The sequence below is a fragment of the Mustela erminea genome, chromosome 6, assembly GCF_009829155.1.
Source record: "Mustela erminea isolate mMusErm1 chromosome 6, mMusErm1.Pri, whole genome shotgun sequence".
NCBI lineage: Eukaryota > Metazoa > Chordata > Mammalia > Carnivora > Mustelidae > Mustela > Mustela erminea.
Window position 1 is genome coordinate 53764953 of NC_045619.1, and position 60511 is coordinate 53825463.

Sequence of the window (60511 nt, forward strand, 5' to 3'; positions counted from 1 at the left end):
AAATAATCACATAGAAAGTGAATGTCTTAAACTTCCCATCAAAAGGGCAGAGATCATTAGATTTGATGAAAAAATGATTCCAGCTGTAGTCTGTCTATAAGAGTATTCTGTCCATAGAAGTTAGTTGTAATATAAATACACAGATAGGTTAAAAAGAAAGGAATGCAAAATAAACACCACATTAGCACTAATCAAAGAGAACCTGACATGGCTATATTTATAATAGACAAAGAAGGATTTCACAGCACAAAATGTCATTATGGAAAAAGAGATTACATAATGATAAGAGTCATAAATTCATCAAGAGTACACAACAACCCAAACATTTATCAGTAGAACTTAAGAATATTTTGGGAAAAATTTTTGAACTACAACTAAAATACATAAATCTGTAATTATACTCCAAGATTTCGATATCTGTCTCTCAGTAATTAATAGAATAAATAGACAGAAAATTAGAAAGGATATGGAAGACTGAAGCAACACTCCCAACTAACTTGACCTAATTGAAATTATAATATACTCGTCCCAAGAATCGTGTAATACACAGTTTGTTCAAGTTCACATGGAACGTTTTGGAAAACATACTATAGTCAGGTCCATAAAACTAATCTCAATAAACTTAAGTGGATTGGGAGGGAGACAAACCATAAGTGACTTTTAATCTCACAAAACAAACTGAGGGTTGCTGGGGGGAGGGGGTTTGGGAGAAGGGGGTGGGATTATGGACATTGGGGAGGGTATGTGCTTTGGTGAGTGCTGTGAAGTGTGTAAACCTGGTGATTCACAGACCTGTACCCCTGGGGATAGAGTATTATGCCTCCATCAGAAAGGATGAATACCCAACTTTTGTAGCAACATGGACGGGACTGGAAGAGATTATGCTGAGTGAAATAAGTCAAGCAGAGAGAGTCAATTATCATATGGTTTCACTTATTTGTGGAGCATAACAAATAGCATGGAGGACATGGGGACTTAGAGTGGAGAAGGGAGTTGGGGGAAATTGGAAGGGGAGGTGAACCATGAGAGACTATGGACTCTGAAAAACAATCTGAGGGTTTTGAAGGGACGGGGGGTGGGAGGTTGGGGTACCAGGTGGTGGGTATTATAGAGGGCACGGATTGCATGGAGCACGGGGTGTGGTGCAAAAATAATGAATACTGTTATGCTGGAAATAAAAAAATAAAAAAATAAAAAAAAAAAACTTAAGTGGATTCAAGTCATACAAAGTATTCTTTGATTAAGATGGAACTAAATTAGAACTCAGTAAAAGAAAAAAATCTCTGGGAAATTCCAAATGTTGGAAACTAAATAACATACTTCTGAATAATCCATGGATCGAAGAAGAATGCAAATGGGAATTTAGAAGCTATTTTGAAGTGAATGAAAATGAAAACATAATATCTCAAAACGTGTGAGGATGTTGCAAAATTATCTTACATATTTGTAGCCTGAATGTGTTTCTATTAGGAAAAAATTTCAAACCAATAGATCAGTTTTCACTACAAGAAACTATGGTGATTTTCTTTCTCTTTTCTTTAGAGGATAGATAAATGGGAGTCCATTAATACAGCTGAAGGTTGAATGAGGAGCCTGTGTGAGTGAATACTGAAAGAAATATAGTGGAAGTGGGGAGCAGCAGTTAATGAAATAGAAAATTGAAAAATGGTAAATGAGCACAAAAAAGATGTTCGTCATCATTAGTCATTAGCGAAATGCAAGTTAAAACCACAATGAGATACCACTACACACCTATGAGAATGGCTAAAATGTCAGGGATGTAACAAGTGTAGACCAGGATGGAGAGCAAGTAGAGCTCTCATACACTGCTAGTAGGAATGTAAAATGGCACAGTTGCTTTGGAAAATAGTTTGGCAGGTTCTTAAAAGTAAACACATACTTCTTATATTACCCAACCATTCTACTCTTACCTTTCAATGTAAGAGAAAAGAAATGTGTATGTTCTGTATATGTTCATACAGACTTGTACACAAATATTCATAGCAAGTAGCTTTATTGCTAATGGTCAACAACTGGAAACTACCTATCTATCCATCAACAGAGGAAAGGAAAAACAAATTGAGTGACTCATAAATGGAATACCTCATACATGCTATGAGGTGGCTGAATCCAAAATAATTATGCTGGGTGAAAAAGCCAGACATAAAAATGGCACATACGGTAGAAATCCATTCATATTAAATTCTATAAATTGCAAACTAATCTATAGTGACATAAAGTAGGTTAGTTGCCTGGGGTCAGAAAAAGGTGGCAAAAAGGGGTAAGAAGGAGAGATTACAAGGGTGCAAAGGGAAAGTTTTGCAGGTGAAACTTCTAGAAAGAATATGTGTTAACCTCTCTGCTTTAGTCTCTTCCTCTGTAAAATGGGCATAGTATTAGATTTACCTTGTGCAGTACTTAGCACATAGCAAACAATGTTACTCATTATAATTGGTATTGGCTGCTCTGTCTATAATCTCCTAAATTTAGGACCTCAGGGTGTTTTGCTGAATCTGTTAGAATATGGGAACATGCTGGCATTGTGTGAAGTAACATGATTTTGAATGACCATAGGGACAGCTTAGACACAAACCCACAAATAGACACCTTAAGACTTACTGGTTCTGTAAGAGAATGGTGCCATCTTCCCACTGCCAAGATCCATTTGCTGGAATTTGTATCAGTCCCATCCAATGGTATGATTTCACTAATTTAAAGAAGTCCTGTTTGAGACCACAAATAAATCAGTGCTCAGAATTTTAATTAATACAAAGCCATAATTATTTAATCACTTTTCCCCACACTTGGGGAAATGCATTCTGTCCTCTAGCCTAATTCTCACTTAAACATTGTACATAATACCTAAAATTTCTGTGCTTTCTTATTTTTATTTATTTTTTTAAATTTTAAATTTTTATTTATTAAAAAAAGACTTTATTTATCTATTTGAGATGGGGGGAGCACACAAGTTGTGGGGCAGAAGAGGTGGAGGGAGAGGGAGAAGCAGGCTCTCCACTGAGCAGGGGGCCTGATGCAGGGCTCCATCCCAGGACCCTGGGATATGACCTGAGCCGAAGGCAGATGCTTAACCAATTGAATCACCCCAGTGCCCTGTGCTTTCTTATTTTTGGTGCAGAAAAATTTAGGATGGATATATCTGAGTCTTAGTGACTCTCTAATGTTTCAGGTTCATATTTCAATGAGTTGCCTCCCATGTTAGGACTGAGTATAGTAAGGGAAATTAAAACAAATACTCAACCTGATCTTCTCTGCTGTATATCTTCAGGAGACTGGAATTTTGAGACATACAAGAAGCTTGGCTCTGGTACCAGTTTTTGCTCTCATTAAAAAATTGGTAACAGTTATTTTTATAACATATCCAGTTTTTAGGACATGGGCCACAATAACTTTCTAGAAAGAAAGAATAAATTATTAATTCTGTATGAGTCTGAAGATTATAGCAGATTTTGTCTAGACAGGTTAAATGCTCTTTTATTGTAACTTTAACATTCCAGATAACCAACTGGATCCCTCCAATGACATATCTTTACACATTTATAAAGAGAGACAGATGTCAAAACCAAGTATCTTCTGCTTTTTTAGAAGCACTCTTTCATTGTTAAAAAATAAAAATTGGGGGATGTTATGGATTACGGACAGGAATTAATCATTTTCTCATACATTCTCTTGTTAATAACATTGGATACATGCTTATGCTCAATTACATAGAGATTCATATAATCTGTGCTTCAAAATATTAGAAAACTTTCACTTACCTTGCAAAGAAATTGGAGCTTCTTGGTTGAATAATGCTATTAAAATAATTAAGAGGATTAAGAAGTACAAACTTCCAGTTGTAAAATAAGTCATGAAAATGAAAAGTATAGCATAGGGAATATAGTAAAAAATATTGTAATAGCATTGTATAATGACAGATGGTGATTACATTCATCATTGTGAACACTGAGTAATGTATAGAATTGTTGAATCACTATGTTGTACACCTAAAACTAATATAACATTATATGTAAAACACAGTTCAATAATAAAAAAATAAAATTATTAAAAGGTTATTAGTAACATAGTCCCAGCAAAAGTAGTTGACACATTTTTACACTAATAGCAAAAACATAAAGACACATACAATATTGCTTGTTTGTGTCTCTGTATTTCTGAATACTAATCAAAGTAATGCATTACAATCATTAGGTCAAGAATGATCTATCTACTTCTCTACTATCACTTACAGTGTATGAATATGGCACTGCATATCATTACCATTATAATGAAATGGATCCCCATAGCTATAGCAATGGCGCGGGCTACAAAAAATGGAGATGCTGTCAAAAAAAAAAAAAAAAGGATGAGAAAGAATAGAAAATAAAGATTAAAAAGTTTGGTATGTTCATATTTGATATAAATGTTATGAGTGTTTTTTAGGGGGAAGGGACATCAGTACTTTTACTCAGAACTAGTAAAATAAGTACTTTGCAAGTGATTAAAAAAAGAAAAAGACTACAGAAATGCATACTCCCTTACTGTTTCTCTCTAAGAGTTCTCCAGTTTCAACCATAGAATAAATCATGGCTATAATTTAAAAAATATTTTTATGTAGATACAAGAATAAATATAGACATTTCCCTTCAATCCCTTTTTAAGAACACGTTGAAGAAACTGCAGAAAATACTTCGTGATTATTCTTAGATTATACTTAGTGATTATTCTATATCATGTCTTATAAAGTCAAAATTTTATAAATAGTTGCTTTCATTACATTTCATTGATACGTGGACAAAATCTATTGACAAACTTAATTTTTTCCAACATGAATTTAAATTGTTTCTGAGTTTTGTTATTAGATATAACAATATGAAATAATGTTTTATACACACCAGTGTATATTTTTGAGTTCCTCTCTAAGAGAAATACCTGAGAGAGTAACTGCTGAGTCAAAGGGCATTTGCATTTAAAATTTTTGTAGTGATTGAAATTTTCAGTCCAAAGAAGAAATACCAATTTATGTAGTACCAGAAATAAATTTAAAAGCCTGTTTGCTCACATCTTCTCTGCACTAAATATTACTCACATTTTAAATATATAAACCTTATAATCCATATTTTTAATTTAAATTTCCTGTTATGAATAAGATTGGACATCTTTTACTATGGTTAAATAATGTTTTTATTTTATTTCTCTGATAATTCTCTTGTTTGTTTTGAGTAGCTGGTTCCTTTTTTTGCTTTTGGGGTTAAGGGTATTAGTTCATTTCTTACCATATGTTTTGCAAACACACATCTCAGATTTTTCTGCTTTAACATTATGAAATTGTGAGAGTGTTGAATGTGTAATGGTTACCTTGATCAAATTTTCCTTTATAACTGATTTTTTTGGATATGATAAAATGTCTTCATTATTCTTAGTTCATAAAGTAGGTTGAACTCATGTGTCATCATGTTATATGGTTTCCTTTTTTATTTGACCTATTTGATATTTGTGTGTGTGTGTGTGTGTGTGTGTGTGTGTGTAATAAATAAGGTAGGAACTTAAATTTAAAATTATTTTTTCCAAATGGGTACTGAATTTTTCTAACATCATTTACTGAATAAATCAATGTGTTCTCATTGTTATGAAATACCACCTTTAGCATATAATACATTCATATTTGTATTTTCATTTATTCCTATATTCTTTATGCACTTTCTATTCAAACTATATGTAAAATTCCCTTAGTTTTGCAACATGCTTGAGTTTTTCACAGTACCCACAACTATATATTACATTTCTTTTTCAAAATATTTTGGGTTATCATTCCACTTTATATGTACCTTAAGAACTTTAAAATAAAAAGAACTTGGGGTACCTGGGTGGCTCAGTGGGTTAAGCCTCTGCCTTCGGCTCAGGTCATGATCCCAGCTTCCTGGGATCGAGCCCCATATTGGGCTCCCTGCTCGGCAGGAAGCCTCCTTCTCCCTCTCCTACTCCCCCTGCTTCTTGTATTCCCTCTCTTGCTGTGTCTCTCTCTGTCAAATAAATAAATAAAATCTTTTAAAAAAAGAAAAAGAAAAAAAAATAAAAAGAACTTTAAGTTTTTCAAGAACCTGTATGTTTAAAATATTGTAATTAATCTTTCAATAGAGTCACATTAAATGCATAAATACATGGAGATAATTTACATCTTTAAAATGTTTTTTCCCATTATGCATGTCTTATTTTATGTTTGTCAATACAATTTTTTATTAAAGATTTTATTTATTTATTTGACAGAGATCACAAGTAGGCAGAGAGGCAGGCAGAGAGAGGGGGAAGCAGACTCCCTGCCGAGCAGAAAGCCCTATGTGGGGCTCAATCCCAGGACCCTGGGATCACGACCTGAGCCAAAGGCAGAGGTTTTAACCCACTGAGCCACCCAGGTGGCCCTGTTAATACAACTTTAAATTGATAGTTTTACTTCTAGTGTTTTTAATTAAAAAGTTTATTTCTGTATTTTTTTAAAAAAAATTGGTCTTGTATATATGGAATTTTTGTTTCATCACATTTTTGTTGTTTTTCTAGATAGTAAGGCAATTGATTTTTATATCTTATCTTCAATTGAGTCCTCATATCAGATTTTCTTATTGTTTGCCATATTCTTGAATGAAGCTTTTGAAGGTCTTTAAAAGGTTGCTGGGGGGGAGGGGGGATGGGAGAGGGTGGTGGGGATATAGACATTGGGGAGGATATGTGCTATCATGAGTGCTGTGAAATGTGTAAACCTGGCAGTTCACAGACCTGTACCCCTGGGGATAAAAATATATGTTTATTAAAAAATTTAAAAATTAAAAAAAAGTATTTTAAATTACATATAATTTCAAGTAATGGTTTTTTTTGCCCTTTTATTCTAATGTCACATCATTTGCTTTTTTCTTTTTTTTGGTTATTCATGTTGGCTAGCACCAGCAGAACAATCACTATTAGTCAACAACAATGAGAGCAAAAATTCTTGTCTTTTCTAACTATAATAAAAATGCAGGGGCGCCGGGGTGACTCAGTGGGTTAAAGCCTCTGCCTTCGGCTCAGGTCATGAACCCAGGGTCCTGGGATTGAGCCCCACATTGGGCTCTCTGCTTGGCAGGGAGCCTGCTTCCCCCTCTCTCTCTGCCTGCCTCTGCCTACTTGTGATCTCTGTCTGTGAAATAAATAAATAAAACCTGTAAAAAACAAAATGCAGCTAGCATTTATCAATAAGCATAATGATAACTTCTGAACAAGTATATGTTTGAAAAAAGTATTTATTTATTAGAGATTTTTAAAATTAAGTTCTTTTAAATTAAGAACTCAGAGTGATTTTTATCTAAAACCTTTTCAACATTATGCATATGATCATACAAGCTTTCCCCTTTGATGACTACATATGGCACATTTCCCTCCCTGTAATCCACTCATAAATAATCATTTATTTTTTAAGACTTTATGAAGATTCATAAGTGAGAAGTATGTTGTTTTCCTTTCTGTGTAAACCACTTCAGGCTCTATTTTCAATGGTATTCTGGCTTGCTAAAAGACAGAGAGCTTATCTCTGTACATTCTGAAACATTTCTGTGGATGACAATCAAATTGTTGCTTCCACACCTTTAAGAACAGATCTCTGAAAGATATTTTGTATTTCCTTTACCTTTTGTTTCCATTTCATTTACTTCTCCTTAAAGTTAGTTGTTCAGTGCTCCCTTAGAAACTGCTGTCTCATATTCAATGTAATCTCTAGCCAAATACCAAAAGCATTTTTCATGGAGCCAGAACACAATTCCATACAAACCATGAAAGACCCTGAATACCCAAAGCAACCTTGAGAAAGAAAAGCAAAACTAGAAGCTTTACAATTCCACACTTCCAGTTATATTACAAACCTGTAGTAATCAAGACAGTATGGTCCTGGCACAAAAATGGACACATAGATTAATAGAATAGAATAGAAAATCCAGAAATGAACCCACAGCTCTATGACCAACTAACCTTTGACAAAGCAATAAAGAATATCCAATAGAAAAAGGACAGTCTCTTTGACAAATGGTGTTGGGAAAATTGGAGAGCAACATGCAAAAGAAAGAAAGTGGATCACTTTCTTATACCATACACAGAAATAAATTTAAAGTTGATGAAAGACCTAAATGTGAGACAGGAAACCATGAGAACCCTACAGGAGAACAGAGACAGTAAACTCTTTGACATTGGCCATAGCAACTTCTTACTAGTATGTCTCCTGAGGCAAGAAAAACAAAAGCATAAATAAACTATTGGAACTTATAAAAATAAAAACCTTCTTCATAGTGAAGGAAACACTCAACAGAACTGAAAGACAACCTATGGAATAGGAAAAGATACTTGCAAATGACATTATCTGATAAAGGGTTAATATCCAACGTTTAGGAAGAACTTATAAAACTCAACCCAACCCCCCCAAAATTACCCAGTTAAAATGGGCAAAGGCATGAATAGACATTTTACAAAGACATCTAGGTGTCCAACAGACATATGAAAAGATGTCCAACATTACTCATAATCAGGGAAATACAAATCAAAACTATGATGAGATATCAACAGATACCAGTTGAAATGGCTAAAATGAACAACACAGGAAACACCAGACATTTGTGAGGAATTGGAGAAAGCGGAACCCTCATGCATTGTTGGTAAGAATGCAAACTGGTACAGCTCCTGTAAATACTATGGAAATAGTATGGAATAGTATGGTGGAGGTGAATCATGAGAGACTATGGACTCTGAAAAACAATCTGAGGGGTTTGAAGTGGCGGGGGGGTGGGAGGTCGGGGTTCCAGGTGGTGGGTATTATAGAGGGCACAGATTGCATGGAGCACTGGGTGTGGTGAAAAAATAATGATACTGTTATGCTGAAAATAAATAAATTTTAAAAAATTTATATATAGAAAAAAAAGTTAAAAATAGAATTATCCTACAATCCAACAATTGTACTACTAGGTATTTACCCAAAGGATACAAAATACTAATTTAAAGGGATATATGCACCCTGATGTTTACAGCAACATTATTAACATTAGCCAAATTATGGAAAGATCCCAAATGTCCATTGACTGATGAATGGACAAAATGAATGGATAAAAAAGCGAGATATATATATATATATATTAGAATATTTTGTATATAGAATATTAGAATATTAACCATCATAAAGAATGAAATCTTGCCATTTGCAATGGTGTGGGTGGAGCTAGAGAGTATTATGCCAAACAAAATCAGTTAAAGAAGGACAAATACCATATGATTTCACTCATATGTGCAAGTTGAGAAACAAAACAAATGAACCTAGGGGGAGAAAAGGCAAACCAAGGAAAAGACTCTTACCTATAGAGAACAAACTGATGGTTACCAGAGGGTGGGTGGTAGGAGATGAGCTGGATAGGTGTTAGGGATTAAGGAGAGCACTTGAAATGAGCACCAGGTGTTATATGTAAGTAATGAATCACTACATTCTAAACCTTAAATTATTATTACACCATATGTTAACTAACTGGAATTTAAATAAAAACTTGAAAATAAATCAAGAAACTGATGTCTCAGTTGTCATTATTATGTTAATGATAGTATCATTTATTGGACATGAAAAAATCCTAAGCTGAACAATTTCTGTTAATTGTATTATAATTTCCAATATTATACTAGAGTTAATTTTAATTCTGCTTTTCTCATTAAGGTAGAACAAACTGACTGTTAATCACTGATCAAATCATACAGATTCCAAAACTCACCTCAGTATAGTGAGAAAAGACAAATGGAGTATTGAACTTACTATTTTCTCCACATTTGCTTGTAATTAATGTAGACTTTCTCTTTTGCCATCGTGGAGAAGTACCATGCTTTACCAGTTCCAAGTTATAATTACGAACTTCATTCATTTCTAGAGAAAAACAGTTTAGGTCAATAGGAGTCATAGCCTTTCAGCCTCTTTGGTCATAGTTTTTCATATTTAAATTGACATACTGTTCATATCCTTTTTAAAGTATAACATCAAGTTACTTTTGTTTTATATTACTTCATTATTACAATTTTTGTACTTGTAATATGAATAAAATTATATTTATTCTATGGCAAATGGTCTTTAGCAGATCTGTGCTATAAAATATGGTAATTCTTAGTGTGTAATAAAATCTAACATTAAAATAAAGACAGTGTATAGTAAAATAGACAGGGACGTAGGGAGATAGCATGTGTTTAATTCATAGAGCCATATTTGCTAAATTAATAACCTCACAAATTATACGCAAAAAAAAAAAGAAAGAAAAGGGAAAAAAGGAATGAAACACCAAAGGATATTAACACAACTTGTCATGAGTGGTTTAAAAAGTGAAATTAAAATAGCATTCATTTAGAATCAATAATGTTAATCGTGTAGTAAACAGTAATTGCCTTTTTTTTCCAGTGAAGGAAAAGTAAAAAGCCACTTTGCTCTCTTCCTGAAATAGTAATCATTACTGAATACATAAAAACTTTACATAATGAAATGTTAATATTAATTATCTTTTATACCTAAAACTAAACTAAAGCATTGTTTGTACATACCATATGTAACAGAGTTATCAAACATGTGAAGAGGATAGATATTATTTTATGGATGAAAAAATTGAATGTTACAGGAGGCCAAAATCATATTTGTATTTAATATAATGCTAGACATAGAAATTGACTAATGTACATATAACATGTTTTATATCTCTATTTGATATAAAAAGAAAACTCAAGTGCAGAGAAGATGTGGGTTGTCCAGATCTCAAAGCTAGAGACCAGTAAAAGTTTGTTTAAAATTCTTCTAACTCTAAATCCTCATGCTGTCACTATTTCAGGCTACCTCAAATTGTGAAAGATTTTACTTTAGGTAGTTAATGAAACAAAGGAGGAAAAAAGCTTTCGAGTTTTTGAAAACTCCATTTAAAATATAACATGAAATGAACATAAATGAATTAAAGTAACTTGCTTTCTTATGCCTTGTACACTCATATCAAATTCTGGGAATCTTAAAATTATACACAGGCTAAACTACACATCTATGTGGAAAACACATACCCATGTTGGGATAAGCCCACCGATCTCGGATCAGGTTCATTGTCGGATTATGACTATTTAGTTACTCCAGAGATGAATCCAAAATCTTCATCTTGAAGATGACATATCTTCCTTAGAAAAATAAGAATACACAAATATCACTCCCATTCATATATATAAAGGGGAAAACGAAAATAAGAGTTCATACAAGCCAGGTAAAATTAAGTTTTTGCATTTCTTTTAGTTAAAAATAAAAAATAAATATTTTAAAAATGCAATAGGTGTTCTTAATTCACCTACATTAAGCTACTTAATCAAAAATATTTTCCATTATTGATCTTGAATAACAACACCCATAGTTTTCTATTTATAGTTATCTTACTTGGTGACAATTTTTTTTGGCAAGGCAAATTTGGGTAAGACATATGAATTTTTTGGATGCTTGTTTCTAATACATATTAATTCAACTTCTGTCCATAGTATCATCATTATTATCATCATCATCACCATAATCATCATTATCTATAAGTTATCATCACCATCTTTATTAGAAAAATAATCTCATGTTTATTTATATAGTAACATCTTATAGTACCTAGAAGAGCTTTCAGAGAGAAAATGGCTATTAAATAAATATACATAGTGAATAGATTTAAAAAAAAAGCTGTTTCATATTTGATCATCATAGTAGGAAGTAACAATATTTTTTTTCACTTTGCAAATAAAGTCGTGTATCACAGAAGGTAAGTGCCCTGCATAAGAACAGAAAATTCCCATGTGTGAATTAAAATGGAAATTCAATCTTTAAATCCCAAATGTAGATTGATTCCTCTAGTTTTGTTTAATGACAAGACTCCATCTTTTAACAACATCATAACATCTTATTCTTCAGTAAATATATCCTGCCTACTCGCCACTGAGTATAGTGTAAACCAGTATATACCTCAGAAGTAAGAAGAATTCCTTGATCTCCATAATTCTATTCAAAGAAGCAATTATAGTTACCTTACAGTGTAAGTAGTTTGGAAACTTTCTCGAGTTTGAAACCTCAAGAATTTCTCATTTCCTGAAAAACAGTTGTTAGAAACACAGACACACACAGAAACAAACCTGATCAAATAAAGAAAGTCTTGATTCGTGTGGATAAAAGTCTCCTATAGAACTGAAAAGTTAAGACACGGCCTGAGCTATCACTTTAGAACTAAAACTAGAGCAGTACAGTCAATTCTGATTCCTAAGAAAGATATGGCAAGTGTTACTGTAATCTCATATTGTGAAGAAGCATAGCAGAAACCACACTTCTTCCACTTCATCACAGCACAGAAAATTCCACTATGTGGTGAAATAAATGGTAGGCGTTAACATGATTTTATGGCTTAAATGATGAATTCAGTGATAAGAAGGTACCCAGAGTTTTGAGAAACACAAGGTGTTATTAGATAATGTCTTTCTGAATTTTAAGTGAAAAATTTTTCTAAAATATGGTTATAAGTACTGTGTGGGGGGAAAAAGATGAAAATTAAGTTAACTTTATAATCATCTTGTGAACATGCTGTTATAAATTTGAATGGAAGTATACCTGGGTGGCTCCGTTGGTTTGAGGACTGCCTTCGGCTCAGGTCATGATCCCGGAGTTCCGGGATAGAGTCCCACATGGGGCTCCAGCTCCACGGGGAGTCTGCTTCTCTTTCTGACCTTTTCCTTGCTCATGCTCTCTCTCACTGTCTCTCTCTCAAATTAAAAAAAAAAAAATCTTTAAAAAAATAAATTTGAATGGAATCAAGTATGCTATATCATATAAATTGGAACTATAGAAAGATATCTTCCATATGTATACACATATATATCAGTATATGCACACACACAAGTGCATACAAGTATATAGACATATATGTGTATTCACATGACCTTTTAATTATAAAAATATATGCATACAAAATAGAAGTTCCATAATGGAAAAGTGCATACAAAAAAAAAAGTTCCATAATGAACCCTCATATTCATAGCTTCAACAATTATCAGTTAGTGGTGAATGACTTCATTTATGATATATGTGGTATCTCACACCATCTCTGCTCCTATTAAACAGGACCTTTTCTCTACTTTTCTTGTGAACATTACTCATTATATTACTTTCTATTTCTCAGAACATTAGCACCAAATCTTCTGCCAAAATACCAATATAATCAACTAATGTCTTAGTGTTCTGGTTTTTAGCTACTCATAATTTTTTTTACCTTAAAAAATGATAAAGAGGACTACCACACCCAAAAGGAGCCTGTGGAGGAAGGGGACCAGTCTTACACTATTGGTGGGAATGCAAACTGGTACAGCCATTCTGGAAAACATATTTATATATATGTTTTCATACACATACACATATATATATAGGACATGTAGGTGCTGGAATTGTGGAAAGTGTTGGCAAAGAAGTTACTAAGCTGAAGGCAGGTGATACTGTCATCCTACTTTATACATCTCACAGTGTGAAGAATGCAGATTTTTTTCTTTTTTCTTTCTTATTTTTTTAAAGAGTTTATTTATTTATTTATTTATGTTACAGAAAGAGAGGGAAAGATCACAAGTACACAGAGAGGCAGGCAGAGAGAAAGTGGAAGCATGCTCCTTGCTGAGCAGAGAGACTGATTTGGGGCTCAATTCCAGGACTCTGAGATCATGACCTGAGCCAAAGGCAGACACTTAACCAACTGAGCCAGCCAGGTGCCCCCGAAGAAAGGAGTCTTAAAGAGGCATATTCTAGTGTGAGGCCAGGATGGTGAATTAAAAAAAAAAAAATTAAAAGGAAGAGGAAGAGTTAAAAAACCTTAGTTGTATCAAGAAATAATATGTAAACAGATATTCTAATTTCTTCCTGGATGCTGAGCACATATTCTGCATCTATCATGTTGGAACATCTATAAAGGATTTGCTGAACATTAGTGATGATTTGGTGACACATAAAATTACAAAAGGATGTGATATAACTTTCAGAAAATATACTTTCTGATTCATGAAATAAAGCCAACAAAAATTTATGCAGAAATGGTAATTTGGCTACAAAAATATATGTATGGGCTTCATCTGGGCATATTTGTCTGACTTCTTAAAACTATTGGGGAAAGAAAGTGACAAAGCTATGCAAACAGCCTGGGTTCAAGTAATTTAAAAACATCCACCAGCACTTCAACAAACTCTTCAGAAATTACTTTTGTTAAATGAGAATAACCACCCACCAACACCTCATCCACTGGCTTTCTTGGTCAGTTGGCTATAATTTTGCAGGTTTACATGGCCTGAGGGGTTTTTAAGCTCTTCCTGTGTACCCCAAAGGGAGGAGGTGTTGAGGCCAAGGTGCAACTTTGTGGTGAGAAAAAGTCCTCTGGGGCAGGATGCTCACTTGAAGCTGTGACATTGAACCTGGTTGTGGTCAGAGGTATAGAGTGGGCAGTTGCCCAGAAATGAAAGTAAAAGGTCTGTGGTTAAGACCCAATGGAACTTGTGAAGCCTTAACTCTTTGGTAAATATGTTTGAATTCATAAGAAACATGTCCAAAGACCACTTCTAAAATTCACAAGAGCAAGAACGTAAATAATAAAGACAGAGAAATAGATCCGAGTTTGGGCGTGGATGGACATATTGAAGCAAAATAGATAGCAATATAAAGAACAAGCAGATGGTTACCAGAGGGGAGGTGGGTGGAGTTAATGAATCACTATATTGTATGCTTGAAACTAATATAACACTATGCTGACAGTACTGGAGTCTTTTTTTTTTTTTTAAAGTAAGAAATCTGCAAACATACTTATACAAAAACTAAATATTTATGCAGAACATTCAGCTAGGGATTATGTAGTGGGCAAAGCACATATAATGTCACACTAATGTCACTAAAACATTGTAATAGGGTGAATACAAGGCAGAAATTTGAAAAATCTTAAATGTATGCTTTGGCGAGAAGGGAGAGAGAATAGGTCGCCATCTTGGCAACTAACTAATGTTGTTTGGCACAGTTTCTTGAGCTCTTAATGGATAAATAATTTCTTGGTCCCATCTCAAATAAAACTTTCTGTAATTCTAAAAATAAGCAATTCTACTCAGATGTCATTTTATTCACAAATATTTTCACCACGTTAATTTCTCATCCTCTCCTAGGAGACTTAATTCTTTTGTTTAATATCAATTTATATGCTATAATGGGACAGCAAAAATTTTTCCCTGTGCTATTACTTAGAATTTGTGAATAAACAGCTATATAAGTAACAACTCTTTTCAAAATTGTTCTCAAATAAATCACAAGCATGACTTACAAGTCGGATGATTTCAAATTTCTGTCAGCATCCTACTTATTTTTCTTTGATTGGTTGTTTGTGTGCCATTTAACCTTACATTTCCTGCCACAGTGGTAATCTCCACATTCACTAAAACAACAACAACAACAACAACAACAAAAAACAATAAGATGACATTTATAACTTCTGTATCTTGCATCTGGATAGGTTTTGTGTTTATTTCAGAACTCTAAATGTGAAACGATACTAGAATTTTGTAGATGACATAAAATTTGGACATTACTTATCCCAAGTGCCTAAGGACATAGGTCTACAAATAAAACAGCACAGAAAACTGAGACAGTAAAATCAGGAAAGTCAAATGAAGTTCATTATTATCAGTTTATTCGGTGAGGTTATGAATAGGTGGAGATCAGGATAGAGTCTGGAACAGTCTGGAATGACAAGAAGCAAGTGCGAGAAGGAAAAGTCATTATCTTTTTTTTTTTTTTTTAAGATTTTTATTTATTTATTTGACAGAGAGAGACATAGCAAGAGAGGGAACAGAAGCAGGGGGAGTGAGAGAGGGAGAAGCAGCCTTCCCATGGAGCCTGATGTGGGGTTGACCCCAGGACCCTAAGATCATGACCTGAACTGAAGGCATATGCCCAATGCCTGAGCCACTCAGTCGCCCCAAGAGTCATAATCTAAGCTGTTTTTTGAATAGTAACATGTAGTAGTAAAAATCCTTTGAGGAGTTTTAAGCAAGGACTAACAAAGTCAGATTTCTATGTTTTGGGTAGACAATCTGCTTAGAGGACAATGGATTTGATAATGGGAATAAAGAACAAACAAGAACAGCAGTTATGGGCCACAAACTGTAGAAGTAAATATGTACTTTACCGAAAATTGTCATGTTAGGAATGGTGGGTATGATACTGATTAGTGAACTAAACTGACACAGTGGAGGACTTTAAAATCCAACAATTGGTGAAGAGAAGAGTGGAGAGAGAAAAAATACAGGAATGATGTATATGCGTCTAGATTTTGCCAAGTGAAATGTTGGCATCACTAATCTGAGGATCTAGAATAACCAGTTTAGGGAAGGGGTTAATTGTGGCCGAATTTATGGACATAAAGTGTATGTCCAATAGTGATGGGATGGGAATTAAAAAAAAAAAAAAGAAGAAAATGCATTGCCCTGGGTGCCAAGTGAAGAAAACATTTCAAGGAGGAATTAATGAACTACTGTGTGTCATATTGCTGCTAATTCAAGTAAGATGACAATTTATTATTGAACTTAAAAAATAGAGAATAGTTCCAGTGTACTGTTGGGGAAAAAATATAATTTGTGAAATCTTTAAAGGAAAATGGAAAGACAGGAATTAGAAATAGATTTACTGTGATGTAGCTGGGTGTTCATTAAACCATCTTTTCTGGTAGTGATAAACTGTGTTTCTTGAATGTGTGTGCTATCAGTCAGGCGCACCAATACTGACTACAATCACGTGTGCTCTCTTTCATTATCACTTATCTGAATTTTTCCTATTGTTATGATCTAATCTTCAAATGCTATCCTTCATATTTGAGAATCTTTCATAGTTTCTACATTGTTTTCTCATCTTCAATTGTTCTTTCAATTCATTTACTTTCTCCCTAAATGTTTCTTTTTGTTTTTTTGAAAAAGAAAAGGTATTTAAATCTCAATTGCCAAGTATAGCTATAAATGTCATCACTAGAAATATACTTTCAGTTGGAAGTAAAGGCTTAATCAAGTCTTTATTTTTTCTAAATTTAAATTCAATAAATTAACATATAATGTATTATTTGTTCCAGAGGTGGAGGTTAGTGATTCATCAGTCTTTTTTTTTTTCACTTTTGTTTAATGCTAAGTTATCCCCAAATATAACAGCCACAAAAAATCAGATTATAAAATGCAGATTTAAAGACCTGTGGAAATTTAGACCATAAAGTTTCTCTTCTCACTGTGGGAATCTTTACATAGAACATTTACATACGTTTGAAACTGTATCTTTTGCATTGTAACCTCATCTTAACTGCCTATTTTTCTACTGTCCTCTCTCAAAATTTCTAATTTTAACAGTTCTTTTCATAAGCTCTCATGTTCACAGACCCTTCTGAAGTCAGAATATTCATATTCATTTTTCATTTTTTGTTGTTATTGTTTTCTTAATATTATTTATTTATTATTTATTTATTTTATTACCCTATAATGTATTGTTTGTCATAGGGGTACATGTTTGTGAATTGTCAGGCTTAAACACCTCATAGCACTCACCATGGCATATACCCTCCCCAATGCCCATAACCCAACCACCCTCTCCACACACCCCCTCTCAGAAACCCTTAGTTTGTTTTGTGATATTAAGAGTCTCTTATGGTTTGTCTCTCTCCTGATACCATCTTGTTTTATTTTTTCCTTCCCTACCTCCCACCCCCCCACACTCTGCCTCTCAGGGAGGTCATATGATAATTAACTTTCTCTGATTGACTTATTACCCTCAGCATAATACCCTCTGGATCCATCCACATCATTGCAAATGGCAATATTTTATTTCTTTTGATGGCTGCAATGTCTTCTTTAACCACTCATCTGTTGATGGAAATCTAGGCTCTTTCCATAGTTTGGCTCTTGTGGACATTGCTGCTATAAATTTTTGGGTGCACATGCCCCTTTGGATTACTACATTTGTATCTTCAGGGTAAATACCCAGTAGTGTGATTACTGGTCATAGGGTAGCTCTATTTTCAACTTTTTGAGGAACCTCCATGCTGTTTTCCAGAGTGGAGGCACTAACTTGCATTCCCACCAACAGCGTAGGAGGGTTCCCCTTTCTCTGCATCCTCTCCAACATTTGTCGTTTCCTGACTTGTTAATTTTAGCCATTCTGACTGGTGTGAGGTGGTATCTCATTGTGGTTTTGATTTGTATTTCCCTGATGTCAAGTGATTTTGAGTACTTTCTCATGTGTCTTTTGGCCATCTGCATGTCTTCTTTGCAGAAATGTCTGTTCATGTCCTCTGCTCATTTCTTGATTGGATTATTTGTTTTTTGGGTGTTGAGTTTGATAAATTCTTTAAAGATTTTAGATCTTACTAGCAGTAAGAGCCTCCATTTTTTATTACACCTCATTTATAGCTTTTTGATTTCAACTTGGTTAGATTTTAGTTCTTTTATTTCTCCAGAAAGGGATTTTATTTCTCCACACAGGATTTCTCTAATATCTTCCATGCCTTTTTCAAACCCAGCTAGGACCTTGAGAATCATTGTTCTGAACTCTAGTTCTGACATATTACCAATGAATGTATTGTTTAGGTCCCTAGCCGTTGGTACTGCCTCTTGTTTTGTTTTGTTTTGTTTTGTTTTTTGTTTTTGTTTTTGTTTTTTTTTTGGTGAGTTTTTCCACCCGGTCATTTTTATCCAGATAAGAATATATGAATGAGAGAATAAAATACTGAAAAGGTGGCAAAGACCCCAGAAAAATGTATGCTAACCAAATCAGAAGAGATCCAAAACTGGGGGGAGAAGAAAGGGGGAAAAAGAAATAAGAATTGAAAAAATAAAAAATTAGATAGATAGATAGATACATAGATATATTAGACTGGTGAATAGAACAGAGCCACCCCACTTGATGTTGAGTGTATTTTGGTCTCTTAGAAGAAACTACCTCCCAAAATTTTAAAGAAAGAAAATCTTATATATATATATAAAAAGAAGGATAAACACAATGAGGGGATGGGATATGACTGTAAAGATGAAAATTAAAAAAAAAATTCTAAAAAAGGAATTGATAAGTTGGTTGGAAAAAAAAAAAAGAGGAGAGAATGCGCTTAGAACAAAAGCCATGTGCTAGTTTAGGGTATAATTTGGTCTATTAGAAGAAATTGTATCCCAAAATTTTTTAGAAAGAAAACCTATATGTATACAAAAAATAAGGTTAAATACACTGAAGGGATGCAGGGCTCGATCCTAGGACCCTGGGATCATGATGTGGGCTGAAGGAGGAGGCTTTAACCCACTGAGCCACACAGGCAGCCTTATGCTGAATATTTCTGAAGGGAGAGGGATTCAGATGTAAACTCTTCAATCATTACCCTGCAGTTTATTCTAGTTTTTTTTTTTTTTTTTAAATATTTGTTTATCTGAGAGAGAGAGAGGGAAAGAGAGGGCGAGTGGGAGCAGGGAAGGGCAGAGGGAGAAGGAGAGAGAATCTTCAAGCAGACTTCCCACTGAATTAGGAGAAGAGGCAATATTTGATCCCAGGACCTTGAATTCATAACCTGAGCCAAAATCAAGAGTTCCCTGCTAAATCTTCTGAACTACCTAGGCACATCTTCTGGTGTTTTGTTCTTTTGTTTTCTTTTGTTTTGCCAGAGTAGCACCAGTTGAGATGAAGAAAGATTTAAATATATACACAAAAGCCATCATTTTCTCAAGATCATTCTTAGAAGTCCGATTACTTTTATTTGGAAATTTTGTTTTTGATCAATTAATTTTCCGTTGAGAGTTCTGATCATTTGGTGATTTTCTCTTTAAAAGTTTAGTAATCTTGAAGGTCCTCAGTCTCATAAAAGTTACTTAGTAATCGTAATTTGTCTATCTATATCGATTATCAGTACATTAAAATTGAACAATATTTTTGCCATAAAATAGTATTTGTATTACTTTTTTAATCAATTCAGATAATATACAAAGAAGTTTACCTCTGGCAATTTTGAAACTGTGGGAGGAACAATATTGGTGAACAAAGTATGAAGATACTGTATATTCTGTCTTACGGGATTTCCATTCCTCCTGCAGCTAGTCATACTGGGGGCACACAACACTTGTCAGCATACTTAGCATACAGTCTGGTATCTCCTATGCTAATTCCTGAGTGCCTTTCTCTTAAAGTCATAGTAACAGGGCAAAATCGATTGATTTTATTTTGTTAAGTTTCAAAAAAGGCCACATAGCCTAGATCATCTTAAAATAAAATTAAAGAATTTAATGAAAGTATTTAAATTCTTACTCTGGCAATGGTCCTAAGCATCTTAGTACTCATTATCTGTTACCTTTAAGCTAATAAGAGGAATATATACCTTCACCCTGTTGAGCTCAAGTTGGTCACTTCTGAGGTGAAATACTAGGAGGCAAGTTCATGGCTTTCTGTAGCTCTTTTCTCTCTGACACAAGAACCAGTGATGTTCCAGATAGAGGCTACTTAATAAACCTTCATCCAGGGGTGAAGGTGATCTGGGTGAGAGACATATGGTTTAAGTAAGAAATAAAGTTCTCTTGCTGCAGATATAATTTTTGTTGATGTAATAAAACCCAGTATTTGGAAATTACTTGTTACTACATGATAACCTCACCTTTCTTGACTGATATAATGTTTATAGTTTTCTTAATAATATTTTCTTTATCTAGCTCAATTTTTTATAATAATGTAATATGTAATACATATAACGTGCACAATATGTGTTATTGACTGTTTATGTTATTGGTAAGACTACTAGTTGACAGTAAACTCTTAGTAGTTAATTTAGGGGGTAATCCAAAGTTCCATAAGGAATTTTGACTGCATGGTATTTAGCACCCCTAATGCTAGTGAAGAAATAAATGCCAGTGAAGCCTAGATAATTGAAAAACTGAAAAGATGTTGTCAGAATACATGGAGGAGTTGTCATGTCTCTGGACTACACTGTAAGTATCAGTATTTTTTTAAAGGCTTTATTTATTTATTTAAGAGAAAGGGAGAACAAGTGGAGGGGTAGAGGGAGAAGCAGACTCCCTGGTAGTCAGGGAATTCGACTACACAGGACTTGATTCCAGGACCCTGGGATCATGACCTGAGCTGAAGTCAGACACTTAACCAACTGAGACACCCAGGCGTCCCTATAAGCATCAGTATTGCTTTCAGTTGAGGGATTTGCTGAAGATGACTATTCCAGTTACAAAACTTGTGGAAGTGCTACAAAAATCTTCCTTAGGACACAGATTTCTTAGATCCAAGTATTTCCCAAACCAAAATCAATCAAAGCAGCTAGTGTCAGAACTGAAATTGTAAATCCAGAGGAATGTAGAAGTCATGTCATTAGAAATGCCACATATTCAATGTATTATCAGGGGTCCCGACATACAGAGATCAAGAGGAAAAGGACAATCCATGGGCTCTGAATGTGCAAGTACAGTATTTCATGTATGACCTGGTCAGTTAAGTTGAAAACATTTTACATTTCTAAACTTTGTGAAAAAAGGCGTATCTAAGAGGAGATAATATTAGAGGTCTATTTTATCCATGATATGTAAATATACTTATCACATTTAACTGTATAAAGAAGATTGCTTCCAAAAACGTAACAATTGTATATCTAGCAAAATGAACAATTAGTATTTAAAAATAGCAGTCACTCCAGAAAGATTAAGTCAGGATATTTTCCTTTTCTCAGATATCTTTAGGTCTGTCATTGTCTTTGAAGACAATGATCCCTGGGCTCTGAGAAAATAATTTTGCATATAATAAACCCTAAGGGTGAGAAATCTTGTTTTGTTATGAAGATGATGATTATGACAATGATGATGATGGTGGCTATGTGGTTGAAAGGTTAGTGTTTTTATGCACTACTACACACATTTGGAGATTTTAAAATAATAAGCATAAGATTTTTTGTTTTTGTTATTTGAGTAGATCTGAAACACAATGTTACATTAGTTTTGGGTGTAAAACAGTGATTTGACAAATTTGTACATAACACTGTGCTCACCACAACTGTGGTTACCATCTGTCCTGTTTCTAAACCCATTTTTTTGTGGTCGGAAAATATTATATCTATAGCAGGGGAAGGCGATCTAAGCTTAATCTCCCTAGGAATACTAACTCAATCCAGGCCACATACTTTATGTTAAGAATAAACAAAGTAAGAATTTGGGGTAGATGATTTATTTTCTTAATTATTTTTAATCTTTCAAATTACATAAGTGTTACTTTCAAAATTAAATTATTCTAGATCCATAATTTGTTTTGTTTTTGTGCCTTCTATGCCTGCCTTCTTCAGGATTATTTGAATATTTTTTAGAATTTCATTCCAGTTAATATACTGGCTTCTAGACTACCTCTGTTTACCCTATATTGTGATTGTTCTAAAGATTACAGTATACACTTTTAACTTCTCATAGTCTTATTAGAGTTAATTTTCTACAATTTAAGAAATTTTGTATAAAACAGATTTATTGATCATCTCCCCTAGACATTATGGTGTAGTTACCATATGTATTATGATCTACATACATTGCAAACACTGGAAGTCACTGTTGCACACTCCGCTTTAAATAGTCATACATATAGAAAGAAATTAACAGAATATTGGCTTTTAATATTTATGTAGATATTTATAATTTCTCATGCTCTTTTTACCTTCCTAAATGCCCAACTTTCTGATACTATTACTCATAACCCTGAAGAATTTCCTTTTTTCATCACCTCTTGAAATGCAGGCATGCTGGTGATGGATGTTCCCTCTAGTGTTTGAAAATGTCTTAATTTATCTTCATCTTGGGACACTATCAATGATATTGAACTCTGGGTTGGAAGATTTTTTTTCTTGCAATGACTATTCCATTATTTCTTATTTTCCTTACTCATAAGTTTCTGGGCATATAGGTGTTATTATTCTCTGGTTGTTTTCAAGATTTTTTTTTTTAATCTCTTTCAGAAGTTTGAGTTTAATGCATCCACTCATGACTTGATTTTTATCTATCTTATTTGGGTTCTGTTGGGCTTCCTGAATTTGACTTTGTGTTTTTCAACAAATTTGGAATAGTTTCAGCCATTATTTCTTCAAATATTTCTCTGCCAATTGTTTCCCTCTTCTTATATGGTCCTAAGTACAGATGTCCTACCCTTTGATGTTATCACATCAGTCTCTTTTAAAAATTATTTTTGGTCTCTTCTGAGATTGCATTATTATTCTTATCTAATTCAGACCATTTGAGGGGGACAAGAGGTGGATAGTTACGTGTTGCCGTAGGAGGAGTCACAAAGAAGCACAGGTTGTAATTAAGGGAAGAGCCTCATAAAACGTATGGCAGAGCAACACTTTCTAAATGCTGAAGTCTTATTTTATCTATAAGTTTACACTCATTAATTACCATGAAATAAAATTTTTACATTAGTAAATTTGGTACATGAGATTGGAAAGACACAGCTCTGTACTTTTTGTATTCTCTCTGGAATTGAGTGCCTGCAAAGAAAATACTTTCTGGTCTGTTCCAATAACAGTAAATTTTTAAAAGGCACCATCTTCCTCTGAATTTAGTATTGAAATGAGTACAGTTTAACTCTGGGATCCAGAAAAACAAGCCCATTCATTATGTTGAACACCTAATGTATATTCTCAGAAGGTTAGACACAGGAAGTTGCCATTTCCCTGACTTCTCCACAACTCTTTCTATTCTGAATTCACTCTTCATTAACATCCTCCTAACATTGTTCCATATTTAAATAGCTCCAGTGGTTTTGGTGGCTCCCCTAACCCAAGCTCACTCTACCAAATAAATCCCATGGCTTCTCATGGGTACGTGTAAGACTTTAGGCACCTTTTTATAAATGTTTAGATATGTAGTAAGTACTTTGGGAGAAAATTGGGAGGTGTCCCACATCAGGATGTATTAAGCAGCTTCTCTTTCATTTTCTCCATTTTCAATAATAAAAGTTCATATGTGTGGATGGGATGCTCCAGCATTGGAAAGAAGAGAGCATTTTGGTGTCTTCTTCCCCTAGGATCCTGTAGGATCCCCAAATCTAGACCTTGACAGTACCTTTCAAATTTCTTCAATTCAAAAAAAAAAAAAAAGATAGCTTTTAAATACATCCAAAACAACATATTGTGGAAGGACACAGTGGTTCTTCTTCATTGAGAAAAAGAACAGTAACCATGACTTGATTTTCAAAATGGGAATGCATGTCTAGTAAAAAATTACTCTTGTTTAGTGTCCATACCTGATGTGTTGAATTTCTTGAAAATCTTGTTTAAAATACAGTATGTTTGATGTATATGAATGAATTGGTTAAATCGATGATATTTTTGATGCCACATTATACCAATATATTGAAACAATAGAGATTTGGATAGGTGAAAAGAGGAAAACAAAGTTTTAGACTTCGAGTCTTCTTGAAATCCGAGTTTACTAAATATTAAGGAAACAAAATAAGAAAAGAGGACATATAGTAAGAACTGAATGTGGTTACACATTATTTTAAGGATCTTTAGGGATTATGTTATGTATTCTTCAGATCAGCCCTAGTAAGTGGCTATAATTATGGCCCTCATATCAGATGATGAAACTGAAGCATGAAGTTTTTAAGTAAAAACAATTGAGATTTAGTGGATACTTTTGTGCCAAGAGGTGTTCTTCAAATAATCTTCAAGTAACTCTATGAATCAAACATGATTTCCATTGTATTTTCCAGGAGAGGAGCCTGAGTCTAAGTAAGTCATAGGGCTAAGACTGTGCATTCAGAAAGTACGTTGAAATGACCTGGTTTCATTGGCGATGTCCTTGAACTTTACCCCATACTGGTTACTCTCATTTTTATATTGATTAGGGATCCTGGTGAAAGCATCTATAAGATGATGTTTACCACTAAACAAAACTACCTTCTGAGAATATTTGGTATAGAGGACACACACACAAACAAACTAGAATGGAAGTAAAAAAGTAACTAATCTTTTTTCTATTTTCCAATATTGTTTTTTTCAAACAGACTTACTTATCTCATAAAATACAATGAGAAAAATATTCCTGTTACTATTGTAGTAGATTAGGTATATTTCAGTGATCTACATTTCTTCCATCTGACCACTTTGAAAAGAGTAACTTTGCAGACAATTAAAGGCAAGTTGGATCATGTGACTTCTTTTCACAATATAATGTGAATAAGAAAGTAACATCTTACAAGTTCAGGGCCCAGGCATTAAGAATCACATATCTCCCTCCCCCTATGGTCTCACAGAACATAATAAATGAAAATAAAATAAAATAAATCTTAAAAAAATAAAATGTTAATTAAAATATTAACTTAAATATTAACACATCTCCTGGCTCCTCTGAGAGGTACTAATCTGTTATAAAAGGTCTCTCACCTTTTATCTCACTCCTCTAAGAATAAAATGCATAAGAAAGATCTGAACTGAATCTGTAGTCTGAGGTCAAGTTCATACATGTTCAGCCTACAACAGCTGAAACACCGCCAAACTATAAATGGTTGAATGAGGAATAAATTTAAATTATTTTTAAAGAATTTTTAAAAGATTTTATTTATTTATAAATGAAAGAGAGAGAAAGCATGCACAGGCAGGGGGAGGGGCAGAGAAAGAAGCAGGCTACCTTCTGAGCAGGGAACCCTCCAGGGGACTGACCCTGGGACCCTGGGATCATGATCTGAGACAAAGGCAGCCACTTAGCCAACTGAGCCTCCCTGGGGAACCTTTAGATTATTTTTAAATGTAAACGCAATCTTGGGCAGTTTGTAATACCACTTTAGCAGTTAGTTAACAGTTGTTATTCACGTATTGTATGAAATTAATTTTGAATATTCGTATAATTTCTCTATATGAGTTTAGGGAATAAATATAGAGAATATAAAGAACAAAGCTATATTCAAAGAGATAATATATATGAAATACTAACTCATTTTGCAAGTTATAATCAAATGTAAGCTTTTTCCCTCTTGTGAATAAACTAGGGTAGAAATGTCTCTGAATAATTATCAGATTACTAAAGGCTTTCCCAAATTCTGTCAATACCCAACTCTTTGACCCACAACAAGTATCATGATATTTTTAATTCTTGTTTTCTTTTTTATTTAACTTTTTTTCCCATTAAAGTATTTTTCTAAGCATTGCAGTGAAGAGTAGCAAAAGTAGGGATGTGGAGAATTTAATAAAACAGGATTATCTTCCAAACTATCTACAACCCAGGTGAGAAAAAAACAAACAAACAAACAAGAAAATATATCAAAGAACACTGGTTATTATCCAAGGAAAATACCAATCTTGGTAAAAAAACCAAATCTAATCATTATTAATGCTGCACTAAAACAGATTCAGAAGACAGATGTTGGTTCCATTCTCTGAGGATGTGGGACAGATATTAATGGTTCTTATATAGCAACCCTGTTGTAGGATAAACTCGAGTGCCTGTTTTTTTCTGATTTGTTGTTGTTGTTATTTATAATAATTTATTACAATTGAAGATATGATCTTCTATCCCATGAGCATCCATTCAGGTGCCTTTCAACTGGTAAGCTGCTTTCATAACTGGATTGCTGCTCTTAAAAATGCCCTCTAAATCTTCAAGTTGACAAGTCTGCCTTGGCTTAAAACTCCTTGTTCCAGGCCTTATAAGCTACCCCAGCTCTTCACACCTTTATAAGAAAAGGTCTTCAAACTCAGCACCCCAGTAAGCCATCTATGATAGTGGCCTGTAAGCCCCCAAAATGTTGGTGCAGACCTGTCAGAGACTCAAGTCCACCCTTTCAACTTCCAGCTAATTACGTTTAGTGCCTGTTTGCCCATGGCTGGGGTGTGAAACTTGAACTTTAGGATCTTGGCACCCACTTGCACCCCTTTGACCACGAACTGTCCATCAGAAGCCATTAAAAGCCACAGTGCACTCATGCCCTACACCATTCCTAGGGAAAAGATTAGGATTTTTGAGATAGCATTTTGTTCTAAAGTAAGTCTAAGCATGTCATTTTTCCATCATCTATATGGGTCATTTATACCAGCCATAATTTCACGACTATAGAAGGTGTACTTCATAAGTTAGAAAAAGGGCATTGCACAAAGGTTGGGAACCCCTGAGGTAAACAACGATGCACTGCTGAATGCAGCCATTGAGAGAACCACATGGGCAACCCCAACCACCGACCTTTTTGAGCAAGAGGCCAAAGGAGGGTGGGGCCATGGTCGTTAACAAAAACCCACTAAGGTCACTCAGCATGCACATACCCTGAGTGCCTGTTAACCATTTAGTCCTCTCAGCTCCACTTGATCTTAGCCAAAAGGCCGAGAAGCAATTAGTCCTCTCAGTATCACATGGATCCCTCAGTGCCCTGTTCTCAGGTAAAGGAGCTAGGCTCTATCAACTTCTCTTCCTTGCTAGCTCACATGAAGTTGAGTTCTGTTGGTAAAAAACAATGGAGAAACACATCAGAAAGGGCTCTTCTTCCTGGTTTCATGGTGTTTGGCTCCTATGGCTTCGTTGCCAACAGCACACACGCAGGAAGTCCTGTGTATTCAGCCTCCAGCAAGTTTTGTGGCCAGTCCCAGTCACAACTTCCTTCCCTATGCTCCGTCCCTCCTAACAGGGGTTCTTCCTGTCTGCCAGTCACAGCTTGAGATCCATCCTCACCTCGTTCAGCCTGCGGACTGTGGAGCTGCCCTGTCCCAGGCCAATGCAGTGAGCATGTTTGCCATGAAGCTGGGTGTGGCCATATTGTCTTCAATAACATCTAAATCCCATCTTCAGAGAGTAGATCTGTCTTTCTCAGTGTTCACTACTTTGGGTACTTTCCTTTTACTCAAAGGTATTTTATAATTTTCCTTATCTTAGCAACCTTTCCTTTTAGTACTTTCCCTTACAAATACTTAATAATTGTTTATATCAATCTTCCTCTGGTTTCTGTCTCCTGGCTCAATTCTGATTGATAACATTGCCACCCTAGGTTGTCATTTGCGGTCTCTTTAAGGATTATGAGAAATCAACTCATTTGGAAATATGAGTGGAATTATTTACCTTGGTGAGAGCTTTATAGTAACAGTATTTGATATTTTAATTTGTAATTTATGATTTAACAAATACCAAAAACTTAAGAAATGTATAATTTGTCTCTGACTATTTATATTATTTACATTAATAAAATTAAGACAGAAAAATAGTTCTATGACACCAAGGGGGAAACCTCAGGTACACTTCGGGCTTTGCGTGATTATGATGCAAACTGCAGGTTCCTCGTTGGTAACTAATGAATCATTCTAGTGAGTGATGCTGATAATGAGAGAAGCCAGGCACATGTGCATACAGCGACAATGTAAGCTAGCTCTGTACTTTCCTCTTAATTTTGTTGTCAATCTAAAATTGCTCTAAAAATAATATCAGAAATATTTCTGAGAAAAAAATTGGCTTATAAAGAAATGAGATATATATAATTTTTTAAGATGGTGAGAAAGCATTATACCAAAATTAAGTGGCTAATATGCCTGGTGTTTACAAACATATGTTTTCCTTTCTAAACAGGAGTCAAAAGAACATTTTCTTGAGTCAAAATTAAAAAATGGGCAATCCTTGTCACTCTCTGAGGATATCGACAACCTGAAATACAGAGAATTAGATGGTATTAATCTTAGCAATACATAACATAATATTCTGTTGAATAAACAATTTATTTAGACACATAGTTATATCTCTAAATCTGCCCCATATAATTTTTCTATAGAAACACCTCAACAATTGTGTTTATATAGTTGTTCACATATTGCTATTTTTCTTCATAAAAGCAATTCTTTTAAGTCATGAAATATAAATGTTCTCAAGAAACTTACCCTTTGGAAAAGAAAGATGAGCCTTTTGGCCACACAGATGAATTATAGTGGCTTCTCTGGCAGACTTTAATCCATGAAGAATGAATGAAGACATACAACAAACACTATGAGAAAGCAAATTTTATTAGAAGTCAAATAAAAGCTCATAGTCATTTGAATTTTGTAGTCACAAATTTAACTCTTTCTTACTTTATAGAATCTTTTAAACTATCATATAATGTTCTATCATTAGATATTCTATCAAACTATCATATAATGTTACACACTGGACATATTATAAGAGTATCATAGTAGGAGTGAGTGAAAAGGACAAACTTACAAAGGCAACAATTTCTGGGTCCTAAAAACTGATCAAAGGTTAACAATATTTTATGAAATATCTATCATTGAAAATCACCCCTAGTGATTCAAGCAAGAAAAAGCACATCCATAGTCTTTTTGTCCAGCACTGCTCCCTTGCCTCCCTGCCTGCCCACTGTAGCTCAGTGATCCAGAAGCTTGTAGTTCCACAATTTGGAGAAGCTGCAGAAAGCAATGGTGTTGGTGCCACAGACTCAATTAGCAGTAGATAAGGGACTGAAATAGCCCATTGACTTTTCAGCTCATAGTGATGATTTCTCTTGGTACAAATGAAGAAAACCCATATGTTTACTAGTCAGATGTTGTGGTCAAACACTGTGACCCCCATAAATACTTAAGATTCTGTTACTGAGAGTACAACGGAAGAGTTGACAAGAACTCTCTACACACTCTTGGTGGATGGAAAAAAAAATATATATATATATATATATAAGCACATAGAAAGAGGATACCAAGATGAACCCAGTAGAAAATAGAACTGCTAGTAAAGTTATGAGCAATCCCCCCTTCTCTCTCTCTCTCTCACACACACATACACACACACACACATGCACACACGTGCAAACACACACATGCACACACATCACATTGCAGATGGTGGAAGCTCTACTGACTTGTAGTCTTTGCACACAGTCTTTGGAAAAAATTAGTGTTTGACATCTAAGCTACAAAGTCACAAGGGCAAGCCCTAGGAATGTTGGCTCAAAAATATAAACAAACAATAAGAATTTGGAAAAACTGAGCAGACCTATCAGCAGGCAGACTTAGAAGATTTTGTAGTAAAACTTTTTGCAAGTTTCAAAAATAATAAATCAAAGAAAAATGAAATAGAATTCATACTTACTAAACTATATAATCAAAAATTCTACCTAAAAAACTTAAAAAAGACATGAAAACGAACTGGGAGGGCACCTGGGTGTCTCAGTCAGTTAGTTAAGTGTCTGACTCCTGGTTTTATTTAATCATGATCTTGTGGTTGTGGGATTGAGCCCCTGTCAGTCTCCACAGTCAGTGCAATCTGCTTCAGATTCATTCTCCCTCCCACTCCACGCCTCCCTGCTTGCATGTGTTCACTCTCTCTTTCTATAAAATAGATAAATAAAATCTTCAAGAAAAAAAATAATGGAAAGGAACTGGAAAATGTCTTCCATACTAAGGGAAAATAAGGTCTATAGAAACTTGTATGAAGATGTTAAATTTATTTGAAAAATAAAAGTATTTTAAAGTAATATTTAAAAATCTATTTAAATTATAAAGAAAACTATGTTCAAATAATTAAATGAAAATATTATGGCAGCAATAGTTCAAGTAGGAATTATAAACAGAGAAATAAAACTATGCAACTAGAGCTCAGAAATCCTGTTTATAAATACATATCTCAAATGAAAAATTCACTGTATTGGCAATACAGAAAATTTGTGATGCAGTAGAAGAAAAATGACCAGGTTGTCAAAGGAGTAACATAATTTATTCATCCCATAGGATGAGAAAGAAAAAAGAAAAAATAACAATGTTCAGGACATTCCAAATAGTATCAGGAAAACCTGCATAGGTCTAAATTCAAACTGAGAAGGACAACAGGGCAGAAAAAAAGAAAAAAGACAACAGAAAAAAAAGAATCCTAGGGCAGAATGTATAAACAACTTCTCAAATATTTAAAAAATAGTCCTGGACACCAGGGGCTTAGCAAACTACTAGTAGAGCCATAGAAATCCACAACTAAGACATCATAATGAAATGGCTGAAGCACACTTCCAAACTACAGACAAAAAAAATATTCCTGAGGGAACAGAATGGATCATGAAGGGACTTGAATCAGTGTGAAGATCAGGGAATGGGTGATAATATCCTCCACCTCCAGCAGCATTAGACCTCATCATCTACCACAGAATCCTTATCTGCCTGGCACAGTATTTCAGATTGCAGGGGGATAACATCAGCAAGATGAAGATACACAAAACCCTAAATTCCCCATGTAAACAATAATTTAAAAATATACCCAGACACACAACTATGTGTATTTGGTCTAATCATTTTTGATGAACGTGCCAAGACCATTCAGTAAGGAAGGGACTGTATCTTTCACAAATGGTGTTGGGAAACTGATTATTTGATATAAAAGAATGAAATTGGATGCCAATATTTACACCATATACTAAAGTTAACTCAAACCAAGTTAAAGACCTAAACACAAGATATAAAACTGTAAAATTCCTTGAAGAAAATATGAGGGGAAAGGGAAAACATTGTATTTGGCAATGATTTCTTGATATGACACCAAAGGCAAAGACCACAAAGGAAAAGTCTGTTGTAGACAAATGGGCTACATTAAACTAAAATGTTTCTCTGACTCAAAGGGCATGATTAAGAGAATGAAATGACAGAGTATGAAAAAAAAATGCTTGTAAATCATATATAAAACAAAGGATTCATATCCAAAATATATAAGGAATCATATGAGTTAGTAACAAAACCCAAATAACCCAATTTAAAAATGGGCAAAGGAATTAAAAGGAGATTTTTTCCAAAGAAAATATACAAATGGTTAAAAACATATGAAAAGATGCTCAATGTCACTAGTTATCAGAGAGATGCAAATCAAATTCTCTAAGATATTTCCTCATACTCCGTAAGATGTATACTATTAAAAAAGTGTTGGTCTTACCAATACACTATTGTTGGGAATATATATTGGTGAGCTATTATGAAAATATGAAAAACAGTATGGTGCTTCTTCAAAAAATTGAAACTAGAATTGCCATATGAATCAGTAAATCTACATATAGGAAATATATACAAAAATTGAAAGCAAGATCTCAAATAGATATCTGTTCACCCATGCTGACTACAGCATTATTCACAGGAGCCAAGAGGTTGAAGCAGCCCAAAAGTCCACTAACAGATGAATGGATCAAGGAAACATAGTATACATATACCAATATAATATTATTCAGCCTTAGAAAGGAAGGAAATCCTGTCACATGCTACAACATGGATGAAATGTCACGATGTTATGCCCTACCTATCAGGTTCCATGTTATGGCTCTGGGTCTTACTGTAAATGGAGCTTCTGCTCTGAACCACAACCCCATCCCAGGCCTGGACTCTGAACTGCCATTGCTAACACAAGGTTGGTGCTGCTTGGACCTTTTCCTCCACCTATGGAAGCTCAAGCCTTTGACCCATCATTGCTAGGGTCAAGCTCTCACTGCCTTGAGTCCCATTCTGTAGGTTCCTTTGAAGGGTCCTGAGTACTCATTGGGGGTACTGTACTGCTACATCCCAAGACAAATTTTCAGCTCCCAGGTCACAGCTTTGAACTGTTACTGGGGGTTAGACTGCTAGAGCTCCATGCTCAGCTCCTTGGGTCCTGACACATGATTTGAAAAAACCACCACAGGTTCATGCTGTTGCTATCTTGTGACTGCTACTTGGGACAGAATTGAAACTTCGACTTACTGTCCTCAGACTATGCTGCTACCACACCCTGCCCCACAGCATCACGTCCCAAATGAATCTTGTCATCCAAAAGCCCATGTCACTCCTACATTCTTCCCTCCAGCCAGCCAGAGTCACATGGTGAGCCCCTGAGACCCAAGTACAGTTTTCAGGGAATATGTGCATGTCTCCACCCCAGACCCGAGTGCCACAGCCACAGCAAGTGCACCTGTGCACCAACACGCAGTTGCTATGGTGTTTCCATTGGTACCTGATCCTGGATGACAGCTCCAGTAATGCTTTGAGAGCTCCGAGGTCAGCATGCCAAACCAGACACCAAAAAGTATCCTCTCCGCAAGAATTTCTTCCCATGGATGACACAAGAGAGAGTGGGATGATATGTTTAATGTAATCAATGGGAAAATTACCTGTCAACCAAGAATACCTCACTCAACAAAGCTGTCATTCAGAATTGAAGAAGAGATAAAGACTTTTCCAGCATCTCCGAGGATAGCATGTCAAAGTTTTAACTCTCGCCCAAGATGGCAGTCAGAGGAGAGGAGAAGCAAGATCCTAGTGATGGTTGGTTAATGCCATGTGTCAGAAGAAATGTTAACTATTAGACCTGCCCTATGGAAATGTTAAAGTGAATTCTTTTTTTTTTTTTTGTAAAGATTTTATTTATTTATTTGACAGAGAGAGAAACCACAAGGAGGCAGAGAGGTGGGCAGAGGGAGAGGGAGAAGCAGGCTCCCCACTGAGCAAGGAGCCTGATGCAGGATAGGATCCCAGGACCCTGAGATCATGACCTGAGCTGAAGGTAGAGGCTTAACCCACTGAGCCACCCAGGTGCCCATTAAAGTGAGTTCTTAAAGCTGAAAAAAAGACAAAAATAAGTAACATAAAAACATATAAAAATATAAAATCACTAGTAGAGGCCGAAGGATAAGGATATTGGATGTTGGTAGAGGCAATGATTTTGTGGATAAGTCACCAAAATCAAGGCAACAAAAACTAAAATAAAAAAGTAGGACTGCATTAAACTAAGGAGCTTCTGAACAGCAAGGGAAACAATAAAAAAAATTGGAAGAACGATGCGCAGAACAGGAGAGAATATTTATCAACTATAAATCAGATAAAGGACTAATATCCAAAATACATAAAGAACTCACACAATGTGGTAAAAAAACAAAGAAAACAATGCAATTTTAAAAATGGGCAAAAAAAACCAAAACAAAATGGGCAAAAGACCTGAGAAGACTTTTCTGAAGACATACAAAAGGTCAAAAGATACGTGAAAGGTCCTCTAAATCACTAATCATCAGGTAAATGCCAATAAACCACAATAAAATATCACCTCACACTGGTTAAGATGTTTTTTTCAAAAAGGATAAGAGTTATCTAATTTTGGTGAGCATGTCAAGAAAAGGAAGTCCTTTGAAGGAAATGTAAATTTGTACTGCCAAATGGATAATAGTGTGGTGGTTTTTAAGAAATTAAAAGTAAAACTGCCATAAGAATCAGTAATGCCGGGGTGCCTGGGTGGCTCAGTGGGTTAAGCCTCTGCCTTCGGCTCAGGTCATGATCCCAGGGGCCTGGGATCGAGTCCCGCATAGGGCTCTCTGCTCAGCAGGGAGCCTGCTTCTCCTCATCTCTCTCTCTGTCTGTCTCTCTGCCTATTTGTGATCTCTCTCTCTGTCAAATAAAGAAATAAAATTAAAAAAAAAAAGAATCAGTAATGCCACTCTTATGTATATATTTAAAGAACTGAAATCATCTCAAAGTTATATCTGCATATCCATTCTCATTGCAACATTAGTCACAATAGCCAGTTATGGAAGGAACCTAAGCATCTGTCAATAGATAAATAATTAAAGAATGTACAATATATATACACATACACAAGCATGCGCAAATATATTTATGCATATTGAAATATTATTCAGACATGAGGAAGTAGAAAATCATGCCATTTGTGGCAAATTGATAGATCTTGAAGACCTTATAGTAAGTGACAAAAGTCTGACGGAGATAGATAAACACTGTCCTCTCACTTATATGGAGATTCTAAAAAAATGAACTTGTAAAAGCAAAGAACAGAATGCTGTTTAGCAGAAGCTGTGAAGTATGGGGAATTGGGGAGATGTTTAAGAATACAAAGTAACAACTAGTAGATAATAAGTTCTGGAAGTCTAATGTACAATGTAGTGATTATAGTCAACATTACTGTATTATAAACTTCAAAGTTGGTAAGACTAAATCTTTGCTGCTCTCAATATCCACAAAAATGATAAATACATAACATGAGAAAGTGTTATCTAGCATTATCTTAGTAATCATACTCTAATACATAAGTGTATCAAATGAACACATTGTACGGTTAAATTTATACAATGTTATATGTCTATTTTAGCTATTAAAAACAAACAAAAGATATATTTGTAATACCTACAGCTTCTACAAAGGAAATAACTTAAGAATATAGCTAAGACAAAAAAGAGGAATTAAAATGGAACACTAAAATAACATGTTTAATACAAAAGTTGTTGGGCAACATGGAAGAAGAAATAAAGACACAGACATAGAATAAGTAGCAAAATGACAGACCCAACCCCAACTATCCCATTAAAGATATTCAAGTGAATTAAATAAATATTTCAATCAAAAGATAGAAATTGTCTCCCAAGTGAAAAGGTAAGATCTACATGCTTTCTGTAACAGACACACATTAGACTCAAAAGCACAATAGGTATAAAAAATGGATAACAAAAGATCTTTCCTACAACAATCAGCCCATAAATGAGCAGAAATAGCTATTCTAGTGTCAGACAAGGTAACTGTAAAAATAAGATATATTATTAGAAATTAAACATTTCAACATGTTAAGGCTCTCAAAATAAGAGGAAAATAAAACAATTACAAACATATATTATTCACTTTGCAACAGAACCTTTAAACACCATGAAACAGAAAATGATGGATTTGGAAGGATAAATAAACAATTTAATGGTATAGTTGGAGATTTAAAAGTTGCTCCATTAGTAGGGAGAGAACAGCTAGTCACAAAATCAGGAGGCCTATGGAAGACTATCCAAGCAGTAGGAACAAGCCTGACATAACTGATGAATGGAGAAAGGGGTCTAGGTCATGCATAGGGATCACATTTTTGAAGAATGGAGATATTCAAAGTAATAGACAAAGGATTAAATTAGAAGCAACAAGGAAAAGACATGCGGACAATTTTCAAACTTGTGGAAAAGTGGTATACTTCTGAAAAATGTATAGTTCCAAGATGAAATCTGTGAATATACCTTGTAGTGGATGATACTAAACTGAGGCTATATTGAAACTTTTAGAGTGGAACTAAAGTGGTGTTTAGAGACAATGTGAAGCTTTGTCACTTATACTCAAAAGGAAGAATGTTATAAAATGCATGACCTGATGACCTTCTCAAGAAGCTATACAGAGAAGAGCCAATTAAAGTTAGAGAACAAGGAAATGATAAACATATATTTAGCCAAAAGCTGATTCTGAATTACATATAGTAGAATAACTCACAGTAGCCCCAAATGGATCAATTCCCAAATATCCAAGAGTATCAACAGTAGTATGGATGAATAAATTTAAGCAGAATCAGACAATGGAACAGAAATGAGTTTGGAGGGATGCCTGGGTGGCTCAGTCAGTTGAGCCGCTGCCTTTGGCTCAGGTCGCAATCCCAGGGTCATAGGATGGAGTCCCGCATTGGGCTCCTTGCTCGGCGGGGAGCCTGTTTCTTTCTCCACCTTTGCCTGCCACTCTGCCCGCTTATGCGCATGCGCTCTCTCTCTCTCTCTCCCTCTCGGACAAATAAAAAAATCTTAAAAAAAAAAAATGAGTTTGGACAATTGAAAACCCAATGAAACTGTATAGGTGAATTGCACAAGTTTTGCTTTCCCTAAAAGAGCCAAGAAAGAAAGAATACATACTGTATGATCCATTTACATAAAGCGTTTTTTAAATGCAGATTAGAACATGAAAGGGGCATTTTGTAGTGATGGTAATATTCGTATTCTCATTCCACATGATGGTGAGTCTTGAAAATGCAGCCATCTGTTGGCATCTTTTGGCATGTAAAATTGCATCCATCTGTATGTACCTTATACCACAGTAAAATTATCATAAGAGAATATTTTGAAAATATGGCAAACATATTTAAAACTAGACATAAAATTGAAAAAATCCTACCAAATTCAACTTTGTGAAAACAAAAACAAAAAGAAATGAAAATATCAGAAGTGTTGTTACATCTTCTAATACAATTTAATCTGTCATTCAGAAAGCTTTTCACACTCAGTTACAGAATATTTAGATGTTTATGAATAAGGAAAAATGTAATGCTAATTGAACAGTAAAAAGAAACCCTTGAGGGTAGAAAGAAGGGCTAATAAAATATGTGTTATGTGCATTTTGATGGGAATGCTAAAAAAAAAAGGAAATTACATGTTTGTGGCATTCATAAATAGATTTGGACTATGTGTGAAAATAAAGGACTATGACGTAAGTAGATTTATTGAAATAATACAATGTTGGATTTACATTTGAAATTCCATAGTCATACTTCATCATATTAGCAGAGTAAAGAAGATCAAATGGTATGATTTCCCTGATGCAGAAGGCAATTAATAAAATTAACATTCACTCTTATTTAAAAAAATATCTTTAGCAAGATAGAAATAAGTAGGAAACATTCATGCAAAGATCTAGAATAGATATAACTCTGGAAAGAACAAGTATAAACTCAATGTTTAAAAAAGGATGGACCATTTCCTTACACCACACAAGAAAATAGACTCAAAATGGATGAAGGACCTCAATGTGTGAAAGGAATCTATCAAAATCCTTGAGGAGAACACAGGCAGCAACCTCTTTGACCTCAGCCGCAGCAACATCTTCCTAGGAACATCGCCAAAGGCAAGGGAAGCAAGGGCAAAAATGAACTATTGGGACTTCATCAAGATCAAAAGCTTTTGCACAGCAAAGGAAACAGTTAACAAAATCAAAAGACAACTGACAGAATGGAAGAAGATATTTGCAAACGACATATCAGATAAAGGACTAGTGTCCAAAATCTATAAAGAACTTAGCAAACTCAACACCCAAAGAACAAATAATCCAATCAAGAAATGGGCAAAGGACATGAACAGACATTTCTGCAAAGAAGACATCCAGATGGCAAACAGACACATGAAAAAGAGCTCCATATCACTCGGCATCAGGGAAATACAAATCAAAACCACAATGAGATATCACTTCACACCAGTCAGAATGGCTAAAATCAACAAGTCAGGAAATGACAGATGCTGGCGAGGATGCGGAGAAAGGGGAACCCTCCTACACTGTTGGTGGGAATGCAGGCTGGTGCAACCACTCTGGAAAACAGCATGGAGGTTCCTCAAAATGTTGAAAATAGAACTGCCCTATGACCCAGCAATTGCACTACTGGGTATTAACCCTAAAGATACAAACGTAGTGATCCAAAGGGGCATGTGCACCCGAATGATTATAGCAGCAATGTCCACAATAGCCAAACTACGGAAAGAACCTAGATGTCCATCAACAGATGACTGGATCAAGAAGGTGTGGTATATATACACAATGGAATACTATGCAGCCATCAAAAGAAATGAAATCTTGCCATTTGCGACAACATGGATGGAACTAGAGCGTATCATGCTTAGCGAAATAAGTCAAGCAGAGAAAGATAACTATCATATGATCTCCCTGATATGAGGAAGTGGTGATGCAACATGGGGGCTTAAGTGGGTAGGAGAAGAATCAATGAAACAAGATGGGATTGGGAGGGAGACAAACCATAAGTGACTCTTAATCTCACAAAACAAACTGAGGGTTGCTGGGGGGAGGGGGGTTGAGAGAAGGGGGGTGGGGTTATGGACATTGGGGAGGGTATGTGCTTTGGTGAGTGTTGTGAAGTGTGTAAACCTGGCGATTCACAGACCTGTACCCCTGGGGATAAAAATATATGTTTATAAAAAATAAAAGATTAAATAAAAAAAATTAAAAAAATTAAAAAGGATGGTTTTTAAAGTATGAAATTGACATAAAAACACATGAGGAGGTTAATGAAACAGAAGTGCAAAATTTATATCCACACATACAGACTGTAGATTTCAACAAAGATACAAATAATTCAGTGGAGGAAGTATAGTCTTTTCAAAAAATATTGTGGAAATAATGGACTATCATATATTTTTAATAAATATATACTTTATACTATGTACAAAACTGCTAAAATTGATCATACATAAATGTAAATGATAAGATTTCAGAAAGATGTATTAGAAAAAATGCATGACCTAATGTTGGACAGACAATAGAACAAGAAAAACATGATCCATAAAAGAAAAAATTGGTGAAGTGTAGTTCGACAAGATAATTTCTACTCTTTGAAAAGAGAAGTAAATCATAGACTTCAGAGGATATATTTACAATCATAATCTCATAAAAGACTGGCTGCCAGGATACATAAAAAATTCTCAAGTATAATTACAAAAATTAAAAATATAACCAAAATATTTCAATAGTCAACTTCTTCAGAAAACATTATATGGATGGCAAATGAGTATAGGAAAAGATGTTCAACACTATTAGTCTTAGGAACATACAAATTAAAACCACTACAAATCAGACTTCTGGTTCTGGAAAGATAGAGGAGGAAAACTTTTCACTATTTCTCCCACCAAACACAGCAAAAAGCCTGGATAGTATATAAAGACAACATAAGAAGATTCAGATAGATGATAAGAAAGCTGACAGAACCAGGTACTCTAGACCTGAGGAATGACATGGTGGTGAGTTCCCTGGAATTTCTCTTTCCCTCACCTGTCCCAGACTGATGACAGAGAGGCTGCCAACCTACGGCCACCAATGGGGACAGACAAAAGCCCCAAGATGTTTTTTCTCTCCAGTCAAAATAGTGGAAAAAAGGCATGCTAGAAAGAGAAAATTTTTAGACACTAACTGCATTATTCATCAAAATCTATTATCTCACAATATGACAAACACAACATCAGAAAAAATAAATTCCCAATGAGTTATAAACCCTATTTAAGAGTTAAAAAATAAATAAAGAAAACTGTAAATTCTGGAAAATAACATAAGCAATTATATTCATTAATTTAGACTAATTTCTGAAATAAGTCCAAAACAATCACTAACACCCAAATGATAAATTGAACTAGAGTTACATTAATAAATTTTTGTACTTGGAGCATGTGGGTGGTTCAGTACTTGGAGCATGTGGGTGAGATCCAGTATCCTGTTGGGCTCCCTGCTCAGTTCAGGAGTCTGCTTCTCCCTCTTCTCCTGCCCCTCCCCCTGCTCATGCTTGCTCGCACTGTCTGTGTGTCTCTCTCTCAAATAAATAAATAAAATATTAAATAAATAAATAATAAACAAATAAATAAATAAATATTGGTGATTAAAAACTCCAGTATGATAGTAAAAATGTAAGTCACTGCATCAAAATGTATTTGTATCTTATAAACTCAAAAAAGAGCTCATATCTAAAATATGACAAGGACTTCTAAGAAGGGAAAAGAAGACATCATCTAGGAGAAATGGGCAAGTATCGAAAGTGACACTAGATGACTTCTCATCCTCACAAAAGATAACATCCTAGTGATTCATGGCCCAGAAAAATAGTGCTGTTATAGAACCACCAGATCTTATTGAATTATTTTTTCTGAGACTACTGAATTAATTTTTCTGAGACTACTGAATTTTGGTTCTATTTGATAAAGTATATATTTAAATAATACATTAGAAAAAATAATGGAATAATTTAATAAATTGAAAACACATAACTATGACCATGCAATTTCATTCTAATCCTTAAATAAAAAGGTATTATAATTAAACATAAATACAATTATAATGTTATAGTTCTATGTTTGTATTTTATGATGATAAATGTAATATTTATTTACCTAAATATATTACTACTATACTTATATGCCTAAATATATTACTACTATTTTTATAGGCCTTTTATATTTATATGCCTAAGTATATGACTATTACATAGTCAGGCATAAATTACTGTACATACAATGTGTGAAAATAGACAAGGAAAGGTTTTCCATAAAATAGTTGTTAATGATACCCACATACTAAAAGGACTAAATTTCTAAGAATAGATTTTAAAAGGTCATATTCATGTAAGACAGGGCAGTGAACATTCACAAACGATAGACTAATTGATAATAGAGATGGATTACAAATATGTGAGAGTGAAAGGTGGCACAATTAAATTGTATACTGCATGAATCCATTGATATGAAGTCCAAAAATAAGCAAAGGTATTTCACAATATGAAAATTAGCAGGGCTAATAAAGGCTCTAAGCTTCTATTTCAGGATCTGATTTGTAATTATGTGGTTCTAGCTCCTTTGTGATCAATTTCACAATCATAGGCTTAGTTTCTTTGATGTGTGGTAAGATTAAATAGTAAAGATTAATTTAGGCAAAATGGCATATATAGAAGCACAGTTTTCTATGAAAAGATAGACTGAAATTTATCAAATTTACATTAACAGCATAAAATATAAATAAAATATTTATATTAAATATTTAGAGCCAAATTATGGAACATTAGCAGACTTTAAAACAATAGCAATTAACTATAAATACAAACACAAACATAAAACTATGGATGAACTCTACAAGTATAATATTATAATATTAACAGATAAGCTCTTAATAAAATGGAAACATCTGAACCTTACCATTTCCTCTTCATCATCTATGGAAAGTAGGTTAGAGTTCTTAGAAGCACAGGACTCTGAACTCTCATGCCATGATTTTCTTTCAGTGCTAATATAATAGCAATTGTTATCACATGTAAGCCACTCTTTCGGACAACAGTGATAAGCTGGAGAAAGATTATGAGAGGTCATCCAAAAGAATTTTGAATACTAACAAATTCAAATTAATTTACATGCTCACCTATGTGTACATATATGTGTGCATAACATATCCATGTATACCTAGGAAGGTATAAATAAGACAAAATATGCTTATGCACACTCAACAGAGAATGGTTAGCCAACCATTCCTTAATTTATGTGTTTATATAGAGCAAACACCCCAAAATTTCCATCTCTCCATGTCATGAGAGTCACTGGAGGAAACCATTATTTGAGATTTATCCCTTATCCCTGTTATAGTAGGAGGGAATTTGAGGTAATGGGTAACAATGGATATGGGAATTTGAGTGAGTATTTCTTCAGATTGTTACATTAGAAGTAATACCCTCATATAGTCATCATTTCTGAAACTTTGTTACATGATTTTCTAATTTATTCTCCCCAAAAGAATCTATTGTCATCTTTTCCTTGTTTAAGATAAAGATAAAATAGAAATCTATGTTAATATCAGAGTTCAGAAAATGATTGTACCTTTTTGGATCCTTGTTTCCAGGAGTGTTTTGTTCTGCTCTGTTCCTTCAGTAACTAGAAAAATTAAAGTAATCCTCACAAAAACTTAATATTAAAGTAAACAAATCATAATGACGTGAGTTTCTTTTTGAAACTTGGTCTATTATTTAGAATGAGAAAGTTCTGTAATAAAGTTGACTTACCAAAAAAAGTGAATAAAATAATGAATATGTGGAGGAAAATATTGCAAAAACATAAAGAACAAACCTCACTGTATCTTACAGTATTTGATTTAACCAATCTCAAGAATTAACTTGTATATCTCCGTAAGGTCTCTCCTATAACTTGTTTTTGAGCAACGAAATCTGAATATGTGTGTAATACTCTCTACAATTATTCTGTTATTTATAATTTTGACAAATTCAGAATAACCATTCCACACTGAGAACATACATGCATTAAAGTGAGGTAATACAATTCCATAATATTATGCAATATTTCAAGGCACTGAAAATCATTAAAGGGAAAAATTCCCTTGTAGTCATTCAAACACTTACAGGGAATAACAGCTATTCTGACCACAGTGGACATCAAGACAAGGCAAATGATTCCCAGGATCCCAGCAATGAGCCTTCCTGAACATAAAGGTAAATGGTTGGAAGAGGAATGAAAACACTGAGAAAGGATTGGCAGAAATAATCCTTAAGAAATTTACATACAGTAGAACCAACAAAGCACAGGGAGTCACATATAAAAATTTGGACCCCGGGGCGCCTGGGTGGCTCAGTGGTTTAAGCCTCTGCCTTCGGCTCAGGTCATGATCTCAGGGTCCTGGGATCGAGCCCCGCATCGGGCTCTCTGCTCAGCGAGGAACCTGCTTCCCCCTGCCTCTCTGCCTCCTTGTGATCTCTCTCTGTCTATCAAATAGATAAATAAAAATCTTAAAAAAAAAATTTGGACCCCAAACTTATATCTATTGTTATAATCATTTCTCAGAATATACCATTGCATTTACAGTAAATTTATTACCCCAGGAGATGTGGGTAAAGATTACAAATTATAGCAAGGCTGGAACAAAGTTAGTCGTCAGATATCAATTACAACACTATATTGCAACTTCAAGCTCTGATCTTCAGAAATGAAAAATACGGAAGATCATTTCCTACTCATTCTCTGCATTCTGCAGCCCAACTGCACATCATAGTACATATACTACAGATATACTTACTGCATGTGTATTACATGTTTTACCTTTACAGTAGGAGTTCTTGCTGTTCCTTTGAGGATCATGAGAAGCATTTTGAAGATTTGAAGCATCTTGAAGCTTTAATTCTACATAGGTTATTTCCTGCTCAGTTTCTGAAATGGGACTCTTAGTGCTCTTAGCTTTCACTTGCTGTCTTTTTGAACCCTTAACCTGACTGAGTTCTGCATAGGTAACTCCTTGGTTATTCATCTCTGCAGCTGCGTGGTGTCAGGCACAGGGCTGAATGAGACTGTACTGAAGGACTTGATGAATAGTGTATGTGATGACAAGATTGCTGAGATAGTCACAGTGGGTGGAGTGTGTGGTGAGTGATAGCATTCATTTGCTGTTGAACAATGTAAAATTTGGTACTAATTTCCTTAGAGCTTTAAAGAAGCATTTCATGATAGAATACATTGTTTTTACGACGGTATTCAATGTTTGACACAACATAGAACATATTCTATGTTTGACACAACTGGTTGGAGTAATGTAAAGCAATAAATTAGGGAAGAAGAAAGGAATTCAGAAATAATATTGTCCTTATCAATGTAAGATCAGATTCAATAGAACTTTTCAATGATAGTGGAATAACTGGGTTAAAATTAAAAACTTGTATAAAATATGCTGTACTCAAGAATTTAAAAATAGAGCTTCCCTATGACCCTGCAATTGCACTACTGGGTATTTACCCCAAAGATACAGATGTGGTGAAAAGAAGGACCATCTGTACCCCAATGTTTATAGCAGCAATGGCCACAGTCGCCAAACTATGGAAAGAACCAAGATGCCCTTCAACAGACGAATGGATAAGGAAGATGTGGTCCATATACACTATGGAGTATTACGCCTCCATCAGAAAGGATGAATGCCCAACTTTTGTAGCAACATGGATGGGACTGGAAGAGATTATGCTGAGTGAAATAAGTCAAGCAGAGAGAGTCAATTATCATATGGTTTCACTTATTTGTGGAGCATAACAAATAGCATGGAGGACATGGGGAGTTAGAGAGGAGAAGGGAATTGGGGGAAATTGGGAGGGGAGGTGAACCATGAGAGACTATGGACTCTGAAAAACAATCTGAGGGGTTTGAAGGGGCGGAGGGTGGGAGGTTGGGGGAACCAGGTGGTGGGTATTAAAGAGGGCACGGATTGCATGGAGCACTGGGTGTGGTGCAAAAATAATGAATACTGTTATGCTGAAAATAAATAAAAGAAAAAAAAAGAAACTAAATTTAAAAAAAATACTGTACCAACTTTTTTGACAACTTTTAAATCCATGTTGGTTAAAAATTGAGTGGTCTAAGATTGAGAGTACTAGTGTTACCACATACAGGATTTTCATGTAGTATATGTCTGTTATTGGGGGATTTACATTTCCTTACTAAAAGGTAGTGCATTGTTATGAAGTGAATTTTTACTTTGAGTAACTGTGGAATTCCAGAAGTCATTTAATTTTAAAAGAAAGATTTTATATATTGAAAAATATTACATGACATCCTAAACTTATTGGAAATCTAAACATTGAAAGTAAAGACCAAAATATATTTTTTAAAAGTGCTTGATCTCTCTGTCAAATAAATAAATAAAATATTAAAAAAAAAACAAAAACGGGGCACCTGGGTGACTCAGTGGGTTAAAGCCTCTGCCTTCAGCTCAGGTCATGGTCTCAGGGTCCTGGGATTGAGCCCCACATCAGGCTCTCTGCTCAGACAGGAGCCTGCTTCCTCCTCTCTCTCTCTCTGCCTGCCTCTCTGCCTCCTTGTGATCTCTCTGTCAAATAAATAAATAAAATATTTAAAAAAATAAAAATGCTTATATAACACTAGAAGTTGACAATTGATTTAATGATAAAGATATTAAATCATAAATGATAAATAAAAGTGTAGATCATTTATGGAAGACCACTGGTGGTACAAACCACAGAAAGATCTCTGAATGTCAAAGGCAGTGTGGACATGTTTACTTGTATAAAGAATTCTAATAAATCAAAGAAGTGTAATTTCATAATTCAATCAATGAGCTCTGTAATAAGTGAAATCTGAAATTACTCCTGGATCTCAGAACTTACAAAGTATGATATTTATAAAGTTACTTTGTGTTTAACTACTTAGCTTCTACTAATCTAAAATGTGAATTAAAATAAAATATAATGCATATAAAGCATTCATACCTTTTAGACTATGTAACATAATTCATTAGACAGGAGTGTCTTTAAGTATTGAATATCTTTTTTTTTTTTTTTTTTGCCAAGTTTGGGTATGTTTTTAAAAAGTCTTTTGAATGTTTGTAGTTAAGTTTAAATTAACATTTGCAGAAGGTACATCATCTTGCTTTTTATGAAAAATCAAATTGCTTTCATTCATCTAAGCAAATGTATGAGGAATTCTGTTTGACCATTATGATTTAATGGATTCATATTAATAATTTATTTTTTAAGACTGGGCTAAATATAAAATAATATGTATAATTATAATTGATGACAAATCCAAGTTAAGTGTTTTCTTTTATGATGCTTATGGATTTCACCTGAAATTACATTGATCTGCAAACACAATTATGTGCATGCATACATTATTAATTACTTCTCTACAGGTAAGAATTCAAATATTTTAGGAAATTCTCCAGGATATTTCATATCCGTTCTTGTTTGTCACCTGAATTGTTGGAATAAATATACCAATGTTCTCTGTGATTTGATTGTATATTAATTGTACCTCGGGTATATCTTATTCAGCATTTGTAATCTACCAGCAAATGAGGCAGCTGAGAGAGAGACAGCAGAGGAGTGACACATACCTTCTGTTGACCAGAGAGTTGGGCATCTTCCAGTGGGAGACCAGGTTACTCTTGTAAACAAACAGTGTCTGTGGTCTTCACAGACTGTTGGCCCTGTGAGAACTGAGTGAGGCAATAGTGGAAAAAGTAGATTTCTCATCAATGTGTCACTTAAAATTTGAACAGGAAATTCTGACACTTGGGCTATTTTGAAGCCAGTGCATCTCATACACACCTCCAGAATGTAAAGGCTTTGAGCTTGTAGTGTGTCATTTAGTTTGTTTGTACCTTGGCAAGTGCCCCTAAGAAATATTTATGTTCCAGGAGATACTGGGGTCACACTTGACCACCAGGCTATTAACTGAATAACAAACACTGAGTACCTAGACTTTCTGAAAAATATCTTAGATGTTTAAGTTTTACTTTTAGAGAAGTTTGCGAAATCTTGGCATTACGTATTTTTTCTTATGCCTTTGCTATGTCATTTCTATTACACTGAAAATATTCAACAATCATCATCCTCTTAACGGGTATTTAATGATATTGCACTAATTCTGAAGACTAACTACATTTGCAAATTTATTGCTACTGTCACAAAAACATCAATTTCCAAACTTATTTTTTTTAAGATTTTATTTATTTATTTGACACAGAGAGAGATCACAAGTATGCAGAGAGGCAGGCAGAGAGAGAGGGGGAAGCAGGCCCCCTGCTGAGCAGAAAGCCCAATTCAGGGCTCCATCCTAGGACCCTGGGATCATGACATGAGCCAAAGGCAGAGGTTTTAACCCACTGAGCCACCCAGGCGCCCCTAAACTTATCTTTAAAAAAAAATCATATTTATTTATTTGAGAGAGAGAGGGAATGAGTACAAGTCGAGGGGAGGGACAAGGGAGAGGAAGAAGTGATCTCCCCACCTAGCAAGGAACAGGAAGCAAAGCTCAAATCCAGGACCCTGGGATCATGACCTTAGCTGAAGGCAGATGCTTAACTCCCCAGACTGAGCTAATCAGACATCCCTCCAAACTTATCTTCTCAATTTTTTTGCCTTAGTTTTTAAAATAGTTGCAATCAATTTTGTTATTTGTAAGTAAGATATTTAGGTTTCTGCTGAAAAACTAAATACAACAGTGAACAATATTGAACAATAACACCATGCCAGAGATCTGAATATTAAATAATTAGCCACTCATTTTTCCTGCTCCCCTATGGCAACCACAACTTTGGTTTCTATATATGAGACTATTTCTCTTTTGTTTGTTTTCATATTTTGCATTACCAGTTAAATCATATGGTATCTGCCTTTCACTGTCTAATTTCATTTAGCATTAAAACTTCTAGGTCCATTAAAATTGTCAAAAATGACAAAATTTTTATTCTTTTTTATTGCTGAGTAATATTCCATTGTGTATATTGTATGTGTGCATACAGATACATATATATACATATATTTTAAGTATAATATATATACTACTTCTTCTTTATACATTCATCTATAGTTGGACACACAGGTTGCTTCCATATCCAGGCTACAGTATTAATGCTGTAATAAATATAGGGTGGAAATGTCTCTTCAAGTGAATGTTTTCATTTTCTTCAAATAGACAGCCTGAATGGATTTTCTGGATATTATGTTATTTCCATTTTTCTTTTTGTTGAGGAACCTCTATACTCACATGCATTATGAATACACCAATTTACATTCCCAGAAACAATGCACAAGATTCCCTTTTCTCCACACTCTTGCCAATAATTGTTATTTCTTTTCTTTTTGATTCTGACAGGTGTGAGATGATAGATACCTTATTGTGGTTTTGACTTGCATTCTCCTGATGATTAATGATGTCGAACATCTTTTTATGTGTCAGTTGGCCCTCTGTATGTTGTCTTTCAAACAATATCTATTTGTTTCTTTGGCCCATTTCTAAATCACTTGTTTCTATACTTTTGGTGTTGAGATGTAGGAGTTCTTTAAATATTTTGGATACTAATCCCTGGCTGGGTATATCACTTGCAAATATCATCCCCCATTAGGTAGGCTGCCTTTTTGTTTTGTTGATGGTTTCCTTGGCTGGGCAAAAAATTTGTGGTTTGATGTATTGTTTATTTTTCATTTTATTGCCCTTCCTTAAGGAGACAGAGCCAAAAGAGCAAAGTTAAGACCTATCTCCAAGAGTTTGTTGCCTATGCTTTCTTTGAGGAGTTTTATGGCTTCTGGCTTTATATCCAGGACTTTGATTCATTTTAGAATGTGTGTGTGTGTGTGTGTGCATGTGTGTGCGCATGCATGCGCATGTGTGTTTATGGTGTAAAAAGTGGTTTGTTTTTATTCTTTATCACATAATTTTCCAGTTTTTTAAACACCATTTACTGAAAACTCACTGTTTCCTATTGTCTATTCTTACCTTTCTTGTCATATATTAGTTGACCATATAAACAGAGTTTTATTTCTGGACTTTGTATTCCATTCCTTTGATCTATGTGTCTGTTGTTGTGTCATGCTGCTTTGATTGCTATGGTTTTGTAGTATAGTTTGAAATCTAAGAGCATGTTACATATAGTTTTGTTTTTCTTTCAAAAGATTGCTTAGGTTTTAAAGTGTAGTTTGTTTGACGTAAATATTGCTACTCCTACTTTCTTTTGACATCTGTTTACATGCTAATGTTTTTTTAACTCCCTCACCATCAATTTGCAGGTGTCTTTAGGTCTAAAATGAGTATCTTGCAGGAAACGTAAAGATGAGTCCTTCTTTAAAAAAAAATAATTTTGACACCATATGTCTTTTAATTGGAGGGTCTTGTCTATTGAAATTCAAAACAATTATTAATAGGTATAATATATTACCACCTTACTATTTTCTTATAATTATTTCTGGAGATTTTCTCTGATCTTTTTTTGTCTTTGTCACCTTTGGCCTTTCTTTCCCATTGAAAGAGTCCCCTTTAATGTTTCTTTCAGGGCTGCTTTAGTGGTAACAAACCTTTAGTTTTTGTTTGTCTGAAAATCCTTTTGTCTCTCCTTCTATTCTGAATGATAACCTTGCTGGATAGGGTATTCTTGGCTGGAGATTTTTCTTATTCATCACTTTGAATGTATCATGCCACTCCCTTTTGACTTGCCAAGTTTCTCCTGACAAATCTGCAGGTAGCCTTATGGATTTTCCTTTTTAAATTAAGGATTTCTTTTGCTGTGTTAAAATTTTTCCTTTATCACCACATTTTCAAAATTAATTACAGTATGTCTGGTGGTGCTGGCCTGCTTTTGTTGATTCTGGTGGGTGTTCTCTGTGCCTCCTGGTTGGATTTGGACTGTAAAAAGGGACAAAGAAGGACATTATATAATCACAAAGGGGACAATACAATAAGAAGATCTAACAGTTTAAATATTTGTCTCCAACTTGGGAGTTCCCAAGTATATAAATCAATTAATAACAAGCTTAAAGAAACTCATTGATAATAAGACAATGGTGGTAGGGGACTTTAACACTCTACTTTTATCAATGGACAGATCATCAAACAGAAAACAAACAAGGCAACAGTGTCTTTGAATGACACACTGGATCAGATGGGCTTAACACATATATTTGGATCACTTCACCCTAAAATAGCAGAATACATATTTTTTTCAAGTTCACATGGACTATTCTCCAGGTCACAAAATAGGTGTCAACAAATAAAAAAGATTGAAGTCATACCATGCACTTTTGACCACAATGATATGAAATTAGAGGTCAACCATTAAAAATTTTGGAAAAAAATACAAATATATGGAGGCTAAACAATATGCTAATAAACAATAAATAGGTCAATCAGGAAGTAAAATAAGAAAAAAAATTAAAAACGCATAAAGCAAATTAAAATGAAAACAGGACAGTCCAAAACCTTTGGGATGCAGCAAAAGCAGTCCAAAGAGGGAAGTATAGATCAATAGAGTTGTACCTCAAAAAACAAGAAAAATCTCAAATAAACAGTCCTGACTGATGAATGGATAAAGAAGAAGTATTATATAAATGCAATAGAATATTATTCAGCCATAAAAAAGAATGAAATCTTGCCATTTGCAACAACATGATGATGACAGAGTGTTATGCTAAGTGAAATAAGTAAGTTGGAGAAAGAAAATACAACATGATTTCACTCATATGTGGAATTTAAGAAACAAAGCAAACAAAGAGAAAAGAGAGAGGGAAGCAAAGCAAGAAACAGACTCTTAACTATGTAGAACACACTGATGGTTACCAGGGGGAATGCGAATGGGTAAATGAATGAAATAGGTGATGGAGATTAAGGAGGGCACTTGCTTTGTTGACCACTGTGTGTTACATGGAAGTGTTGAATCAGTACATTGTACATCTGTAACTAATATTACACTGTATGTTAATTAACTGTAATTTAATTAATTTTTTAGAAAAAAATAAAGATTTCTTTGAATATTCAGAGTCTTTTGTAGTTCCATACCAACTTTAATTAAACTTATTCTAGTTCTGCAAAAAAAAAATTGTACTTTCATAAAGATTACATTGAATTAATAGATTATTTTGTGTAATATGATATTTTTGCAATACTATACTTCTAGTCCATAAACATGGTATATCTTCCCATTTACTGATTGGTGTCATCTTTGAATTTCTTTTATCAATGTCTTAGAGTTTTTAGAGTATAGGATTTACACACCCTTGGTTATAATGCAATTATAAGTAGCACTGATTTTTTAACTTCTGTTTCTTCTAGTTTTTTACTAGTGGATAGAAATGCAACAGATTTCTTCATACTAACTTTGTATCCTGCAATTTATCTGATTTTATTTATAAGTTCTAATAGTTTCTTTGGTGGAGTCTTTAGGTTTTTCTATCTAGAAAAAAACACTGTTGTTTGCAAATAGTGACAGTTTTGCATTTTCCTTATCAATTTGGATGTCTTTTATTTCTTTTATTTCTTTTTCTTTTCAGATTACTGTGACTAGGACCTCCAGTACTGTTTTGAGTAAAAGCCATAGGAGTGGACATCCTTGGTTTTTTTGTTTTTTGTTTTAATTTTTTAATAAACATCTAATGTATTATTAGCCCCAGGGGTACAGGTCTGTGAATTGCCAGGTTTACACACTTCACAGCACTCACCATAGCACATACCCTCCCCAATGTCCATAACCCCACCACCCTCTCCCTCAGTTTGTTTTGTGACATTAAGAGTCTCTTATGGTTTGTCTCCCTCCCGATCCCATCTTGTTTCATTTATTCTTTTCCTACCCCTCAAACCCCCCACATTGCATCTCCACTTCCTCATATCAGGGAGATCATGTGATAGTTGTCTTTCTCCAGTTGACTTATATCGCTAAGCATAATACCCTCTAGTTCCATCCACATCATCGCAAATGGCAAGATTTCATTTCTTTTGATGGCTGCATAGTATTCCATTGTGTATATATACCTCTTCTTTATCCATTCATCTGTTGATGGACATCTAGGTTCTTTCCATAGTTTGGTTATTGTGGACATTGCTGTTGTAAACATTTGGGTGCACGTGCCCCTTCGGATCACTACGTTTGTATTTTCAGGGTAAATACCCAGTAGTGCAATTGCTGGTTCATAAGGTAGCTCTATTTTCAACTTTTTGAGGAACTTCCATGCTGTTTTCCAGAGTGGTTGCACCAGCTTGCATTCCCACCAACAGTGTAGGAGGGTTCCCCTTTCTCTGCATCCTCACCAGTGTCTGTCATTTCCTGACTTGTTAATTTTAGCCATTCTGACTGGTGTGAGGTGGTATCTCATTGTGGTTTTGATTTGTATTTCCCTGATGCCGAGTGATGTGGAGCACTTTTCATGTGTCTGTTGGCCATCTGAATGTCTTCTTTGCAGAAATGTCTATTCATGTCCTCTACCCATTTCTTGATTGGATTATTTGTTCTTTGGGTGCTGAGTTTGCTAAGCTCTTTATAGATTTTGGATGCTAGCCCTTTATCTGGTACATCCCTTGCAAATATCTTTTCCCATTCTGTCAGTTGTCTTTTGGTCTTGTTAACTGTTTCCTTTGCTGTGCAAAGGCTTTTGATCTTGATGAAGTCCCAATAGTTCAATTGTGCCGTTGCTTCCATTGCCTTTGGCGATGTTCTTAGGAAGAAGTTGCTGTGGCTGAGGTCGAAGAGGTTGCTGCCTGTGTTCTCCTCAAGGATTTTGATGGATTCCTTTCTCACATAACATTCTTATTTTGATCATGATCTTAAAAGAAAAGCTTTGGATTTTCACTGTTGACAATGATGTTATTTCTAAGCTTGTAATATGTGGTCTTTATTATGTGAGGTACATTCCCTCTCTACACACTTTGTTGGGAGTTTTTATCATAAATGGATGTTGAATTTAATCAAGTGCTTTTTCTTCATCTGTTGAGATTACCATATGATTTTTACCTTTCAATTTGTTAATGTGATGTATCAAGTTGATTGATTTACAGATATTAAACCATTCTTGCATACTTGGAATAAATCTCACTTGATCATGTTGTATAATCCTTTTGTTGTATTGTGGAATTCAGTTTGCTAATATTTTGGTGAAGATTTTTGCATGTTCCTTAGGGATATTGGCCTCTAATATTCTGTGTGTGTGTGTGTGTGTGTGTGTGTGTGTGTGTTGTGTCCTTGTTTGGTTTTGATCAGGGTAATGCTATCCAGAAAGAATGAACCTAGAAACTTTCCTTTGTCTTCAGTTTTGGGGTTAACTTGAGAAAAATAGGCATTAGGTTTTTTTCAGATTTTTTAATTTAAATCAAATTTAGTTAACATATAATGTATTATTAGCTTCAGGGATAGAATTCAGTGATTCATCAGTTGCATACAACACCCAGTGCTCATCATATCAAGTGCCCTCCTTAATGCCCATCCACCAACTACCCCTTTTGTCCCACCACCTCCTCTTCAACAACCTTCAGTTTGTTTCCTATGGTTAAGAGTCTCTTATGGTTTGCATCCCTCTCTGTTTTTATCTTATTTTATTTTTCTTTGATTCCCCTATCCTATGTTCATCTTTTTTGTTTCTTCAGTTGCACATATGAATGGAATCATATGGTACTGTCTTTCTCTGATTGACTTATTTCACTTGGGATAATACCCTCTAGTTCCATCCATGTCATTGCAAATGGCAAGATTTCATTCTTTTCTATGGCTGACTAATAATCCACTGTACACACATAGACAGACACACACATATGTCTTTGTGTGTGCATATAAAACTTTTTTATGGATTCATCTGTCGATGGACATCTGGGCTCTTTCCATATATTGGCAATTGTGAACCTTGCTGCTATAAACACTGGGATGCATTGTCCCCTTTGAGTCACTATATTTTGTGTCCTTTCAATAAATACATAGCAGTGCAATTGCTGGGTCATAGGGCAGTTTTATTTTTAACTTTTTAAGGAAACTCCATGGTGTTTTCCAGAGTGGTTGCACCAGTTTGCATTCCCACCAACAGTGTAACAATTCCCCCTTTAAAAAATTTTTTAAAAATTTATTTATTTGAAAGAGAAAGTGAGAACCAGAAAGAGTGCATGAATGGAGGGGAGGGGCAGAGGGAGAAACAGGCTCCCCACTCAGAAGGAAGTCTGATGTGGGGCTCAATCCCAGGACCCTCGGATCATGACCTGAGTTGAAGGCAGACGCTTAACAAACTGAGCCACCCAGGCAGCCCAAGAGGGTTCCCCTTTCTCTGCATTCTTTCCAACATCTGTTGTTTCCTGAGTTGTTCATGTTAGCCATTCTGACTGGTGTGAAGTAGTATCTCATTGTAGTTTTGATTTGTTATTTCCTAGATGTTGAATGATGTTGACCATTTTTTCATGTATCTGATATTAGGTCTTCTTTAAAAGCTTGGTAGAATTTACCTGTGAAGCCATCAGGGGTGTTTTGATTATTGATTCAATTTTTTTACTATGAATTATTCTGTTTAGATTTTCTGTTTATTATTGATTCAATATTGAAAATTTGTATATGTCTAAGAATTGGTCCATTTCTTCCAGATTGTCCAGTTTTTTGGCATGTAATTGGTCACAAAAAGTCTCTTATGATCTTCTGTATTTCTGAGCTATGTCTTGTAACTACTGCTATTCATTTCTTAATGGATTTATTTGGGTCGTCACTCTTTTTTTCCTGACAATTCTGGTTCAAGTTTTTTTAATTTTCTATATTTTTTCAAAGAAGCAGTTCTTAGTTTCATTAATCTTTTGTTCTGTTTTAATAGTCTTGTTTTCAATTATTGCCACTCTCATCTTTACTATTATTTCTTTCTATTTTGTTTCTTTTGGCTTTTCCTTTTCTAGTCCCTTCAGTTGAAGGATAAATTATTTATTTCAGATTTTTCTTGTTTATTGAGGTAAGCCTGTATCTCTAAACACTTTCCTCTTTGAAATGATTTTCCTGTGTCCCATAGATTTTGAAACATTGGGATGTCCTTTTCATTTTTCTCCAGGGAGTTTAGATTTTCTGGTTGATATCTTCATTGATCCATTGGTTGTTTAATAGTATGCAGTTTAGCCTCCATATGTTTGTTTTTCATTGATTTTTAAAAAAATTCTTGCAATTGATTTCTACATGCCTGTACCATTGTGGTCAGAAAACATGCATGAGATGATTTCAATCTTTTTAAATTTAATGAGATTTGTTCTGTGGCCTTCCATGTAATCTATTCTGGAAAATGTTCCATATGGTTTTAAGCAAATGCCTTAGGCTCAGGTCATGATCTCAGGGTCACAAGGTGGAGCCCCACTTCGGACTCCCTACTCAGCGGGGAGCCTGCTACTCTCTCTTCCCCCCTCCTCTCTCTCTTACTATCACTTTCTCAAATAAATAAATATTTCTTATAAGAAATAATTTTATTTATTTACTTGCGAGAGAGAGCAGAGTTAGCCAGAGAGAACACAAGTGGGGAGGGCCTGTGGGAGGGAGGAGCAGACTCCCCCTTGAGCAGGGATCCTGATACAGGCTTCAATCCCTAGACCCCAGGATCATAAGCTGAGCCAAAAGCAGGTTCTTAACCAACTGAGCCACCCAGGCACACTTCAATTTATTTATTTTTTTGTTAATATTGTATATGTCTAGGTGCTCCTATATTGGGTACACAAGTATTAACCATTGTTATATTCTTTTGTTGGCCTGACTCCTTTATCATTATGTGAAGCCCTTTATTGTTTCTTTTTACTGTCTTTGTTTCAAAGTCTATTTTGTCTGATATAAGAATTGATACCCTACCTTTTTTTTTTTCCCCGTGTGCATTGAATATCTTTTCCCACCTTTTTACTGTCTAAAGTGAGTCTTTTATAGGCAGGATAGATGATTCATGGTTTTTCTTTTTTCTTTGTTTGGTCACACTGTTAGAGAGGACTGACCCCTGATACTGCCACTAGGAGGCCTGGGTAGAAGTACTGAAAGTATGCTTTTGGACAGAACAAGTCTCTAGGGTTGCTGGCTGTATGACTCGGCCACAAATATTGCAGGCTTATTGATGGGCAACCATGACAGGAGTTGCTTTGGAGGAGTTATAGTCCTAGTGAGGCCACGCACTGGGTGTGCAGGATGTAGGATGGGTGCCTTTTCAGGGATATTGGTCCCAGCTAAGATGGTCCACTGGGTTTGGTGGTCCATAAGCCACTTCAAAGACATGCCAGATACAGCCAAGCCCGTCTGGTGGGTGTGGAGGCATGGTAGTCACTTTGGCAGTGATCCATACTGATCCATTCTTCCCCATATGGTGGAGCTGTGCACTTTGTTGCTCACTGACTTCATTCTAAGTTTCCCTTGGGGTGTGGTAGGGAAGGAGTCTCTTAAGGACATCTGCCAGGACACACGCACTGGTCCAGTGGGTCTGCTAGGGAACACCAAGGTTGGGCAAAAAATACTGGAAAGGTGGATGGAGACTGTCAGACCTGGAATCCAAAACATCAGGGCATCTGGGCAAAAGGTGGGTAAGAAAAATAGTGCCCTCAAGCCCTTCTATTTCTGCCTCTGGGGAACACCCTAAAATTACTCATTAAATCTTCACATATGGGTCAAGCACTTTTCAAACTGCTGTCTCTCTGCTGGGTCTCAGTGCAAGTGAATTTTTGTGGGCCTTATAAAAGCAGAGTTTTATTTTGCTATAACACTTGAGTTCTCCCAGAGTTAGGCCCCACTAATTTTCAATGTTCCTGCAGGTAAAGCCAGCTAAATTTCAAAGCCAGAGGTGATGGGGGCTCTAAATCCCAGTGCAGATCCTCAGGATAGGGGGATGCCCAAAGCAAAGCCTGATCCTCTCATTTTTCGGAGAGGACTCAGTGCCTGTGAGATCCCAGCCAGTTGTGGGTGACCTCATGGGGATTGTGGATCATGACCAAGTCATGTCTTGTCCTATCTACTTTTCTTGATGTAACTTTTTTTTTCATATGTTTAGCTGTGTAGAGCTGATCTTCTAATCTTGAGGTCTTTCTCCATATGTAGTTGTAGATCATCTGTATGCAGGGAAGGAGGTCAGCTCAAGATCCTCCTACTCCACCAGGTTAGTACTGACCTCAGATTTCTTTTCATCAGTTTTTTTATCTTGTATCAAGGTAGGAGCACATGTTTGTTTATACTTTCTAAAGATATTTACTTATACCATAATTTCTAGGAGAATTTGGATAAACAAGCTTTAGCCTTCTAAAACCTAGAAAGTGGAATTTAAAGCTGTATTCATGTTATTGAAATCAGGACAAATACTTGAACTTTTTTAACACTGGATGAAGCAGGTTAGCAATATGAGTGATTCAGTATATTTTATTCATTGTATTTTCATAAACTAAGCCAATAATCTATTTTTGTCTTAGCTACATAATAGGATTGTAACATTGAAAGCATTCATTAATGATGCCAAATAATGTAAAATTCGCTGTTGTCTTGAAATTGAGGTGCTTATATCTATTATTTTGGCTGTTTTAAATTAAATAATTGTATATATTTCATATAAATAATGTCCTTTTTTTAAAAGATTTTGTTTATTTGAGAGACCTGAGAGAGAGATCACAAGTAGGCTGAGAGGCAGGCAGAGAGAGAGGGGGAAGCAGGCTACCTGCTGAGCTAATAGCCCTATGTGGGGCTCAATCCCAGGGCCCTAGGATCATGACCCAAGCTGAAGGCAGAGGCTCTAATTAACTGAGCCCCAGGTGCCCCAATAATGTCCTTGCTTAAATATAAAAACATAGACTCAGTCTTTTGGCATTTTACTTTAATAAATCTATGCCAGTCAGTAAAAAGTCACAGCAAAGAGACAAGATGGCGGGGAAGTAGGAGGAGGCACCTTTTCAACCTGCACCCTAAAGTGAGCTGATTACCTACCACAGAATTCCAATCACCCATGAAAACAGCCTGAGATCATAATTATACAAGTCTGGATCTCTACAGGGGCAGAACACGCCAGTGGGAAGGTAAAGTGGAGTGGGAACATCGGACTGATATCGGAAGATAAACAAAAGGGGGAGGGAGCCACCAGAGGCAGCCAATTGGAAAGTAAAACCCCAATCCGAGAGTGCCCTGCAGCGGGGGACCAGCATTAACCTGGAGTCTGGTTGAAAGCACTCAAAGAGAGCAAAGGATCACTGGGGGTAATTGTGGGAATTGGGGTGGCTAGGAACAGGGGCTTAAGTCCCCTGAACCCAGGACAACCTCCGCTGGCGCTGAGACAGAGAGAGTGGGGCGGGGAAACCAATCTTGGTCCTGAGCCACCAGAGCGCCCGAGAATGCGTGGGGTCGGCTCCTGTAAGGGGCTGGGAGCCTCGCCAGACAGCAGAGGCTCCAGAGCCAGACGGCAGGTGCTAAAGAGCCTGAGACACACGCGCCCCTCCCCCTCCCCTGAGAGAGGTGCGTGCTGAGGCCCCTCCACCCCCACGCTCTTAGAGAGGTGCACAAAGGCCCAGCCTGGTGCTCTTGGACTCGCACCATGCCACCGAGCCTGAGATGCCCGCATGCGCGCAACCCTCCCCCTCCCCTGAGAGAGGTGCGCCCAAGCCTGGTGCTCTTAGACCCAGAAAGACCCGGCACTCCCAGCCAGGGCCAGGGAAAAAATCTCAGCCTGTGATCACTGCTTGGAACCTCTCTGGCAGTCTGGAGCTGCCCAGACAGCTGCCACTGCCATGGTTTTGGGTACAAACAGAAGATGCTGTGTTCCCAGGGACCATGACTCGGAACCTGCTCTGCCAGCAGCCAAGGAGGAATTTATTTGGGCTCTGCAGCCAGACTCTGGCTTCTCTCTGAGAGGGAGGTCAGGGTGCAGTTTGCTTTCCTCTAAACCTACAAAAAACATCAAAAGCGGTCAAGGCAAGGAAAAAAAAAAAGTGAACAAACATAAAAACCTCCAGAGAACAAAAGCCTGAAAAAACCGACTTCCTCAGAGCCCACCCCCTTGAGGGGGGCGGGAGTAACTCAGGGAACATAATTGACTGAAAACCCACGTGGCAGGCCCTTTCCCCAGAAAATCAACCAGCAAATAAAAAAAAAAAAAAAAAAAGACTACAAGAGAACAACCACCACTACTTCATAGGACAACTTTTATTTTTAACTCATTTCCACAATTCTGGTTCATTTTTTTTATATAGATAATTTTTTAACCTATTTACCATCACAGTGAGATGTCCAGTACATCAAATTCCATAATAACCTTCTAACCTGAACTTTTTGATTCATACACCTGTCTTTCTTGTGCATTTCTATTTTTTTAATTTTTTTAAAAAAATTAGTTTAGTCTAGTTTATTCCTTTTTTATTTTTATTTTCTAATAGTCATATAAAGTTAAACTTCAAGGTAATCCCCTTTCCCCAATCAATGCTACCCCTATAGGTATACCAATTTTTAATCCCCCTTTATCTTAGGGAATTTGAGTTCTTTAACAAAGATATCAAGATACACCCAGGAAGAATCAAAACAACCTTCCTCACCCACACTGAGAATTTATTACCACCCTCCCATCTTTTTCTTCCGCCAGTGTTTCTGCGTTTTTGTGTTTGTCCTGATAGTATATAAATGTTATACTTGGGGTTCTTTTTGACAAGGTTCTTCCTTTATTTGCCTATATATATATATATATATATATTATTTTTTTTTCTCTTGTCATATAGTTTTATCAGTCTTTTTGTTTGTCTGGTTTTGTTTGTATACTTCATCAATCTTACCTTGGAGCCCATTTGGGCTGAATCTTCTCTTTACCTTCCCTTTTTTTTCCTGTCTCTCTTTTTTTCTTTTTCTTTTCTTTTTTCTCTCATTTGGGTGGGGAATCCTGATTGCTCAGAAGCGTTCCAGGGTGCACCTTGACTGCACCACGGTCGATACATCCAGCTACATCCGTTCAGTCATCTCTCACCAAAATAACTAGGAGGAGGAGTGCCCAACAGAAGAAAAATACAGAGGATGGGCCTTCTGCAACAGAGCTAATGGCTATCGACATAGACAATATGTCAGAAAGAGAATTCAGGCTAACAATTATCCAGACAATAGCTAGGTTGGAGAAAGCCATGGATGACCAAGCAGAATTGATTAGGGCCTAACTGAAAGCGACCAGACAGGATGTTCACAATGTTAGGGCTGAGCTGAAAGCTCCCAGGGATGAGGTTCACAATGCTCTCAATGAGTTCTGATCTAATCTGAATTCTCTCAAAACTAGGGTAACTGAGACAGAAGATAGAATTAGTGATCTGAAGGACAAACAGAGAGAGAAAAAGGATCAGGAGGAAGCCTGGAACAAACAGCTTAGAAGTCACAAAAACAGAATCAAGGAAATAAATGATGCCATGAAATGTTCCAACATCATAATTATTGGAATCCCTGAAGGGGAGGAGAAAGAAAGAAGTCTAGAAGACATAGTGGAACAAGTTCTTCATGAAAATTTTTCCAATCTCTCAAATAGAACCAGCTTCATGTACTAGAGGCAGAATGGTCTCCACACAAGATTATAGATTCCAGAAAAACATCAAGGCACCTGATTGTCAAACTGAGGAATCATAATTTTAGGTATAATCTCTTGAAAGCCACTAGGACAAAGAGGCTCCTTACTTACAGAGGAAAGCCCATCAGAATAACGTCAGACCTGTTCACAGAGAACTGGCAAGCCAGAAAGGGCTGGCAAGATATATTCAGGGCACTAAATGAGAAGAATATGCAGCCAAGAATACTTTATCCAACAAGACTGACATTCAAAATAGATGGAGAGATAAAGAGTTTCCAAGACCAGCAAGGCTTAAAAGACAATGCAACCACCAAGCCGACATGGCAGGAACTATTAAGGGGGGGGTATTATAAAAAAGGAAAAATCTTAAAAATAACATTGAACAGAAATATAG

The 60511-nt window shown here is 35.3% G+C and overlaps 2 protein-coding genes and 1 long non-coding RNA gene across 11 annotated transcripts in view; all 3 read right to left on the minus strand.

The window, feature by feature from the left end:
* LOC116593260 (NKG2-D type II integral membrane protein) overlaps positions 1-12338 on the minus strand; it is a 16483-nt gene extending 4145 nt beyond the window's left edge. Inside the window, exons 1-7 of one of the 6 annotated variants that reach the window (XM_032347265.1) lie at positions 12163-12334; positions 11074-11180; positions 9803-9910; positions 4248-4340; positions 3777-3812; positions 3260-3411; positions 2620-2723 (exon numbers count right to left, since the gene is read on the minus strand). In XM_032347265.1, coding sequence (XP_032203156.1) covers positions 2620-2723; positions 3260-3411; positions 3777-3812; positions 4248-4340; positions 9803-9910; positions 11074-11113 — 533 coding nt within the window. In that variant the 5' untranslated portion in view covers positions 11114-11180; positions 12163-12334. Of the gene's footprint in view, positions 1-2619; positions 2724-3259; positions 3412-3776; positions 3813-4247; positions 4341-9802; positions 9911-11073; positions 11181-11995; positions 12092-12162 lie in introns of those variants that run through there. The other 5 variants (XM_032347266.1, XM_032347267.1, XM_032347268.1 and 2 more) reach the window with 5 other exon arrangements.
* A 16182-nt stretch (positions 12339-28520) lies between these two features.
* On the minus strand, positions 28521-46635 carry LOC116593261 (NKG2-A/NKG2-B type II integral membrane protein-like). Of its 4 annotated transcripts, none has more exons than XM_032347271.1 (6): positions 46209-46629; positions 42721-42798; positions 42185-42238; positions 41513-41658; positions 28929-29032; positions 28521-28698 (listed from the first exon to the last, which is right to left on the minus strand). In XM_032347271.1, exons 1-6 carry the CDS (start codon positions 46414-46416, stop codon positions 28578-28580), a joined length of 711 nt encoding a protein of 236 aa, XP_032203162.1. In that variant the 5' UTR covers positions 46417-46629; the 3' UTR covers positions 28521-28577. The 4 variants fall into 4 exon arrangements, with proteins under 4 accessions (XP_032203162.1, XP_032203163.1, XP_032203165.1 ...); XM_032347272.1 differs by lacking the exon at positions 46209-46629 and adding an exon at positions 43415-43865; XM_032347274.1 differs by lacking the exon at positions 42185-42238 and having other exon boundaries at positions 46209-46635.
* Positions 46636-48948: 2313 nt separating this feature from the next.
* On the minus strand, positions 48949-49439 carry LOC116593262. The gene is made up of 2 exons (XR_004286846.1): positions 49401-49439; positions 48949-49336 (listed from the first exon to the last, which is right to left on the minus strand). It is a non-coding gene; the product is annotated as an uncharacterized LOC116593262 (long non-coding RNA).
* Positions 49440-60511: the final 11072 nt, after the last annotated feature.

Coding starts and splice junctions, on each gene's coding strand:
- LOC116593261 (XM_032347271.1), bottom strand. CDS start 46,416: ATGAGATGCACTGGCTTCAAAATAGCCCAAGTGTCAGAATTTCCTGTT. Junction 42,239..42,720: donor CAGAATAGCTGTTATTCCCT/GTAAGTGTTTGA, acceptor TAATTTTTCTAG/TTACTGAAGGAACAGAGCAG. Junction 41,659..42,184: donor GGAAACAAGGATCCAAAAAG/GTACAATCATTT, acceptor ATCTTTCTCCAG/CTTATCACTGTTGTCCGAAA.